The following is a 71,768-nucleotide window of genomic DNA, read 5'->3' as shown; positions in this document are numbered from 1 at the left end:
TGTTTTAAAGTGTACTTGAATATATTGGTAGTATAATTTCCCTCTAATTCATGCAAATAATTGTCTCTTAAACAAGGGTTTTACTTGTTCATCTAGTACTTGTTCATCTACATGATTGTCACGACTGTTAACCCAAGACCAGCCTCGCCTATCTTCCAAATGGAGTGGATGACTTATCTTTGTATCTGCCAGGCTATAGTATTCCAGATCTTTTGTGTCCTGAACTCCTGAAATGATCAGGAACGCTGTCATGTTTCTGGAATCTGTCACTGAGCTGTCCCGAAATCACTGTTCAGTAAATTTTGGTCTAGTCAACTAATGCCTTTCTGATCGACCTTTCTATGTGAATATGATAAATAGTTAATCTTGTTACTCTTACCTGGGTTTTGTCCAAATGAGACGTTTTCCTTTGTCCATCAGAGTTTGTGCTTTATGAATGTTACAATGACCAGTATTTGAATCTTTACTTAAAACCGCTTCCTAAGGAAATACAAATCCAAGCAAAGGCCTGATAAAACCTCTATGGTAACTATTTATGACCAGCATTAATAGCAAAATAATGCTCTCCCATGAATCGAGCAAATAGCAAAATCATTTGATTATGTTCTACTTACCATTGACAAAGAATTTTTGATTTAGTTGACGTCGTTTGCCCTATGAAATTTAAAGTCTTTGGTTACGACGTGAGAGGGGGCTCTTATTCACTTCAAATGGGATATCCATGCGCTCAGATGTTTCAATGTAATGTATCATCACCTCCTGAAATCCAAACATGGCCAATGCTCAGATTCATTTATCACAATGCTGATTATTGGGGCCGATTTGAGATTGCCCCTGGATTGAATGTTTTGTGACCAGAATCAATTCTCAGTATCACCCAGTACCGTGGAACCCTTTGAATAAGTGACTTTTTATCTCGGAGTGAGTTTTTATAGTGACATTCTGAAAGGATTACTGTATACATTTCTCTTGCGGTCAAATCTATTTTGATGCCGTTCTCATCAATAAAGATGGTTAAGGCATTTATTTGCTCAGATATGGAGCTAAGTTGTTTTTAGTATGAATTGCCAGTACAGAACACTATGGTATGAGTTGAATGTGCCAAATGACCTGTTGTATAGGTTTTCATATGACTAGAAATGGCTTCGGAGGAGAGTCTGGGATATTGGCACTTAAACCCAAAGCACGCTTTTTGAAACCATAAGGGATTAGGTCTGGAATCGACATATTTCAATAAAATTCTTTCAAATCCTTATTTTGGGTCATTCTGAGGTGGTTATTGTACTTTATTGTATCGCATTTGAAACCCACAACCCACACATTTTGAATTTGAGGGAAGAGTTAAATATTACAACTGTCAAATTCTAAACATTCGTGATCATGATTTTCCTTATCCGTTTTCAGTCATAACCTGAGATTTTACTGAATACAGGAAAGGGGTTACTTTCTATAGCAGTTCCTTTGGTTCTAAATTGTTCCTCCTTCCTAGTACCTTAATTGCCCAGGGTCGTCAGTTGTTTTACTGATAATTTTACGGTTTCCTGCCCCATTTCTAAATATGATTTCCCCATGATAATTTGCCAGGAAGCCTATATTTAGCCCTGTGGACATGAATCATTGGAGCCTGATAAGAAATTGTGGCAGACATTTGACTTTTCTATTGACTAAACAATAGTATCTGAATTTGTTTAGCTCCATTGTATCTTGTCTCACCTGTCCTTGATTAATATGAATACCATTGTAAAGAAGCAACATCATGGCATGTAGAGATATTGAGACAGTACAGTATTGACGTCAACTGTGAAACAGGATGTATTGCCTCACAATCCTCTTGGGGGCAGCAGTACTTTGTTTTTTGATTGCAGTTTGTGTCCATGACTATCAATCAGGAGAAAGCTTCTATGTGCAGCAACAATGCTATTTGGCTTTGGAGCGAACACTGAGGCTACATTAGTGTGAGAGGTTCCGTTACCACAAAAATCTATCTCTTCAATATCGGGTTGGTAAAGCCCAGGAAAGCACAATCATGTACTTCTCAGAATACCATTCCATAGGCCATATGTATGCTGTGTATTTCTGGTTCTGTTGAGCTTCATTCTATCCCACAGGAATGTTTAGTTTTCCTGCCTGATACACTTGAAATTTGACTCCAATAAAGGCATTGGCATGGCTGTGTGGGCAGAAGATGGCTATGTGTGGCTAACAGGAGGGCTGCAATCTGACGCACTGTGAAAGAGCTCAGAAATCCATACATTTATCCAGTTGGCCAGGCTAAGCTGCCTTTGGCTCCCGTCCGAATGTTGGCCTCAGCTCAGGGAGCTGGAGGGGTGTCAGCGAGTTCAGTTTGGCAGCTTGCCCTGTTCCTGGTGGACTCCAGGCTTGCCCCCCTCCTCCCACTCAAACACTACCACACACTATTCAGCCTCTCTACAGAGCCCCTGACATGTTTATAACTACACCAGAGATTAAGGGCTTTGCCTGTGTGTTCATTGGTCTGTCAGTAAGGCATAATCCTCTCAATTGTCTGTCCTAAAGATAGGGCTGAGATATGCCCTGTAGATTAGAAGTACAGATCACCACCCTAATTTGGGAAAGTAGGTAATGTTTGAGTGTATCTGGCTGATTTAAATGACCTCTACACACCTCCATATTTGATCATTACACAACGGGTCCATGCATATGTACAGACTCAACACTGTTGGAGGAGGAGATTACATAAATACGAAGTATTGATCATTTTAATTTGGAAACAAAAATGAGCTTCCATCCTGAGCCTCCCATTCCCCCACCCATCCAACATGTCTCCATCCAACCACCCTTTCCTCACAACCACCACTTATACCCTAAACCCCCCCCCTAAAATCCACCCCTTCCCTGTGGGAGCAAAGAATGTAAAAAAACATGTACAAATGTGCATGGCTGTCCATGTGGGTGCCGGAGTGAGAAAGACACAAGTGAACCAATCAGCAAAAAAGCACAGCCCTCTTCATTCGATGCATTGTGCCTATAACATCAAGGACCCTTTCTAGACTCTGAAGTCAGGAAGACTTCGAGTTTGGTATCAGCCAGACTAGATTTCGGACCCGTGCTGTTGAGTGTATGTGCGTTCATGCTTCAGCACTGCAGACGCAGCTGCAGAACTGGCAGGAGTGCTCCTCATACTTCTTGTGTGTACGACAGTGCTGCAGGTAGGTTGAGCGATGGCTGAAGTCGCCCTCCACAGCACTCCTCTGGGCAGACAAAGGTCATCCCACCCTTGTGGAAAAGCAAATGGTCCTTTAGTGACACCTCCTATTTTAAAGTTGCACCCACAGATGGTGCACCCGAAGGGTTCTTCTGTGGAATTTCTGATGCTTTGTCAGGCAGGCTGCCCGCTTGAAGCCTTTATCACACTAGGCACAGACGAAGGGAAGAATGTCTTCATGCACCACCTGATGCTTGTCAACATAGGCTTGAAGCTTTTGCCACAGATGGGACAGGAGTATGGTCGTTGGTCAGAGTGGACCAGTCTGTGCTCGATGAGGTCAGAATTTCAAATGAAGCGCTTGTAACACTGAGCACTCGTATGGCATCTCTCCACTCTATATCTGCGGATGATCCTACAGGACATAATGCAAAAGAACATACACTTTTTGACAAGGAATCTACGGGTGTGTTCTAAATTGCCCATAAGCAGGATTCAAATGTTTTACAGTAGCATCCATTTTCTATTGCTACTGTGATCTCTGCATAATGTAAAGAATTTCTCTCCCAGATCATTTATCATTTTGTCGTGCACTTCTTGGGAGTTCCACGTCTTACATTTCTGGTTCTAGTTTGTGGTACTACAGTGACCATTTCTCACTCTTTTACTCTCTCATTTTGTCCTGCTGCATTTGTTGAATGTTCCAAGTCTTCCTTTGAGGTTTTAGTTTTACAGTGACTCTCTGATTCTAACTATCCTGTTGTCCTGTATACCTAGGTCACATTTGTCGTTTGAGGTTCTTGTTGTTGCACTACAATGATGTGGAATTTCTGATTCCTCAGTGACACAAGTGTCCTGAGTATTCTAATTTCACCGAAACATCATAGTGACCTTCGGGTCTGTTTCACTGGGGTATTGTTCTCAGTGTGACTATCACAACTATTTCTGTTGATCACATTCTTCCTCTTTGCTTTTCACCTTCATTATCCTGCAAAAGAAACAACAATTTGTTAAATTCTTGTTTAAAATGAATTATATTGCAAATAACTAACGGGTCACTGTCATTGGGCGTTAATATCATTCTCTTCCCTATGACAAGTATATCTTGAGGGTCAAAATCACTGGGTCTCGGTATCTCTGTTGGCTCTCCCACGATGAAATGCTGTAATATAACAGTTCTCAGTCACTGATGGGTTGTTAAATCCCAATGTAGACAGATGGCTTTACACTGAACTACAATGTAAAATGCAATGTAGTTTACAAAAGTTCAACAGAGAGGCTGGTCTGAATACTCATTTAACTTCAGTAAGAATAACAATTCACTTTGTTTCCTATTCTATCGGCATAGTGGGAATGAATACAAACGTATCATCAGCATAGCATCTTGTTTCTTCTTTTTCCTGTTACCCATGTGCGGAATGTCATTCACCTTTTTACCTTATAGCCTAAGCACGGCACAATAATGCTCCTTCCTCATGCTTGCTATCTAACTTATGGGCTCACTCTGGCATTTTTCACCTTCCTCAAGCTCAACCAATGGGAGTAAATCTTGGGATGTATTTGTATGTCAATTTACCCTTTGTTCTCTCACTTGCTGATTATCAGCAACAGTTTTGGACAACCCCACCACCTATAACCTTAAGGCCAGTCATTGGAAAACCCTTCACCCAGCATGGCAGTTTGGATGCCAGCAGCCCCACATGCCATCACCTGGCTGAGGATCTTCCCTCGGAAATGAGACCGTTCCCAAAACTGTTTAATAAAATGTCATATTACATTCAGTATTTGTTGTTCATTCAGTTAAGCCTCTACTTGACTGAAATTACAGCAGTGAGGCTCAGAGTCAAATCTGAGCAGTAAAATTGGGCGTCAGGATTAGAGCCCTGGAAACCCAGCTACACTGGTCGTGACACTCAGACCCTGATCCTGTGTGTTGTGACGGAACACTACGTTCTTTTTAAAAGGAACCTCATTGCAAGCAAGGAGCAATGGGGAGGATGGTATAGCGGAAGCAGATGTGGAACGTTCATCGGATGGGGGTGGCAAAAGGATGAATTGACTTTTGTACAAAATAAATGGGAAAAGGAGCCAAATTGCTGTGGAAAATGTCAAGATCTGTTCATACTCCATATCTGGTAGGAGTGCGTTTTTTATTTAAATAATGTATGCCAGACTTGGTGAATCTGTTTGAAGCATTTAAAACGGTGGAGAACACTTTGGGTAAAGTGAAATCGGTGAAGATCATGAGAAGTGGGCTTGTTTTCATTTTGTGTGTTTCTGCGGATTAGAAAAGGTGTGTGTTGGGTCTCACCCAAATGTATGCATTTTCTTTGATCTACGGAGCAGGGCACCTGTCAAGAGTAATTTCTGGAGTCTCGACATGAGGTCACTAGCTGTATGGTGTTTCCTCCAACACAGGCTTCAGGGTTAAATGAGCAGTGTGTCAAGAAGCAGTGCGGCTTGGCGGGGTCGTGTTTTTGCAGGATGCATGGCTCTCGACCTTCGCCTCTCCCAAATCCGAACGGGAGTTGTTGATGCACGAAGGACGAATTGTGTGGTAAATGGCATGAAGTTTTTCCTGTTTTTTTAATTTTTTTATACGTAGTGTCTCCCTACCCGAGTGGAGCTGGATAGGTCTACTATCTTGTGGGAGCCTTTATATCCAGGCCTTTACAATGTAACTGCTGTAAAATGTTTGGACATGTAGCGAGTGTCTGCACATGGGAGAAGCCAAGCTGTGGGAAAGATTATGATGATGTAGACTGTTTAGCAGAAGAGAATAAACAAGGAGCAATGTGTTGTAACTGTGGAAGAGAACATGAAACAAAGTAAGGGCAGTTCAGAGAGTCTTAAGCAGAGGCTGTCAAAAAGGTTGAAAGAAGAAATGGTCTCTGAAGGTCCCATAGTGAATACTGTAGGCCTACAGTACTGTTGATCATGCCATTTTATTATACCAGTTGTCCTCGATTGGCCTGAACTCTTGACACCTGTTCATCTTAGTGACAGAACTCATTGTGATTGATGGTTTTAAGTCAGAATTTCTTGAAGTACATAAAGGTGTTCCGCAGGGGTAGATACTAGGACCTGCTCTTTTCACTATATATAAAATGTATATTGCTCAATCTGTTTAAAAAATATATATAATTATTATATGCGTATCATACTTATGTACTCAAACTGCTGACCTGGCTGTGACAAGGCTACAGTCCGATTTTGCAGTTGTGCAGGAAGCCCTTACTCATTTAAAACTCATACTTAATACGAGCAAAACTACACCGAACAAAAATAAACATGCAACAATTTCAAAGATTTTTCATAGAGCTACAGGAAATCAGTCAATTGAAATGAATTCGTTAGGTCCTAATCTATAGATTTCTGGACTGGGAATACAGATATGCATTGGTTGGTCACAGATACCTTTAAAAGAAAAAGGGTAGAGGCGTGTGTAATGGCTTCCTTTCCTCTTTACCATAGCCACTGCTCTAGCCTGAAGAGGGGTTGTTTCTTATGCATACAGTCCACACTCAAGGTTTCCAAACTCCCAAAACATTCAATGAGATCCAGGGATATGGTGCAACAAAAAGGTTTATTCACATCTAATAAAAAAATCATTCTCCAATCAACTTAAAGCAGAGATTACTTGACATGGAAAATACATAATATGACCTGTTTGTCTGTATGGTCAAAAGACTATACCCACATCTAGCTAGGACTCCTCCCCCCGAAGGCCCAACTTCCTGCCTTTATCCTAACACACTTACCACAGTACAATGAATGAGCAAGAGGGGGGGCCAAAAACTAACAACAAATGAATATATCTCAATCAGGTAAATATAAATCATAAAGGTATATGTACCTAATATTTCATAATGTACATTCATATTTAATATATTTACACAAACGTACATGGAGCTCTGTATTTTCTGTGTTTTATACAAATATGTCCAAATCGGCTCTAACATACTGGCCCCTAATTGTTAACTGCACTGAATGCACAACAATTACTTAATATTCAAACGTAGAGCCAATACACAAAACATTCTATACCAGAGCACTATTACAGTTCATAGCTATATACAAGGTCCCATATAGGAAAAGAGTCCATAGATCTGTCTGAGTTGAAGTGTTCAGGTGTAACTTCCAAAAAATGTAAACATTTGATGTCCAAAAATGTAAGAGTACGACATCAACGAATCAGAGGTGCACATGATTCAAAGATGGAGCACTGTGTGTGTGTGTCTCACTCCTCCGCCTCAAGGAGCAGACAGAGTTTATTGGTCTTGGTCTTGGTCTTAACCATGATGCTCCGGACAAGACTATTGGCCCACGGCAAAGCCTCCACCACACACCCCATTAGCCAAGAGTGCCTTGGGGCGGTGTCATCGACGATGACCACAAGGTCACCGGGACTGAAGTTTCTCTTAGTTTTGATCAGAACAGTCTATATCTGGTGTGACCACCATTTGCCTCATGCAGCTGGACATCCTTTGCACAGGGTTTGTTTAGGCTGATGATTGTGGCCTGTGGAATGCTGTCCCACTCCTCTTCAATGGCTGTGCAAAGATGCTGGATATTGGCGGGAACTGGAACACGATTTTGTAAACGATCAAGAGCATCCCAAACATGCTCAATAGGTGACATGTCTGAGCATGCAGGAAATGGAAGAACTGGGACATGTTCAGCTTCCAGGAATAGTGTTCAGATCATTGGGACATGGCGCTGTGCATTATCATGCTGAAACATGAGGTGATATCGGCAGGTGAATGCCATGACAATGGGCCTCTGGATTTTGTCACGGTATCTCTGCATTCAAATTGCAATTGTGTTTGTTGTCCATAGCTTATGCCTCCCCATACCGTAACCCCACCGCCACCATGGGGCACTCTGTTCATAACATTATCAGAAAAACGCTCACCCATACATGCTGTCTGCCATCTGCCCGGTACAGTTGAAACCGGTATTCATCCGTGAAGAGCACACTTCTCCAGCGGCCATCGAAGGTGATTATTTGCCAACTAAAGTCAGTTACAATGCCTAACTGCAGTCAGGTCAAGACCCTGGTGAGGACGATGAGCATGCAGATGAGCTTCCCTGAGACACTTTCTGACAGGTTGTGAAGAAATTCTCATGTAAGAAGGGCTTCATAAATAAATTTGATTGATTGGTTGTGCAACCCCACAGTTTCATCAGCTGTCCGGGTCCAACAAGTGAAGCAGCCGGATGTGGAGGTCCTCGGCTGGCATGGGTACACGTGGTCTGTGGTTTATAAGGCCTTTTGGATGTACTGCCAAATTCTCTAAAACGGAGGCGGCTTATGGAAGAGACAATATTCAATTCTGTGGCAACAGCTCTGGTGGACATTCCTGTAGTCAGCATGCCAATTGCACGCTCCCTCATCTTGAGACATCGGTGGCATTGTGTTGTGACAAAACTGCCGATTTTGGAGTGACCTTCAGATGCAATCGTTATGCAAGTGCAAGAGAGAATGAAAGTCTGTGCCACCAGTAAGTACAGATAGTAATATAAATCCCCCTGCATAGTGCCCGCAGCCGGACAATTTTCTCAATGCTTCTGGAAAGAAATACTTGTCAGCATGCTCAACCAATGTTGGTCATTCAGCCGACAAAAACTTTCAACTGGTTGTCCCCATTCAGAAAATAGTCAGAGGCCGAGCCTTCTCAGGTCTCTCCTTCACCTGTTACGTGGTGTGACCCACAGAAGCCTCCCACCATTAGCTCTGACAAATTGAAAACCTTAGTCATTGGTGACTCCATTACCCACAATATTAGACTTAAGAATAATTATCCAGCGATCTTACACTGTTTACCAGGGGGCAGTGCTACCAACGTAAAGGTTAATCTGAAGAGGGTGCTGGCTAAGGCTAAAACTGGCAAGCGTAGAGAGTATAGGGATATTGTAATCCACGTCGGCACCAACAATGTTAGGATGATAGTCATAGGTCACCATGTGCAACATAGCTTCAGCATGTAAATTAGCTAGAAAGATGTGTCGGCATCGAGTAATTGTCTCTGACCCCCTCCCAATTAGGGGGAGTGATGAGCTCTACAGCAGAGTCTCACAACTCAATCCCTGGTTAAACTGTTTTCTGCCCCTCCCAAAATAGATTTTCTTTTGATAATTGGTCCTCTTTCTGGAACCATCAAGCCTGGCCTGCTGAGGAGTGACGGACTCCATCCTAGCTGGAGTGCTCTCATCTTATCTATCGACATAGACAGGGCTCTTACACCACAATGAGATCGGGTGCAGGCCAGGCAGCAGGCTGTTAGCCAGCCTGCCAGCTTAATGGAGTCTGCCACTAACACAGTCGGTGTAGTCAGCTCAGCTATCCCCATTGAGACCGTGTCTGTGCCTCAATCTAGATTGGGCCAAACAAAAACATGGCGGTGTTCGCCTTAGCAATCTCACTGGAAAAAAGACCTCTTCCATTCCTGTCATTATTGAAAGAGACTGTGAGGCAGTCATAGTCAATAAACGAATCAATGTTCATGTGATTGGCCTGACTGAAACATGGTTCAAGCCTGATGAATTTACTGTGTTAAATGAGGCCTCTCTTCCTGTTTACAACAGTGACCATATCCCCACGCATCCCGCAAAGGCGGATGTGTTGCTAACATTTACGACAGCAAATAAAATGTACAAAAAAATCAAATAAATGACTGTCCTTTGAGCTTCTAGTCATAATCTATGCAGCCTACTCAATCACTTTGTATAGCTGCTGTTTACAGGCCCCGTGGGCCGTATACAGTGTTCCTCATCGAGTTCCCATCAGAACTTGTAAACTCAGCAAAAAGAGATTGCCTGCAATGACAACAAGCTCAATCTGATGATGCTGCGACACACCGCCCCAGACCATGACAGACCCCCCACCTCCAAATCGATCCCGCTCCAGAGTACAGGCCTCGGTGTAACGCTCATTCCTTCAAAGATAAATGCAAATCCGACCATCGCCTCTGGTGAGACAAAACAGCGACTCATCAATGAAGAGCACTTTTTGCCAGTCCTGTCTGTTCCAGTGACGGTGGGTTTGTGCCCATAGGCAATGTTGTTGCCGGTGATGTCTGGTGAGGACCTGCCTTACAACAGGCCTACAAGCCCTCAGTCCAGCCTCTCTCAGCCTATTGCGGACAGTCTGAGCACTGATGGAGGGATTGTGCGTTCCTGGTGTAACTTGGGCAGTTGTTGCCATCCTGTACCTGTTCCGCAGGGGTGATGTTTGGATGTACCGATCCTGTGCAAGTGTTGTTACACGTGGTCTGCCACTGCGAGGACGATCAGCTGTCCGTCCTGTCTCCCTATAGCGCTGTCTTAGGCATCTCACAGTACGGACTTTGCAATTTATTTGCAGCATGCCTAAGGCACGTTCACGCAGATGAGCAGGGACCCTGGGCATCTCTCGTTTGGTGTTTTTCAGAGTCAGTAGAAAGGCCTCTTTAGTGTCTTAAGTTTTCATAACTGTGACCTTAATTGCCTACCGTCTCTAAGCTTTTAGTGTCTTAACGACCGTTCCAGAGGTGCATGTTCATTAATTGTTTATGGTTCATTGAACAAGCATGGGAAACAGAGTTTAAACCCTTTACAATGAAGGTCTGTGAAGTTATTGGGATTTTTACGAATTATCTTCAAAAGACAGGGTCCTGAAAAAGGGACATTTATTTTTTTGCTGAGTTTAGTTATGGCAGATAATATATATTTTTGGTGACTTCAATAGTCATATGGAAAAGTCCACAGACCCACTCAAAGGCTTTCGGAGCCATCGACTCTGGGTTTTGTCCAACATGTCTCCGGACTTACTCATTGCCACAGTCATACCCTGGATCTAGTTTTGTCCCGTGGAATATATATTGTGGATCTTAATGTTTCTCCTCATAATCCTGGACTATCGGACCACCATTTTTACATTTGCATCGCAAAAAATAATCTGATCAGACCCCAATCAAGGATCATCAAAAGCTGTGCTAGAAATTCTCAGACAACCCAAAGATTTCTAGATTCCCTTCAAGACTCCGCTCCACCTACCAAAGGATGTCGGAGTACCAACATCGTTTAACCACCTAACTGAAGATCTAAATTGAATCTTGCGTAATACCTAGCTGTGATTTTTTTTTTAGCATAAAAATCTTGGTGGGCCCCCAAAAAATTGAAGCATGCCAGCAAAGCCACTACACAACACTAAACAGTACATGAATTGCACTAGAACTGTGACAAACGGTAACCACAAACTGTTAGGGCCTACATAACGCTGGCCCAACATCTTACCACTGCTACACCTGGCTATTTGGCAGTGAATTAATTCAGCCTCATTTACTGCCTTTAAAAAAACATAGCTGATATGGCTGACTTGCTTAAACAAATGTTGTTTCTACTGACAATTGAGAAGTACAAACTATGTCATAAAGGGACGACAAGCGGATAAGAGGCAATCCGTAATTTCAATTAAGACAATGGGCGAGCTAGGACTATTTGTTTAGCACTTTTGAAATGTACAGCGACAGAATTCAGAACATGGGCCGTTCTTAGTGTTCTCCCTGAACACCAAGTAAGAACCGTAAGATAAATAAAGGGGGCATATAAGCAGACAATGAAAGCTCTTAAAATATTAAATGATTACATTTCTCTAAAACCGATTTATAGCCTACATGTGCACCACCAAGTCAGAACAGTAGGCAAAATTAAGAGGGGTAAATAGACCAAATTATAAGGGTGAGGCACATGGGCTACCAACATCTTACCACACAACATACACTCAGTATTATTATTCAAAGGTGAATTTGCGATTTCCAACTTGTTGTGTAATGTTTATGTCCAATGGCCGATGAGCACCGATACATTTTATCTATAATTTCTCTTCATATGACAAGGATTAAAAAGGATTTGCCAGTAGATTGTCAGACTTGACTCATGATGATGACTGCTAGATAAGATTTTGAATGTATGATGTTGACATGATCAGTCCAATCAAAGCTACTGTAGATATATCGTGATTTGACGGCATCTGTGGCCAATGACCTCAAGCCTTCTTGGATGGGCACTTCCAATGTAACGCTATGGCAGCAAACTGGAAGTCTTCTGACTAGCTTGGAAAGACAGTACTGTGCGATATCGAAGAGTCCTTACTGTTGCTCGATTATCCTATTTTTCCAACCTAATTGAGGATAAGAACAATCCTAAATGTATTTTCGATACTGTCGCAAAGCTAACTAAAAAGCAGAATTCCCCAAGAGAGGGGATGGCTTTCACTTCAGCAGTGAACTTCATGAACTTCTTCGATTAAAAGATCATGATCATTAGAAAGCAAATTAGACTCCTCTTTGAATCTGCATGTTTCTCCAAAGCTCAGTTGTCTTGAGTCTGCACAAAACTGCCAGGTCATAGGATCAATGGAGACACTCAAGTTTTTTTCATTCATGAAAATAGTTATGGCCTCTAAACCTTCAAGCTGCATACTGGACCCTATTCCAACTAAACTACTGAAAGAGCTACTTCCTGTGCATGGCCCTCCAATGTTGAACATAGCACCCACAAAACACAATTTTCAAAGTCAACAGCGAAGAGAAGGCTTCGGGATGCTGGCCTTCTAGGAAAGAGTTCCTCTGTCCAGTGTGTTATTTTTCCCATCTTAATCTTTTATTTTTATTGGCCAGTCTGAGACATGGCTTTTTCTTTGCAATTCTGCCTAGAAGGCCAGCATCCCAGAGTCGCCTCTTCACTGTTGACGTTGAGACTGGTGTTTTGCGGGTACTATTTAATGAATCTGTCAGTTGAGGATTGAGGCATCTGTTTCTCAAAATAGACACTAATGTACTTGTCCTCTTGCTCAGCTGTGTACCGGGGCATCCCACTCCTCTTTCTATTCTGGTTAGGGCCAGTTTGCCCTGTTCTGTGAAAGGAGTAGTACACAGCATTTTACGAGATCTTCAGTTTCTTAGCAATTTCTCTCATGGAATAGCCTTAATTTCTCAGAACAAGAAGAGACTGACGAGTTTCAGAAGAAACTTATTTTGTTTCTAGCCATTTTGAGCCTGTAATTGAACCCACAAATGCTGATGCTCCAGATACTCAACTAGCCTAAAGAAGGACTGTTTTATTGCTTCTTTAATCAGAACAAAAATTGATAAACTGATAAACTTGGATTAGCTAACACAACGTGCCATTGGAACACAGGAGTGATACTTGGAGATAATGGGCCTCTGTACGCCTTTCTAGATATTCCATATAAAATAAAAGCCATTTCCAGCTACAAGTCATTTACAAGATTCACAATGTCTACACTGTATTTCAAATCAATTTGATGTTATTTAAAAATGGACAAAAAAAATGTGCTTTTCTTTCAAAAACAAGAATTTCTAAGCGACCCCAAACTTTTGAACGGTAGTATATGTACTACCTCTTGGTGATGTCATTCGGAAACATAATGTTAACTTTCACTGCTATGCGGATGACACAGCTGTACCTTTCAATGAAACATGGGGTGAAGCCCCTATATTGACTACCCTGGAAGCCTGTGTTTCAGACATTAGGAAGTGAATGGTGTCTTTTTTAAACTTTTAAACTCTGACAAAACAGAGATGCTAGTTCTAGGTCCCAAGAAACAAAGATGTGCGGGTGGATGACAATCTTGATGGTTGTACAGTCGTCTCAAATAAAACTGTTAAGGACCTCAGCGTTACTCTGGACACTGATCTCTCTTTTGACAAACATAAAGAATATTTCAAGGACAGCTTTTTTCCATCTTCATAACATTACAGAAATCTGAAACTTTTTGTCCAAAAATGATGCAGAAAAGATAATCCATGCTTTTTCCACTTAAAGATTAGACTACTGCAATGCTCTACTCTCCGGCTAAATCACTAAATAAACTTCAGCTAGTGCTAAACATGGCTGCTAGAATCTTGACTAGAACCAAAAAAAATTATATTACTCCACTGCTAGCCTCTCTACACTGGCTTCCTGTAAAGGCTAGGGATGATTTCAAGGTTTTACTGCTAACCTACAAGGCATTACATGGGCTTGCTCCTACCTATCTCACCAATTTGGTCCTGTTGTACATACCTACACGTACGCTACGGTCAAAAGACGCAGGCCTCCTAATTGTCCCTAGAATTTCAAAGCGAACAGCTGGAGGCAGGACTTTCTCCTGTAGAGCTCAATTTTTATGGAATGGCCTGCCTGTCCATGTGAGAGACGCAGACTCGGTCTCGACCTTTAAGTCTTTGCTGAAGACTCATCTCTTTAGTAGGTCCGATAATTGAGTGTAGTCTGGCCCAGGGGTGTGAAGGTGAACGGCAAGGCACTTGAGTGACGAACTGCCCTTTCTGTCTCTGCCTGGCCGGTTCCCCTCTCTTCATTGGGATTTTCTGCATCTGACCCTATTACGGGGCTGAGTCACTGGCTTACTAGTGCTTTTCTATGCCGTCGCTAGGAGGGATGCGTCACTTGAGTGGGTTGAGTCCCTGACGTGATCTGTCTGGTTTTGCGCCCCTCAGGGTCATGCGTTGGAAGAGATCTTTGTGAGCTTTACTCAGCCTTGTCTCGGGGTAGTAAATTGGTGGTCTGTTGATATCCCTCTAGTGGTGTGGGGTCTGTGGGTGGGGTTATATCATGCCTGGTTGACCCTGCACGGGGGTATCGTCGGACGTGACCACAGTGTCCCTCGACCTTCCCGTCTCAGCCTCCAGTATCTATGCTGCAATAGTCTATGTGCCGGGGGGCTAGGGTCAGTCTGTTGTATCTTGTGTAATTCTACTGTCTTATCTAGTGTCCTGTGTGAATTTAAGAATGCTCTATCTCTCCCTCCCAGAGGACCTGAGCTGTCCCCAGTCCACCTGGTCGTGCTGCTGTTCCAGTTTCAGCTGTTCTACCTGCGGCTATGGACCACTGACTGAGCTGTTCACTGGATGTGCTACCTTGTCTCGGAACTGCTGTTTTTGACGCGGTCTCTACTGCACCTGCGGTCTCGACCTCTGAATGCTTGGCTATGAAAAGCCAACTGACATTTACTTGAAGTACTGACCTGTTGCATCCTCTACAACCACTGTGATTATTATTTGACCCTGCTGGTCATCACGAAGAACAATCTGGCCGTAATGGCCATGTACTATTATAATCTCCACTCGATGCAGCCAGTAGAGGACTGGCCACCCCTCAGAGCCTGGTTCCTCTCTAGGTTTCTTCCGAGGTTCCTTCCTTTCTTGAGAGTTTTTCCTAGCCACTGTGCTTCTATATCTGCATTGCTTGCTGTTTGGGGTTTTAGACTGTGTTTCTGTATAGCACTTTGCCATTGGTTGATGTAAAAAGGGCTTTATAACTACATTTGATTTATTTGATTGTCCCCAGCACAAGGTGCATCTGTGTAATGATCATGCTGTTTAATCAGCTTCTTCATATGTCACACCTGTCAAGTGGATGGATTCTCTTGGCAAAGGAGAAATGCTCACTAACTGGGATGTAAACACATTTTTGTACAAAATTGAGAAATAATCTATTTGTCCGTATGGAACATTTCTGGGATCTTTTATTTCAGCTCATGAAACATGTTGCGTTTATACTTTTGTTCAGTATAAATGATTGTTGTATTCAAGTTCTCGTAAAATAGATGGATTACATCTGCACTGAGACAATCGGATGGTTCTATAATCGAACGAATACCTGCGCTCTTTCTGTTTACAAAGCCCTGCTCAACAAACCTGACTTAACGTCACTGTTAAGATTTAAAATTACAAGTTAGGTAGATCAGCCTTTGGTTTCCTTGAGCTTTGTGTATAGAATGATCTACAATGCACTTTAAAATTGGAGGAATCGGTGCCTCTAGGACATTTCAGACAGTTGTTAAGGGACCTTTTTACAGAAGATTGTTTTGCTTTTTGTGTATTGTATGCGAATGTGTAGTTCAATGTGTTTATTGTATTTTGACGTATTGTGGTGCTATACAGGGCTCATATTGAAAAGAGACTTTGGTCTCAGCTTTGACTTTTAAAATAAAAGATCAAATAAAATGGCAATGGTGGTAAATGGCACAGCTTAAATTGAAAAGAAGTCAAGATTCACAGCTATAAAACTGCACATTTCTCTTGGGCAAAATGTGTAGAAATGTAATAAGTTAGCTGTTTTCCCCAACAACAACGTGTGTGGGGGGGGGCTACACTGGTGGCAGCAGAGGGATGCCTATAGGCATTTGTGTAGAACCTTACAATGCCTAAAGTCAAGCAACATCAAGAGGTTTGGACCTCTTAGCATAATTTGCAGTGACAGCACAGATACAGTAATCTTTGACAGGGACCATGGTTGAGCCTTCCCCACCACCACTCACCCTGAATTTGAAACACTGGTGTAAGAAGTGGGATAGCACCCAATTGAGTGTGTCTCTTGTACAAGATCCATCACCACCTCTGAACCTGAAATAAGGAACACAAACTACTTCGAGGTCTGCCCCTCTGCTCCATAACAACAAAAATATTACTTTCGAAATTCACTGTCACAGTGAGTAATCAAGTAAAATTGTATTTCCCGCCAGTTGGCCGTTATTGCTCCCGGGAAATCCCAGTTTTACAGAAGTTAATGACTTGTTTTCGTCATGGCCACTGTTCGAAATGTAACAATCCGGTTGTACACTCCCGGTAACCGTATACTTCCCCTGCTCTGAGTCCCCCCTCCCTGACGATTTTGTCACTTTGGTAGAGGCCGCTTTGCCTTTTTTTTCACGCCGAGCGGAGCAAGATGGCGGCTGTACTGCCGAGGACGAGGTGTAGTAGCCGCTCGGCATGAACATTTATTTTTGAAATAAATTTATTAAAACCAGACGGAAATATTTGAACGTCGGACTACAAGGGTCGTGCACTACTTCACTCCATTACAATAATCGCCATTTTTTATATTGTGTTAAGAATTTTTCTGACAACATGATCACATTGTAGTAGCTAGCTCACTAAACTAGCAAGCATATAGCCAGCCTACCACCGTAGCAAACGCAGGAGAAAGTGTAGAATGGGAGAAAAGCTAGAACTCAAGCTGAAGTCGCCGGTTGGAGCAGAAGCTGCTGGCTATCCGTGGCCGTTACCAGTATACGTAAGTATTTCATCAGACCAAACAATTTGCCAGTTAATGTATAACTTGGGCAACCTAGTCAGCACTGGATTTATTAATCTATAATGTTGCTAGCTAACGATAATTCGCTAACGGTAGCTACTAGCTAATGATCCGCTTGCTAGCTAAGGTTACTTACGAAGCCACGGCAAGACATGCAGGTCAGACAGACGGCCCACCAGTGTACCACCACTGAGTTAGCATACAGTGTAGATAATACATTTTCGGGGCTATCCAGAAGCGACAAATGGGCACTTGGAGTGAAAGTAGATATTGCATGACGGTATAACGTTATCCATCCACTAAGTGGGATAGGCACCTAATGTGGCTACAAACTGAACCTAAAACCAAAAGGCTAATTAACGTTACTGTAGTAGTGTACACAAATCATTAGATAGGATTTCACAAATCACACGAGAAACATTGCACACTTAGCTAACTACATCGGTTCCTCGTTTTCATAAGTCTAGCTGACATTCCACGATTGGTCATTAAGTTAGCTTTAACAGTTTTATTTGACTCGCGTTATAATTCTGTCTAACATGCTGACCAGACCCCGTACAACGCGCGGATGTTGATTTGGTCTACCCACAGACGCGATCAAGTCACGCAGGTTGAAATATCAAAACGAACTCTGAACCAACTATATTAATTTGGGGACAGGTCGAAAAGCATGAAATATTTGCCAATTTAGCTAGCTTGCTATTGCTAGCGAATTTGTCCTGAGATAAACATGGTTATTTTACCAGAAATGGACAAGTCCTCTTCCCTGACAATTAACCCACAGATAAAAGGGTAAACCAAGTTCGTTTCTAGTAATCTCTCCTCCTTCAAGCAGCTACTGCTGCTTCTTCTTTGGACTTTATATGGCAGTTTGCAAATAACTTTAAGGTGCATTACCACTACTGACTGGAGTGTGTACCTCAATTCCTGTTTCAATCACCAATGTAGGTATATGGTCCTAAAAATCAATGAGTAGATGGCACGTGGGTATATGCTCCTAAAAACCAATGAGGTGATGGGAGAGGCGGGACTTGCAGTGTCACAAATAGAACCAAGTTCTATTTTAGTGGCTGGCGACGCAGATGCTCGCGAGCAGTGTGGGTGCAATGATTGAATAACATGTATGTGTATATTTATTTTGCAATGTTCACGCACGCAACACTAGCGGTGTGGTCAGCATGTAATGTTAAACATTTAACAAACATTAGCTAGCTTGCAAACTTTAGCACCTGACCTACTTACTAGCACATGCATAAAAATGGTTTGGTTACCAGTAAGTTTCTTTGCTAACTACTTACCATGTATTTATGTTAGCTAGCAAGTAATCTTTTTTACGTGTGGGTCAGACTCTGTGGGATGTTTTTAGCGAGACCCCAAGTGGTGTAATGTTAAAGTACTTAAGTACTTTACTTTACTAGTACTTTACTATTTATATTTTTGACAACTTTTAATTTGACTCCACTAGCATTACATTCCTAAAGAAAATAATGTACTTTTTATTCTATACATTTTCCCTGACACCCAAAAGTACTTGAGGAGTACTTAAATGCTGAACAGGACAGGAAAAGGGTCCAATTCACACACTTATCAAGAAAACAACCCTGCTCATCCCTACTGCTTCTGATTTGGTGGACTCACTCAACACATGCTTCATTTGTAAATTATGTCTGAGTGTTGGAGTGTGCCCCTAACTATCCATAAATGTAAAAAAATATATATTAAAAAATCTTGCTGCCTGGTTTCTCTAATATAAGGAATAGTTTTAATTTCATCTTTATTTAACTAGGCAAGTCAGTTAAGAACATATTCTTATTTACAATGACAGCCTGGCAAAAGGCCTCCTGCAGGGACGGGGGCTGGGATAATTTTTTATATTTAAAAAATATATAAATATAGGACAAAACGCACATCACGACAAGAGTCAACATAACTACATAAATCACAGTAATCACACCTGTGGGGAGAGGGGCATTCTTCCTACCAAACCACATGACCTTTGTTTTGGAGGTGTTCAGAACAAGGTTAAGGGTAAAGAAAATTAGTTGGACACTAAGAAAGCTTTGTTGTAGAGCGTTTAACACAACATCCTAGGAGGGACTATCATCTGCCTGAGCTATGTTGTTGATGAAAATTGAGAAGAGCATGGGGCCTAGGATTGAGCCTTGGTACCCCCTTGGTGACTGGCAGTGGCTGAGAGCAGATTTTCTGACGTTATACACTGCACTCTTTGAGAGAGGTAGTTGGCAAACCAGATCCCTCAGAGACACCAATACTCCTTAGCCAGCCCACAAGAATGGAATGGACTACTACTGTATCAAAAGCTTTGGCCAAGTCAATAAAAATAGCAGCACAACATTGCTTAGTGTCAACGGCAATGGTGACATAATTTAGGACCTTTTAGGTTGCAGTGACACATCTATACCCTGAGTGGAAACCAGATTGCATACCAGAGAGAATACTATAGACATCAAGAAGTCCAGTCAGTTGACTATTGGCAAGTTTTTCCAACACTTTTGATAAACAGGGTAAAATAGGATTAGGCCTATAACAGTTAGGATCAGCCTCATCTCCCTCTTTAAATAAATGATGAACATTGGCTGCCTTCCAAGCAATGGGAACCTCCCCAGAGAGGAGAGACAGGTTAAAAAGGTTAGATATAGGCTTGTCGATGATAGGGGCAGCAACCTTAAAGAAGAAATGGTCTAAACCATCTGACCAAGATGTTTTTTGGGGGTTAAGTTTCAGGAGCTCCTTTAGCACCTTGGACTCAGTGACTGCCTGCAGGGAGAAACTTTGTTGTGGGGCAGGGGAAAAGGAGGGAGAAGCATTGGGGATAGTCTCATTAGAAGGGGTGGGAGATGAGGAAATGTTGGACGGGCAAGGAGGCATGGCTGAGTCAAATAGGAATCCTGACTTAATGAAGTGGTGAAATGGTTTATATTTTTACAATGGTTTATACTTTTACTTTTGATACTTAAGTATATTTAAAATGAAATACTTTTAGACTTTTACTCAAGTAGTATTTTACTGGGTGACGCCCTTTTACTTGAGTAATTTTCTATTAAGGTATCTTTACTTTTACTCAAGTATGACAATTGGGTACTTTTTAAACTACTGGAATCCCCCCTCTCATTTGCAATATGTGGAATTCAACTCATGTATGCATTTCATTTTGCCAAAACTTTCAGTAATGTTAGCTATAAAAAAAGGGGGAGGATATGTTTAGCAAAATATTGTGCATAAAAATTACAGCCACTGTAGTAGCTAGCTGGACTATAGCTGACTAAAGTCAACACAATGGTGAAGGAAGTTTCTGATGAACCACCAACAGAGTTGATCAGAGACCAGGCTTTGTGGAATTCAGCTCTGACGACAAGGTCAAAAGTATTTCCTTTTACTTATGTTGGTCCTCTGTATTTACATGCCTTTCTTTATTTTCTGAAATCATACTTTTTAATAAAATGTTAATCAAATACAACCACCTATTGTTTCATCATTGCTGTTGCTGTAAGGGGGCAACTCAGCATGAATGTACATGTGCCAAATTAATCTCAACAAGGAAACATTTAGTGGCTGTATTTGATTAACGCTTTATTAAAAAGTATGAATTCCAGCCAACAAAGGCACGCAACTACAGAGGACAAACTTAGGTACAGGGTATGCATTTCATAATATCATTTATTTAAAATATTGACCTTGGGCGAATAGATGTAGTCGGCGCTGAATTTCACAAAGATTATTAGAAACTTCCTTCACGTTGGAGTTGAATTTAGTCAGCTAGCTGGAATCCAAATGCAAATGGCTCTGCATGGTGGTCACTGCCTTTTAATGACGTCTACTGTTCCTGTTATTGCATAGAAAGATTGTTGCACACTCTTTGGGAATCTGGGGGATAGCTGGCGACTGGGCTTGAACCGTTTTGCAACTTGTTTGGATTAATTATTACACCCCTGTACTCATGAGACTAAGCACCTTCTGTGCCAATAGGAAGAATGAGCACATCAGAAGCTATAATTTGCAACTGCATAGAAGGAATGCTACACAATTCCCCATAACTGTAGTTCCTTATATTTGTGTTTCAAAAGGCAAGTTGTGGATGGCAAAAGTCTGCACCCACTATGGTTATATTTAGCATTTTCACTGGGTCACAAGAAAACAATGAAAATTAGGGATATACTATCCCATGTCACTCTCACTTGTATCTCAAATTGTTTGATCACAAATATCCATCCCAATTTTGAAACCAGTGCAGCAAATTCAGGGAATTAGCTGAAAGAGTTGAACTTGAAACCTAGTCACGAACATAAACGTGAACATCCAATACAATATTGCTAACAGAGTTTAGTCTACTCAAACATGTTTTAGTGCAGAGGCAACTACTAACAGCCAGCAGCAAGTGTGTGTTCGACTGAATACTAATTACAACTCTTTTGGGATCCAGAAATAGCCTATATAGCTTGAAGAATATATGGAGGACTAGGCTACGTTTGGGTTGTTGGATGCAAATGCCACTGAATAAACCTGTAGGGTAGGTTGAATGTGGATCATTTTACTACTGCAGTCCATGGGTTTTTTAAAGCTTTTGCAGACTGGTGATCCTGGGTAGATTTAAAAACAGTTGATTAAAAACAATGAATCAATGCTGAGTGTTCTTTATGATGTTAACACCATGTAGGGTTGGACGGTATACCGTATTTTTCGATATACCGGTATGGATACACGGACCGGTTTGGGTTTTTACTTTACCTTCTATAATGCTATTTGAATGTTTGGTTTGTTAAATGTGATGTAACTTCTGTTTTTATAGTTTATTTCGCTACTTGAGTCAAATGTAATTCGAGCAAACATAATTAGCTATACAGTCTGATAATACCAGTGATGGTGTAAACCTAAATCAGTATTTTGTTTGTGCAACAGTATCTTTTTAATCAAAGAGGAATACATTAAGCATGAATGTTAGCTACATGAAGAATCTAAGAGAGAACGTTAAATGTAGCCAAAAATGATAGGGTCCCCAAGTTAACACTTATCAACACTTTGGTTCCTACCCTGTCACAAAAACTCCTCCCTGGCATTTTCTTTCATTTTCATGTAAAACAACACTGTATTCAAAATGCCCACTATTTATATTCCAACTACAGAATTGGAATAAACATTCTATTTCCATGATTCCAACTGTTCACCCAAGTTTTTTGATCTAATTCGCAAGTAAATATTTGCTTAAAAATAAGGCCTATATTGTTTGCCCATATTGTGCAGCCCTAGTTAGCAATGTAGAAATGATCTCAAATGAGTGTCTAAAATGCAGAAATGTATGACAATGCTGAAAATAAATTTTGGTTGAAGTTGAATTGAACAGTATAAAACCATCAGAATGGAGAAAGACCCATTTGAAATCACTTAGAATGTATGTGTTAAGACCCTAGGGTCACTCACTACTCATAAAGTAAATGTAGAACTTTTATTAATCAAAACATAAAATACTGTCAAATACCATCAAACCGTCCAATATGTTTTTTGTACCGTGATGTGGTATTTTGGCCATATCACCCAGCCCTTGGACCATTACCAAGCTTCTTTAGATTTTGCATCAATATACTTTTAAAAAATTGCACAACATGCTGCTGTAATATTTTAACCTATGTCTGACTTACTAGATATAACATATGTTGAAAATATTTATCCTAGTTTGGGCCCTAGTACAACTCCAACAACACATTTGCTGGCAGATTTGAGTGTGTTTAGACCTTGCATGTGCAGCATGCCTTGAACATATCCTTTAGCTGAATGCTAAAGTTTAGCAGATTGTACAAGCGAGAACAGAAATGGAAGCAGATTAAATGGTTGTGGTTTCTCTGGTGGTTTCTCTGGTTTTTCAGGTGTATTTCTCATTTTATAGTAAATTGTGGTAAGACTGTGCTAAAAAAAAAAGAATAACCTGAAGCAGAATTTCTCAGAACAGCACGGTGGAGTGTTGTCAGTTTGGGGCCTGTAGTGTCACACCGGGTAATGCTCCTTTACGTCAGAGTACAGGAACTAGGCAATGCTGCTGCTGACGCAATCCTCCACAGTTGGACTCGGCTGACATCACTCCATTACGCCAGAGACTGATAAGAGCACTGTTGCATGACTGGCCTTTTCTCAGGAAAGGGCATTTTGCAAACTGTTTAGAGCTGCTGGTGCCTCAGTTATTCTGTTGAAGTTGGTGTCTTGATATCATAAATATAGACTTAAATATCATAGGCATGTCCTGTACTGAGTAACGTGGCAGCCAGTGCTCATTATCTGTATGTGTGGAGTCTCAGCACTGTTTTCAATAAGGACCTAGACAATTCCTCAATATGCACTTTAAGGACATGAAGGGGCGTTCATTAAGAGTAGGATTACAACACACTTGAATCTACTTGAGTCTCCAAATCACATGCCCTTGATGTTTCATTGTGGCTATTTTTGCACAGTTTGATCTATGGAAGAGGACTGTAATGACGCTTGAGCAGACTACTTCATTTCCATGAGTATGTTACTGTGCAATATGTCACTATTCAGATTAAGTTGTGTTAATAATGCCGCCCACTGCTCTCCACCACAAAAGATACATCACACATATTCCAGTACTTCTGACTCCCGAAGTGCAACCCAAATCGCCCCATTCACCCACAGATAAACAACGCACACTGTGCTCTTGTGTTGTGCAGTGAACAACAACAGAGTTGTGATATATGCTGCCTGCGTGTCTCACCACATTGACGCTGTTACCACCACATGCTTGAATACTCTTTCTCTCACACACCCAGTCACCATCTGCAGATTTAAATCATCCGTAACTGCTTCCATATGAAGTACACCTCTTCTGCTGCAGAGGCCTTTGTTCATTTTTTTTCTTGGTGCTTTAACTAAAGCCAGAATGCCTTTAAATAAGGCACTACTTGAATCAATGTCATCTTGCCTAGTTTGTGTTTTGATAGCCTAGCTAATGGTGTTCATGTGTTCCTCTCAAGTGTGTTTGATGTTCAACTTTGTAACAAGCGAATCACTCCTTAGACAAACCATGTGACCTGTGTTATCAGTGAATAGGATAAAGCAGACAGGCATGTATAAGTTCCACCTGCCTCCCTCACCTACTGAACAACATGCGGGTGAAAATGGATACTGATAAGGACAATAAGTCACTGGACCATAGTCCAAAGCTTTAGAAGCCTGTCACCATGTTCTAGGACAGGCAGCGCTTTGAAGAAAAGGGTTTTGACGGAGTCAGTTAGCTTTCTCTGTGGTAATGATATCACTGTTGCACACGGTTAGTTATTTGATTATTGGCCGTTAGTAATGCGTAGTGAAGCAGGCGTTATGCCCGGCCGGCTGTGTGTCATGGTGAGGTGAAGAGAGCGTGAGAGGGAGGGAGGGAGAGGATGGTTGCATCAGTTCCGTCGTGTGCCCACAGCAGGGGGTCAGGAGGAGCAGAGGAGAAGAGAGAGTGTGGGATTGGCTGAGCGCTCCTATCTCACGTGCCACACGCTCTCTTTCTCTTAGCCAGAGTTTATTTTTAGCACCACAGTGGGTGTTGCTGCGTGCCGTCTGTGTGAGCGGCAGGAACACCCCCCTCTCGCCGCCTCCGCACACACTGCTGTCAGTCTGGAACTAGCGCGTTAACCCTTGTTTTGGCTGCATGTATTCTGCGATGGTTGCATTACTAGGCTATTCATAGCAGCGTTTGCTCCTCTTGGGAAACGCTTTGCCTTCCTTGTGGCGGGAGATTTTATTTCATACCCTCTGTGGTGCTATAATCTCAGGCCTGATGTTATTGGCAGCGGTGCCATGGCGGGAGTTGTGGCGCTGTTGAGCGGAAAGCGCTGAGCCTAATAACTGGAGGCTGCTACTGTGCCAATACCAATCCAGCTGAAAGCAGCTGGGCCTGGCTGGCTGGAGGTTGCTCTCTACCTTCTTCCCTCAGTCCCACCCTCCGTCCCTCCCAGGCCCTGTGCCGGAGCAGGACACAGAAAGTGGGTCACTGGGTCAGCTCAGGCTGCCAGCAGCCAGTGTGACTGAAATCCTGCAGTTCCTCCCATGCTGCAGCAGTGCTCTGACAAAACCCAGCTATCCTAAGTGATAGTGCTTCACATGCTCACAGTCTCCCAAACCACATCCAGTTAGAGAATGTCAGCTTGATAACAGTGATACACTCAGTGGTGTCTCCTGAATTGTTATGCTGGCAGTCATACTAAGTGCGTCACACTAACGACTATGGTTTGCGCTGTGTGTGGATTATTAAGTAATTGAGTGCTGCTGGCCTTATCTGACCCGGCTGTCTGAACTCGTGTTGGTAGCTGTTAGCATATTTGTGTACATTTTTGGGATATCTGTATTTAGTTTTTGGTTACTGCCAGTCTGTTATATACTGCAGTAAGGCAGTCTTTTTATTGCCTGTCAAGAAATGCTTATTGCATAAAGAAATTGTACTGAGAGTACTCAATCTCTCTTCTCCTGTGTTCACTTTCTGTCTCCAGGACAAACACCACGATGCTGCTCATGAAATCATTGAGACCATTCGGTAAGTAACTAGTACCTTTCTCCTAAATCTCAAAAGCATGGTGCAGTGAGTGACTGCACTTCTTGGCTGAGTTAGATTGGATCAAAGTGAACTCACCATGTGTTGACCATTGTTCCCAGGTGGGTGTGTGAGGAGATCCCAGACCTTAAGCTGGCCATGGAGAACTATGTCCTCATCGACTACGACACCAAGAGGTGAGCCGAGGGTCAGACGATGAGGAACGAGGATTATGATGCTGTTCTGAAGCACAGTCTAACACCATAGTGACATAACACTTAGACATCCAGAGTATGAACCAAATGGACCTCCCCTCCACTTCACATTTGAAGGATAATTATTCCCAGAAGGTAATAAAGATATTAATGGCAGCGATGCTAATTTAGGAATACTTTTGTTTCCCGTGGCGGCAGCCCAAAAGAGATGAGACGGAGTCACGTAGGAGTCAGCACAAACAAAGTCATGGGCTGTTGGTTTCTAGTCATACGATGTTGATGTTATTTCTTTATTTCTATGTGTGTTGTTACAGCTTCGAGAGTATGCAGAGACTTTGTGACAAATACAATAGAGCCATTGACAGCATCCACCAGCTGGTAAGTTGGAATATCTCCAGATGACTTGTGTCGAAAGCTTATTTGTCCACACATTAATTCAAACAGACGTCTTTCTTGTAGACATATTGTCACCGTGGGTTAAACCTAGCTCACTTGAGCCCAGCAATATGTTTATATCCTAGCTATGTAATATACTCATTCTAAACCTCTTGTCCCGTATGTGTGTCACAGTGGAAAGGCACAACTCCGCCCCTGAAGTTGAACAAGCGGCCGTCCAATGGGCTGCTCAGACACATCCTGCAGCAGGTGTACAACCACTCGGTCACGGACCCCGAGAAGCTCAACAACTATGAGCCCTTCTCCCCCGAGGTGTACGGCGAGACCTCCTTCGACCTGGTGGCCCAGATCATCAACGAGATGGAGATGATGGAGGAGGACACCTTCGTAGACCTCGGCAGTGGTCTGTGTTTGTTTTACAACGTCGATGTTTACTTCTGAATGAGAGAACCAGTCTTAATGTGTGTCTCTGTGTGTTGATGTGGGATGTGTCTAAATGAGCGGGTTGGTGCTATTTTTGACTCGCAATTATCTGTAATTGCAGGGGTGGGACAAGTGGTGCTGCAGGTTGCCGCAGCAACGAACTGTAAACACTACTTTGGTGTGGAGAAGGCAGACATTCCAGCCACTTATGCTGAGGTAAGTTCCCACATCTAGCTTAAGAGTCTTGGTTATCTTGATGATTGTCAGTCAACGGAGAAGGAACAGATTTTTAGAATGACTAGTGTTTGCGGTTTGCCTTTCAGTCTATGGATAAAGAATTTAAGAGGTGGATGAAGTGGTATGGGAAGAAGCACGGGGACTACACGGTATGTGGTATTCTGTTGTCATGACAGACGTGTGTCACTCACAAATTGTCCCTGGGTATGTGCAACTCATGTTCCTCTTTATTTCATTTTAAAGCTGGAGAGGGGGGATTTCCTGTCTGAAGTATGGAAGGACAGGATAGCCAACACAAGGTGCATTACCTCTATGTACACTGGATGATTCCACTGTGTATTTACACACATCTGAACATGAAGAGAAACATCAGCACAGCTTCAACTCTAAATCTTTTTCTTCCTCTTCCTCCCTTCCTCCTGTTCCCCGTTTGTCTAGCAGTGTTATTTTTGTGAACAACTTTGCCTTTGGTCCAGAAGTGGATCACCAGCTGAAGGAGCGCTTTGCTAACATGAAGGAAGGTAGGTAGAAAATGGCCCTTTTGTTACCCAGTGTCAAGGACACCCTACCGTATTGTTGTTACAGCGAATGAAGAACCTGGGATCATTTCAATATGTTATTGATTCAGCTGAATCATACATGCTGTAGCTTAATGGCAGCTGTGTCAACTCCACACACTTCACCTCTGACACCTCAGCTGTGTGACCTCCACATGACCCCGTCTTTTAAAAGACAGATATGAGAGGATGATCTATGCTACCATTGATAATGTATAGCAGACACACACAGATCAATGGTTTGATCTGGGACTCATTATTGATCAGTGTTTGTGTTGTTTTCTTTTAAATCTGTCAATTTCAAACAACCTTTTGTGAAGTGCCTTCATGAAAAGTTCATCTTTGTTTCTCTCTCTTAGGTGCGAAAATTGTATCATCAAAACCTTTTGCACCTCTAAATTTTAGAATCAACAGTCGAAACTTGAGTGGTAAGTCTTCATCATGGAACAAGTTATTTTCTGGGCAGACCCTGGAAATGGAACTGCAGAAATGTCAACAGAATTATGTAGATAATGTTATTAACATCTGTCTGTCTGATTCAAAACTAAAAGTTGCACATACATTTTTTTCTTTTTAATCATAGTTGAAGTATTTAGCATCAATTATAGCGCATCTTGGGTCATTTCCCTTGCAACGTTCCGACTTTGCTATGTTAAACCTTGGTTACATTTGTTGCACACCGGTGTTTGTCGTTTCGCCAGCTCAAATAAGACGTTGCCTTCACTGATCGAGATGAACCCCGAAATGAGGAAGTACCTTTGGTCACGCAGTGTATGTGGACACCTGCTCGTCGAACATCTCATTCCACAATTATGGCATTAATATGGAGTTGGTCCACCTTTTGCTGCTATAGCAGCCTCCACTCTTCTTTACACCACTCGCTTGGCATTGTGCATAGTGATCTTAGGCTTGTGTGCGGCTACTCGGCCATGGAAACCTATTTCATGAAGCTCCCAACGAACAGTTAATGTGCTGAAGTTGCTTCCAGTGGCAGTTTGGAACTCGGTAGTGAGTGTTGCAACCGAGGACAGACGATGTTAACGAGCTTCAACACTGCTGTCCCGTTCTGTAAGCTTGTGTGGCCTACCACTTTGTGGCTGAGTCATTGTTGCTCCTAGACGTTTCCACTTCACAATAACCGCACTTAAAGTTGACCTGGACAGCTCTAGCAGGGCAGAAATTTGAGGAACCGACTTGTAAAGGTGGCATCCTATGACGGCGCCACGTTGAAAGCCACTGAGCTCTTCAGTAAGGCCATTCTAATGCCAATGTTTGTCTATGGAGATTGTATGGCTGTGAGCTCGATTTTTATATGTCTGAGCATCAAGTGTGGCTGAAATAGCCGAATCCACTCATTTGAAGGGTTTACCACATACATCAATTTAGTATGTTTCAACTTCTTATCTTGTATTATTTGGGAATTTGTCCGGTGCATGTGTTTTCTTTCTGCAAGCATGGAGAACAGAAGTGTACGTAACAATTGTATCCAAGATATAACATGACAACATCATGTTAAGGTTTACCCAAAATGCTACTTTTTAAAATGTATAATATTTAATTAATGTGTAACTTTTATAAGTTGGAGAACACAAAATGATGGGTCACACATTATTTGGATAGTCCGGATAGTCCTTCTGTAGATGCTCTACAGACGGTCATACCAATAACAAACTATCTGTTGATAAGCAACTGCTTGTTAGGATTAGGGTTAGTACATAGTTAGTTGAAATGTTCCTGATAGTCTATCCTAATGTAGCAGTCATAAAATAAACGCTATAAACTTTACTGAACAAAAACATAAACGCAACATGTAAAGTGTTGGTCCCATGTTTCATGAGCTGAAATAAAAGATCCCAGAAGTGTTCCATATGCACAAAAAGCTTATTTATCTGGTAACATCCCTGTTATTGAGCATTTGCCATTTGCCAAGATAATCAACCTACCTGACAGGTGAGGCTGATTAAACCGGATGATTATTACACAGGTGCACCTTGTGCTGGGGACAATAAAAGACCACTCTAAAATGTGCAGTTTTGTCACACAACCCACAGATCTAAAGGTTTGAGGGAGTGTGCAATTGGCGTACTGACTGCAGGACTGGCCACCACAGCTGTTGCCAGATAATTTAATGTTAATTAAACAACATTGTTTTAGAGAGTTTGGCAGTACGTCCAGCCGGCCTCAACCTCAGACCATATGTAACCACTCCAGCCCAGGACCTCCACATCTGACTTGTTCACCTGCGGAATCGTCTGAGACCAGCCACCCTGACAGCGGATGAAACTGGGTTTGCAAAACCCAGTTTTTGAATTTCTGCACAAATTGTCAGAATCTGTCTCAGGGAAGCTCATCTGCGTGCTCGTCAACCTCAACAGGGTCTTGACCTGACTGCAGTTAGGCGAGGTAAACGACTTCAGTTGGCAAATGCTCACCTTCGATGGCCGCTGGAGAAGTGTGCTCTTCACGATGAATCCCTGTTTCATTGTGAAGAGCAGATGGCAGACGGTGTGTATGGTGTCGTGTGGGTGAGCAGTTTACTAATGTCAACGTTGTGAGCAAAGTGCCCAATGGTGGCAGTGGGGTTATGGTATGGGCAGGAATAAGCTACGGACAACGGACAAAAATGTGTTTTATCGATGGAAATTTGAATGCACCGAGATACCGTGACAAGATCCTGATGCCCATTGTCATGCCAAACATCCGCCGTCATCACCTCATGTTTCAGCATAATAATGCATGGCCCCATGTCGCAAGGATCCGTACTAAATGTCCCACTTCTTTCATGGCCTGTACTGACCAGACATGTCACCCATTGAGCATGTTTGGGATGTTCTAGATCGACGTGTACGACAGCGTGTTCCAGTTCCCGCCCATATCGAGCAACTTCTCATAGCCATTGAATAGGAGTTGGACAACATTCCACAAGCCACAATCAACAGCCTGGTCAACTCTGTCGGGCTGCATGAGTCAAATGGTGGTCACACCAGATACTGACTGGTTTTCTGATCCACGCCGCTACCTTTTAGGTAGAGGTATCTGTGACCAACTGTATTCCCAGTCATGTGAAATCCATTGATTAAGGCCTAACGAATTAATTTCAATTGACTGATTTCCTTATATGAACTGTAACTCAGTCAATCGTTGAAATTGTTGCATGCTGCATTTCATACTGGTCTTGACGATAAGAAGAAAAGACTGTCTGGGGAGGTTCTCTTCTGCACCGTTCAACCAATTCAGTAAATATGGAGGAGTTAAGATGGAGTGTGGCTTTGTTAATGTCTCGCTCCATTTCCCATGAGAACCAAACCATCCAGTTGTTGGGAACTCGGGAGAGGCTCCTGATAGTCTGAAGATGTAGAGAATCTACAGATGGACTGTCCAAATAAACTGTTACCAAATGATGTTGACATTTTGCATTTCCGCTTCCTACCTGGGACACAACACCTTTTCTGAGATCTTTTTTTGGTGGGTGGCCCTTGGACAACATATCCTAGTGTGTATTTCAATGAACTAAAACATTTTGTTGATTTCCTTTGTTTCTCCCTAAAGACATTGGCACAATAATGAGAGTCGTTGAGCTGTCTCCGTTGAGGGGTTCAGTGTCCTGGACAGGGAAGCCAGTTTCCTACTACCTTCATACAATAGACCGCACCATAGTGAGTCCTGCTCTCCTCTTTTATACTCACAAAACGTCTTCTCTGTCCCACACACAATGTTGCAATGGCAGTTGCTCCATTTAAAGAAGGGTAACCTTGAACTGAACGAATGGCCCACGCTTCAAAGGTCTCCATCAGTTCATCTGTCCTTATTCTGTATGTGTATCAAATACCATGGTAAATAACAAACCCACGTGATATTTTCTGACAATGCGTACGGTAGCAGTACTCAGAACATGTTTAGTCGGCCATATCCCTGCAGGAAACAACTGCAACTGCTGGTATAGCCCTGCAGTGGACAGAGGAGATGTGGTACAGCGACAGGTGATGGAGCAACCAGCATTCCTACTACATGTTGTACCATGAGTGTTTTCGACTTGTTTAGAAACACTGAAAACAAGACTTAGTACATTTTTTGCAAACAGTTAGCCTAACTGCAAGCAGAAAATCTAACATTTTCTGCCTGTCTGTTGTGGGAGGGCATATTTTGCCAATATAACCTAGAATATGCTCTCTGTTTTGAATATGTTCTGATACTTGTCTATACCGGCCCGTAACAGTCTGCTTAAAAACTTAGCCAGTTGTTTCACTTGCTCATTCGAGCAATGAGACGGTTCTCAGTGAAACAACTGGCTGTTTTGAATGTATCCATTCACTTGAGGCAGTGGAAACGGTGAGGTCATCGCTGCATTGTTTCTGTATCCCCCCCCACTCACATGCACGTGTTGGAGGGCTTATGGATAGTGTCACACAAGGTGACTGCACTAAAGAGAGAGAGGGGAGAGTGTGACCTCTGCTGTCTTCGCCTCTGTGTCCATGTGCAGTACTTGATACTTTCTTTTCTTTTTCAGCTTGAAAACTATTTTCATAGTCTCAAAAATCCTAAACTCAGGGTAAGCTTCTTTTTGTTCCTTTGGTCACTGTATTATTTTATGTTGCCCACAGAATATGTGTAATGACAATCTTAGTCACTTCCGGTTTGTCTTTGCAGTTGCACCCAGTTTATATGCCCTCCTGAACTATTCACATGGTAAAACAACACTAAGATGTTCCTGTGTGTTTTTAGGAGGAGCAAGAAGCAGCTAGGCGTCGACAAGAAAAGAATAGTAAAGACAGTAAAAACACCACCCCAACCAAGGCAAAGGAGCACAAGGTAAGTCCCTTTATCGTCTTTCACGTCTCTATGCTCAGTTCTTCTCCTGATGAGATCACCACTCTTTGGTTTGTTTTCACGCTGGCCTCTCCCTGTCTCAGGATTCCTGCGGGGAGGATGAGCAACCGAGGCTATTGGCAGTCGTGAAGGCGTCACCCAAACCCCGTCGCGCCAAACTCCTCAGCAAAGGCCGCAAGCTGAGCGCTCGGAAGCGCGGGCGTCCCAAGAAGGCTGCCGTGACTGCAGCTGAACGCAAGAGCAAGAAAAGCCAGAGTGCCCTGGAGCTGCTGCACGCCAAAACCATCTCTGCAGCACCCCCTCAGGGTGAGCCACCTGCTCACTCTCACACACACACACACACACACACACACTCCTACCCAGGGCAGAGTCCATATACCCTTGTGCATTTCTGTTTATTTAGCCTTAAACTCTTCATTTTGGTCCAGGTTTGTTTAGTTGACTTTCCTTGTTGTTTCTACAGATGCATACAGGTCACCTCAAAGTCCCCTCTACCAGCTACCTCCCAAAGTTCAGCACTATGCGTCTGGGCAACTGCTGCTGGGCCCCACTCCTCCTGGCCTACAACAGCTTCTAGGTGAGCCTCGCTACCCTGACCCCACCCTTCCTTATCACACAGACCTGTCTATTAGTCACAGCCAGCAGAGCTGAAGGCCAGTCCTCTCTGTCTCTCCCCCCACAGACAACATTAAAGTCCAGTACCTCCAGTTCATGACCTACATGAAGACACCTCAGTACCACAATCACCTGCAGCAAGTCCTGGAGCAGGAGAAGGTAAATAGAATGTCCAAATCACTCAATCCAATGCGAATAATCCATGTGACAACAGTATCGCCACCTCGTTAAAGAGTAATAGATGATATCATAAATTAAATTACTGCATTCAGATTCACTCCCTCAGGCTCATACTTCAACTCTCAACCCTCCCTTTATCAGTCATGTTGAAGGAGACTAACCCCCTAGGAATGTTGCCTCTGCTTTAGTCTCAACCTCTAAACCTTTCCCTTTTCTCTTTTGTTCTTCCTTCCCTCTTCCTCCACCTCTGCAGCTAAAACACAGAGAGCTCTCTGGGCAGGCGGAGCAGCTGCAGACTGTGTGTCAGACCCACAAAGAGAAGATCAAAGGCCTCTTTCACACCAAACTGGATGAGGTAGGCAGATAACGTGGTGAATGTCAAATGAAACCAGCTGGTAATGAGAAGCCAATGTTGGGAGAGTACTCGATCGCCAAACATCTTACCCTGTCTTTGTGTTCCCCCTCAGCTGGGAGTGAAGGCCCTAACTGTGGAGGACCTGCTGCAGGCCCAGAAGGAGATCTCAGCCCACAACCATCAGCTGAAGGAGCAGACCAAGCAGCTGGAGAGAGACATGATCGAGCTGAGGGACCACAGCCTGCTCCTGGTGAGACAGTACTCCTGGGTGTCATCTCTCTGGCCCTTTTCACATTGGGGTTGATCTGCGTGTTGGGCATTCTGTCAGACATATAGCCAGAGACTTGTAACTCACTAACTATAACGGTCTGTTTCAGTTGAAGTCTCGGTGTGAAGAGCTGAAGCTGGACTGGAGCTCTCTGTGTCTTGAGAGCCTGCTGAAGGAGAAGCAGGCCCTACGCAGACAGATCTCCGAAAAACAGCGGCACTGTCTCGAGCTACAGGTACACACCTCTGTGCCCCTTCCTCTCTGTTCCACCTATCTCTACCGACAAACTTAGAAATAGTGGAGGAATCGGTCATCTACTGTAGTTGTGAAGCATAGTTTTTGTTAGCAAAGTGATGTTCCTATTCCTTACCTTGTGTAACGGCTCCCCCTGGTGTTGGTTCTCAGATCAGCATCGTGGAGCTGGAGAAGAGTCAGAGACAACAGGAGCTGCTCCAGCTCAAGTCCTACAGTCCCTGTGAGGATTCCCCTTACCGTAAGGGCCTCCCTCGCCCTACCCTGGACCACGACACCCCCAAACTGAGCCTGGTCGTGGCCGGCCTCAGCCCCGAACTGTCCATCAACAACACCACCTCGCCCTGCTTTGACAGGAGGGCCACCAAGGGAGAGCTCCTCTCCCGCTACCTGCCCATCTCGCCTGACCACGAGATTGTGCCTCCCACCCCGGACGCCCGGCACAGGCAGCTGGGTCACCCCCTCCCTGACTACACCCGCTTCTCCCCAGCCAAGATCGCCCTGCGCAGACACCTGAACCAGGACTCTAGTACTGCACACTTCAGAGGCTTGGGCTTCACTGGTCTCAGGTAGAGTCCTGCACGGGTCCGTTTTTTGGAGCCGCACCCGCCCCGCGCTGGCCACATCAATTCGGAGCCTCACCCGATATCCGACATCAGGACAGATTTTTCTCCGCAACCTGACCCATCCGCGTAGAATTGTTCCGAGAAGCGATCCGTGACCCGCCAAAATAACATCGACACCTAACAGAGTTGTAGACAATTCCCATTCCCTGCATGAATTAATTTGTGTCTATTTATGTCTATTAAAAATGTTTATAAAAGGAAACTATGCACAATGCGATGCGGCACATTGACAACTCAAATCGCTTTGAAAAAGAGCTTTCTAAGTAACCTCCTTATTCCTTATCTAATGTAAGTCTATAGCAACACAACAAAACAATACCTTTACATTGAGTATTGTTTCCATAATCAAGTAGTTGAATTGAAACTTAAATGAATATTTCCCAGAATCAAATAGGCTACATTTATTTAGTAGGCTATTGGCAACTCAAACTATTACCAGCCGCACAGGTGTAAAATGTCCTGCGTGTGGTCTAAATGCACGAAAGCCTGAATTTATGTAATAATTAACTGACAATTAACTGAATTATTGTTAACAAACACCTGCTTGCACTTTTGCAGGCTGTGCATCCATCTACTGGGTTGTTGTCCTCCTTGTCCACAATGACTCCAAAAGCCTTCCAAAACCGAGGATTTCACTCGTGCAGCACCTGTTTCCACGATGGTGTATTCATCATAACCTTTCTTTTTATTTCTCCTGTTACGTTAACCATTTTCCCGTGAGCTAGGAGTCTGGGAAAATAAACTTGCCAATGTCTCGTTGTGTGGCAGAAGGGAACATAAGCTCTCTGCACGTGGACAAATTAGGAACGTTTCAGCACCACACAACAAATGGACAGTTCCTGCTCCACTCTCTCGCTGCATGGCTGGTAGCCTAGGCTGTGTCTGCCTCACCACTCACATAGCCTAATTGTATTCACCAGACACAATTTAACAGAACAAGCTCCAAAAAAGTATTATCTTGATTTAAAACGTTAAACGCAATATAATTGTTCTGACCCGCGAGCCGACCCGCTGGTTGAAAGAATGTTTTCATTCCACCCGCCAGCAGATTTTTTTTTCTTTTTTTCGGATCAACCGCGAGGAACCGTGGGTATCCGACCCGATGCAGGACTCTAGTCTCAGGTTAGTTATCAACAGACTGACATAGTAGATTGTCCTGAAAACATGGAGATGTGTTCCATGTTTGTTGAGGACAGTATTCCTGACTGTTTTTCTACTCCTGCAGGGGGGATATGGGCGCCATCACCTCTCCACTAGGCGCTAAACTGAGCTGCCTGTCTCCCAACTCATCAGACAGTCAGCAGAACAACATACTCAGGAGTGCTGAGAGGGTAACTGTCTGTCCTCTCTGTCCACACACTGACACACAGCCTACCCTGTTGACTCACACACAGTATGTACTCTGTGTGTGTGTGTGTGTGTGTGTGTGTGATGTCCAGGGGGGTAAGGAGAAGAGTCCAGCAGGGGGTCCGGGTGAAGCCATCACCAGCCTGCCCATCAGTATCCCCCTCAGCACAGTGCACCCCAGCAAACTCCCCGTTAGCATCCCCCTGGCCAGTGTGGTGCTGCCCAGCCGAGCAGAGAGACTGGTGGGTACATATGACTCCTAGAACTCTGGCTTAGAGCAGTGGTTCCCAAACTTTTTCACTCTGGACAGTTGATCTGGATATTTCTGACAAGTTATAAATACTGTAGCTCACGAAGGTCTGCAATGACTGACATGACACGAGGGGAACTGTTGATTCACTATCCAATTTCGAAGTTGCACCTTGTGCATTCTACGATTACAACTTTCCAAAGTAAGTTGAAAGGCCGAATGACTTTGGGAACCACTGGCTTAGAGAATGGCAGGGCTACAGGTAGCTTTCCGCCTGGGTAGTAACGTCCTGTTTGCTGTAATAAACCACTGTGTTGATTCAAGCGCTCCGTGTTTGTTTTTGTAGAGGAGCACACCGAGTCCTGTGTCCCAGACAGGCCAGACCAATGGTAAGCAGTCCCAAATACACTCTATATCATCCATTGAATCCTGCATGTGTTGAGACATATCATGACTGACCAGTGTCCAACCCACTCTGTCCTTCTTCAGGGTACTCCTCTAGCTTAGGGCTGATGAACGGAGGCTCTCACTCTGAGGAACAGGACGGGGCTGCCCCCTCCCCTCCCCCTCATGGTGCCCCTCCAATGGGACCAACACAAGGCCACAGCCCCCCCCTCAGCACCGGAGGGGTCCTCCAGTATGCCGACGGCACCCCCAGAATCCTCCCTGAGGACAGGGCCGAGCGCCAGGGCGAGTCTGACTCTGAGCCCCAGGACAGCGAGTCCAGACGCCGCATGTTCTTCTCTTCTTCCTCTTCATCGTCTTCCTCCTCCTCTGGGGGCGCCGCTTCTCGCCTCCGCCTCGGCTCGGCCAGACAGAGCCAGCATCACCTAGGTAGCCACAGTAACCACAACAACCACCACCACTCGCCGGGCTCCCAACACACAAACTCTCACGGCCATGGGTCTCAGGAGGAACGCAAGCGTGGGAGGAGGAAGCGAAGCTCAACGGGGGCTCAACCTGCCAGTGGCTCCCCAAAGAGGAAGTCCTTTCCTGGGCTCAGCTCCACCAATCACCCATCAGGATCCCCACTCAACATCAACTCCATGGTGAGTCAAGCTACATCCAGGTTGCTTCCCTGTTCTTTAAAACGTGGTACACGGCTTCAATGGCCAAGTTGGTTGCAGAGCAGTACTTGCTACAAGAGTTGTTTGATTCCTTAATATCTAGGCCCTACTGAATACATATTTTAACTGTAGGCTAAAGATGCACAATGTACAAATCTCTCCACCAATTCTTGATTTCTAAAATTCTAAGTTCGCCTAATTTCAGTTTGTGACAAAACAAGGAAGTCTAGAGTAGACAATAATTGTACCATCCAAACCACTGTGAAGTATCTTTTCCATAACCAAAAATGTTTTTTTCAGCTTTTTGAAGCTGGTGTACAAAACCGAAAGTAAGATGCAAAAACAAAACTTAAAAAGGGAAGCATAGAGGTAGTGCACATAGAACAGATCTACTGAGAATGAGAGATCTATTTCTTTGTGAATTTTGTCAGGTCGAACAAAAAGTTACATATTGTAGCTTTAGGGTTAGGGCAGGGTTTCCCGAACTTGGTCCTTGGGACTTGAATGGGGGCACATTTAGTTTTTTTTGCCTTAACACACAGCTGATTCAAATGATCAAAGATTGATGATTAGTTGGTTATTTGAATCAGCTGTGTAGTGTTAGGGCAAAAACCTAAACGTGCCACACTTGTGTCCCGAGGACCGAGTTTGGGAAACCCTGGGCTAGGGCTCATTTATCACTCCAGTGTTAATCTGCTAAATTGTAATGATTCACTCCTATGGCCTATTTATTGCCTACCTCCTCATGCCTTTTGCACACACTGTATATAGACTTTCTTTTTTTTTCTACTGTGTCATTGACTTGTTTGTTATTGGCTTGTTTATTGTTTACTCTGTGTAACTCTGTGTTGTTGTCTGTGTCACACTGCGTTGCTTTATCTTGTCCAGGTCGCAGTTAAATGAGAACTTGTTCTCAACTAGCCCACCTGGTTAAATAAAGGTGGGGGGGGAAAAGGGCTAAGCCTGTTTTCTGTGTTTGTCGTGTCAGGTGAACAACATTAACCAGCCTCTGGAGATCGCTGCCATCTCTTCCCCGGAGCAGTCTGGATGCAGCCCCTGTGGTCCAGACATGGACCAGCCCCCTGTATTGAAGCGAGAACGCCCTCTGGAGATGAATGGCTCAGGATGCTACTCCTCCGCACCCAGCTCTGATGACGACTCTGGCTACCCCGCAGACAGCTCCAGCTCAAGGTATAGTAAACGGTGAAGCAAAACAAATAACATGTGGTTGCGCACTCATTTCTACAGAACAGTACGTTTTGAAGTTGAATTTTCTTGAATTTGTCTTGTTTTAGAATTGAAAGGAAGATTGCCACTATTTCCTTGGAGAGCAGAGATGGACCAGGCAGACCAGGGGACAGGGAGCGCGGTAAGGAACGTCCCAAAATGTGACTGCTGAAGCCTGCATAATTAACATGATATCACTGTCAGCTATCTACTGTGCTTTTTCTTGTGCTCTTTTTAAAATAAAATACAATTCTCTATTGGGTTAACAGGAAGGAAGTCAGGAGGCAGCAGCAGTAACAGCACAGGAAGTGAGGTCTCCTCTTCATCTTCCTCCTCATCCAACAGCAAGTGGAAATCCACCTTCTCCCCCATCTCCGACCTCAAGCAGCCCCTGTCCGAGGTGAGGCAGGGGGGCTCCCCCTTTGGCACAGGGAGAGAGCCGCGGGGCCTGGGCACGGGTACGGACTCAGACTCTGATCACAAACCGCAGCAGCAGAGGAGGGGGTGCGAGGGGGCCGGGGGCGAGCCCTCAGGGTTTCAGGACATCCCCCTTAACCCCTTCCTTAGCCAGGAGTCTGGGGGCCGGCCGGGGGCAGAGGCCCAGGGAGGAAGCAGCTCTGAGAGGCAGGCCATGCCCAAACAGAAGCCCCGGGGTGAGTGGGAGCTGAAGACATCCAGCAGCATGGGCAACAGCCAGAATCTCTTCATCTCTGCAGCCGTCAGCGGGGGTATCCTGAGCGGCAAGGTAGGGGGCAGCCCTGTATCTTCAGCCTCAGGGGCCTCTGTGGGACATTACCTGGGGGCCCAGTTCCCCCTTGGGGGCGCCTCTGTCCTCCAGTCCCTGTTCGGAACCCAGACGTCCGGAACCTCTGTGAGCGGGGCCCCGCGCCTGGTCAATGGACACTCTTCCCTGGGGAGCTTCTCCAGCGCTGGGCTGGCAGGTGAGGCCCACTGACACACCCACTCTAACCAGTCTCCTTCCATTCAGCAGCACTATTGGGTATGGTTTGGGGTAGACTGAGATCAGAGTCCTCAGATTGGGTGTGTTAGACAGTGGTACAGAGGAAGTCAATCGGAGAGGCCTACTGATGGACACAGGTAAGTGGGGGCCCTGTCCTGCTGCCTGTCTGAACGCCCTTGCTGCTTTGCTTTGCCATGGACTGGCTGAACAGATGCTGAGTTGGACACCCTTGGAAAATGCCTAACATTTTGAAGAGAGCAGATCTTAAGACTGATATACTTGGCCACGGGCATGGGTAATGCCCTTCAATCTGTATACTGTGATATAGCCTACAATTGTCTGTGTTGGTTAGCTATACTGTAATACTCTGAAGTATTTACAAATTACAGTGATTAGTAATTAATTAAAGGAACTTGATCTGCATTTTCTTTGGGTGTTGGTGTTAATGCTGCTGGTCATGTGTGTGTAATTCAGAGACGTTTCACTATTTGCACAAAACATTTAGGTAATTTCAGAGGAACGGCCTTTGGTCTGTAACAGCTGATTCAGTCGACCCTTTTATAGTGACATGTCTCTGTCTGCTTTCTGTGTGCCTGTCTGTAAGACTCGCTTGGCGCTATACAAATCCTGGCTGAGTGTCTCTCTCTCTGTGTCCTCCCCCATCTCTCCGTCTCTCGCTGTTTAATCCACAGGCATGTTTCACCACGTGGTGCCCTCAGTGTCCTCCCATCAGTTTGGGGCTGCGCTGCCAGCCTCAGGAGGCCTCAGCTCTCTGCTCAGTCTCTCCTCCTCCCAGCAGCACCAACATCCTGCCCCCCAGTCAGGCTCCTCCTTCCTGGCCTCTGTATCCTCCTCCCTCCCCCTCTCCCATTCCCAGCACAGCCGCACCCAAACAGTGCTGCACACCCCTCCACCCCCCACGCTCTCCCTGCCCCCTCCACCACCATATCTCAACGTCTCCTCCTCCTCAGTCTTGTCCTCTGACCCCAGTCCCTTGTCTCGCTCTGAGGCCTTCCCCTCTTCTCTCCAGCAACAGAGAGTACAGTCCTCCTCTCTCTCTCTCTCGGTCTCCTCCTCCTCTGCTTCTATCTCCCCCTCTTCTTCACCTTCCTCTCGTAGCTTCACAGTGCACTACCCCCCTCATCTGCCCCCTCCAACCCAGGCCAGTAGCTCAGGAGGTGGGGTCAGCATGTGGAGGACTCTGGGCTTGCCTGCTTCCTACACGTCGTCCTCTCAGCACCCTGGCTCCCGGCCTAGATAGGGCATAGGGTGAGGGGCGGGTGGGGGATGTGGTAGGGGGGGTGTGGGTCAATCAGAGGGATAAGAGGAAGAGACTGGTAGGGAGAGACACAGAGACAACCTGGTTTTCCTGTGCTTCCAAAGCTGCTATTCAGTTCTAACAAGGTGAGTTATACTCCTGTTTCCCGCTGGGGCCACCCATACGAAAAATGTATGATGCATGACGGTTTGGCTAAACGTAGCTTTGGAGAAAATTGGCTTTGGATAAAAGCGTCTTCTAAATGGCATTTATCATTATTGTAGGTTTGTGAATAAATCATAACAATACCTGTTATAATCTAAACATTTATTTTTGGTGCTTTTTAACTCTGACAAATCCACTCTTCAGGAGCAGTCTCCTGTCCTGCTTTTATATATGCTAATTGCCAGCATTTGGTTTTGACCCTGGCTCTTTCCTCTGCCTGGCAGGTAACTGAAGAATATCTACCTCAACCCAACGTAACCTATGCAAATGGACAGGTGTGGACCAATGGAAAATACTATCTCACTCGTGCTCCTAAGCCTGCTAAACCGCCACTGTACTGGGACTCAACACACACACACACACACAGAGCTGAGCACACATACACACACTGCTTCGGCAACTCACGCTGACACACTCGCAGCATGGCGTCCTGAGCAGAGTTGAGCGGTCACGGGGGTGTTTGTGTTGTGGGTTGAGGCTGATAGTAATCACTGGGTTGTGTTCATCCCATCCTTAATGAATTGGTATGCTGTCTATTCTTAACATTATAGTGACACATGAAACGTTTCCATGGCAGTAACTTGTAAAGGTACATCACTGTCACCTTGTAACGTGGTGCTAATAAGACTTACTAAATATACATAGTTATTTGTTAAAGACTCACACATTTGACTACAGAAGAAGTCAGTCAGCAGTGTAGTTTTACATATCACTGGTGCCGTTATATTAGTAAAGGCAGCCCGTGTGTACAGTGGGAGATTCGTGTGGGTCTGTCATCCTAGTAGACAGCATTCTCCTCTTCTGTCATTATCTGACCACCGGGTGCTATGTTAGACCTCACCCTCCACGCACACCATCACACACACGCTAGACCAGTCTAACCCAGCTCTGATCAGGACTAGGCACCATGCAGCTGTGCCTCACTGCATCTCTAGCACCCTGCTATCTAACCCTGATCATTTGTTCAGTGAATGAAATATAATTTGAACACATTAGCTTTTGGCTAAGTATAAAACAGGGAGAAGCTGTTTGTTCAAATGCACTGGGTAACATATCTGTGTACCCTGTGACAATGTCCCTGAAGCAGGGACAGCACTATAGTCAGCCGTCAGCCCAGAGTAAAAGGTTCTTAGTTATATTGGTGTAATTATGGTCCGTGTCAAGTCAAAGGATCATTTATGTGAATAACGTTCGTGTCTGGACATGAAATGGTCAGCCCAGAGGTTCTCATTCACTTAAGTGCTGCCGGCTGAGCTGTGCGTCAACACATGCATGATGTGAACAGCAGAAGGACTGGAGGATAGAAAGCGGAAACAGGATTCAGTTACTGAGACAGTCCGTTTATAATCACTACTTATAGAGCCAGCTGGAGTGCTAGGGGCGTAGGGACCCGCAACGCAATGTGCATTCTTCACAAGTAGGAATCTCAACTACTCTTAATCTAAGCTTCTTTGTTATGTTTCTATATCCCTGCCGAAACACTGATGTGATGAAAATGCAGGTGTAATTTTGGGACTCAAATGTTGTTTGTGTTGTATTCAGGCAAGTCTCTGGAGTCATATCTCACTGAGTTCACAGGGTAGAAATGCTGTCTGTACGTGTCACCTTTTGTCCACTAACACTGTAGTGGCGCTTTCTGCAGCCACTTCAACCTGCACACACTGATATATACAAACACCGCTCACACACTGGGAAATGCATGACTAACAAAAACTACTGGGCCATTTTCACAGCTTTTGATTGGATTTTCTATTTCATTTTTGTAAACAGTATTGTACTGTGAATAAGAGACATTCTCTGACTGTATAATTGTGTATCATTTTAGATTATTATATTTATGCTGTCAAGTTTCTCCATTTTGTAAAGTTGTGTTTTTGTTTTCCTGAAACGTGTAACAGTGTAGAATGCAATAGGTTTAAGTGTGTACTTGACTCACAGTCTGAAAACATCATTGGTGCTACAATCTGTATAACTCTGGACTGTGCCTAATATTATTTATACAATATTAAGAACATCAATAACTGTCGATACTTGGTGCTTGTCCACAGGGACATTTTAAATGCTATTTTCTGGCATTCTTTCTCGTATTTAAAATGCAATTATCCAATTGAATTGTTTTAAGCCTAGCGTACAACTGTAGAGACTGCACGATTTGATAAAGCTATCTTCAACCTACGGCTGACTCAGAGTTATGAAAACAGGTAACGCTCTCATTAGATGTGATTTTTCACAGTATTTTTTTGGCATACTGCGAAACACCCTTTTGCTTTCAGAAACTTGCAAATTGTTCAGGACTATTTGTAAATGCATGTGACGCTGTGTTTTGTACAGATATGTTTGTGTTAAGAATGGTGTGTAGGTGAATAAGAAATGCCTAGATTGGTTTTGGGGTATTATATTTGTATGTTGTTGTTTTTTTCATTTGGTGCTGATGTGTGACCCACATCTACAAGCCTGTCAAACAGGTTGGGCTTGGACCCAAGGGAAACAGCAGTGCGGAGTTATTTAAATCAGGGCCTTAATAGAGTGAGTGAAACACCATGACTGTTCAGTGTCAATGAGGGCATGCCAGTCACATGGCACCGTCACATGGCACCGTCTCCTCTGATATACACAGGGAAACTCGATGCTTGTACTATTATGTGGTTAACACATACAGAGGGATAGATTTGTGCTGCAACTAGACTGTCTTGATTTGTTCTGGATTGTAATCAGATTTACTTCATGCTTTTTAAAGAGAAACTTCTACTCTGTGAAACAACATGCCTTTCAGTCATTGTAAAAAAAAATATTTTAAACTAGAAAAGGTGCTGTTTCAACCATACAAACTGATTTTCAGATAAGGTTCTGCATTCAAAAGCCAAAACTCATCTTTCAATTCTGCCTGTCCTGGGGTATGTCTTAAAGCCGCCTCCTTCCCATAGTATGAGCATAATACATCTGTTGTAATTACAAGTTAATTGTTCCAATATAACTGTTAGTAGAATAACTAGTATGCGTTACGTGGGTTTGCAACAACCAGGCTCCATTTTGATCTGATTGTCATTTGCCAGTCCTTACTAATTGAGGATGTGAAGCAGGATATTAATTTATCTTCATTGTTTTGTTTGTTTCATCTGTATCTTTGAGGAGAAATAAGACATCACAGCTTTATAGTCACAATGTTGTCCAGTAGACAACAGTGCTTTGCAATCAGGAATGAGGACAATGATTTGCTCATGTCGGTCATGACCAGAGAAGCTAGTCCCCTGTTATCAGCACTGACAGGTCTTTTGTAATTACTGTTATTGTTGACGTTTTCATTATTTTGTTTGTTTGATATAATTGCAGTTGGTATCAATTATGCTTTTATTATGACATAAGATTCAGATCAAATTGGAATACTCTTAGACAGACAGTACGGTGCTCTCCTACACTTAAAACAAGGAAAATGCAGCTACTGATTAATACACTTCCTCTCCTGTTGTGCTAGAGGAGGGAAAAGGTTTAATAAAATTCAACACAAGCTCGCTTGTTGACTTATTATTAATGTCCCGTCTGAAAATATACTTCCTAGTTGGCTGGAGTGGCAATGTGTGTGGGAGAGAGAATAATATTGTGTAGTGAATATTGTTACTTCGACGTACCCCATTTTAAAAATGTCCCCTAAAGAAGTACACATGATCTCTGGCAAATTTGGATACATATTTAATACTGTAGTGCAGTATACTGCTCTATTAACTTTACAATTAAGACTGTTTCACATAACAAGACTCTGAATCCTGCCAAAGGTCTCACTCAGGAACATAGCAGATATCTTGAAACGATATAACACTACTATGTGCGTCACACTTGTCTATAAACTGTGACTTCATTATCTCTTTCCCTAACTCGGGACCTCTCTTATATTTTGATGTAACTTGAAAAATCATATTGGTGCTTGGAGTTGACAAACTTCCTCGAAGATGTATGTTTGTCTCCTCAATTTCTCACTGTCGCACACATCCAGCCACTCCAGCAAAAGATTGCAGCTTTGTGTTCGACTGGTCTGACAATGTCGTGGAAAATCCTCTTCTTACACTCACAAATGCTTCGTCTCACCCCCTCTTTCTGAAAAGGAATTCATGTCCTTTTTTTTTTTAAGTGTTGTGATCCCTACATAGGGAGAACGCTGTGTAGTTGGACTGAATTTGGACTCTGGATCAGTAGAACTAAGGGCAGGTTTGAGGTGCAATAACAGCAAACACACGTTTCAAAACGTCTTGGGCTGTCATGGGAACTCTTGTTTGGTGTTGGTGCTATTATCTTAGATGTGTAATGACAAATTGAAATTTGCTTTTGTTTATTTCCCTTTTTATGATAATTATTAATAAAATGGTTTCTTATAAAGTATTTAATTTGCATCTCTGCTTATTGGTGATATTCTGCATGTTGAAAAGGTGATTTTATTCATGCTTTTTATTCAAAAAATTGTAGGATTTGTGTATGGTGCATGATATTTTAGTTTGTTTTCAGTGAAGGATTCAGACTATGTAGGGGTGGGATGAGTGTAATTTTTCTACTATCATTATAGTAGTTCTGGTACATTCTGTAATAAAGCTAGGCTTATCATGGTTTTGACCAAAGATGGACAGTAGTGTTTTGAGAATTGATCTTCAGTTCTGTCTTTAGTGGGGAATACACATTTATGTCCAAAATGTCCACTATTGGGGAATAATTCAACATTCAATGTCATCTTTATGAATACTCTCTGAAATAGTGTTCTGTGGTGTTACGTGCATGTTTTCAAGCCATTTAGAAATGATAAACAATTCTTGTCATTTTTAGGGGATGATTTGTGAATCCTTGACTTTATCACTTGGCGCTGTTGTCCACCAAGCAGGACAGACTGAACTGAACGACCTTGATCGTGTGCAAAACAAAGCTGCAGCTGTTGGATTTCTCCATGAAACCAAGGCCGCGAGGCACTTTTCAACCCGAGAAGTCTCAACAGCAGCATCTCATAGTCATAGTCATAGTCTCATAGTCTGTCCATAGATCCTTTAATCCGTCAAGATGTCTTATTTAGCCAACACTTCTTCTGTATCTATCTGGCATGCAGCACATCCATAATCCATCCACTGTACTTAGTCCAATAACTGCTGAGAGAACTTTTTAAAGCCAACGTGTCTGTAATCAATCGTCAATTTGCCATCGCATCCTCAGAATTGCATCACAAATGGCTACTTTTGGGGGGGGGGGGAGACAACTGGTGGGCTGAATTTGGCCCCCAAGTTTCCTAAGCATTTTCTTGTATTTATTATTTTGGAAATCTGTCAAGTATTCCTACGCAAGGTGTGAAATTAGCATGTTTTAGTAAAATATATACCTGTTTGGGCTTCTTACGGTCAATTTGCAGTCTACAAATGATTTTGTAATTTGTGTATATTCTGTTTTGCCGCTGAATCTAGTTGATCATCCCTGAAGAAGAACTGTATGTAAGAAATGGCAGGACACAGAAGCAATGATAGTGTTGATATACTGTAATAGACCAGACATTACCTACGAAAGGCCTTTATAGAATTGTCATTACACGCATGGTTTTTCTGTCTCCTTCAAACATCCTCCCTTCCTTTTTGGAGGTGCTTAAATCGCCAGTCTTTTCTCACCCACAGGGAGGGCAGGTGTCTGTCTGCCACACACAAAACACTCCATTGTCTGTCTTGTGCTTCCTTTCCCTAGCCTTATCTCAACCCACCGTAGTATTCACTGTCCCTCCACATCTTACAACATAGGATAGTTTCTCAAGGACACATCACATAGTATGAGCTGTGTATTTGGCAGCCTGTCCTCCTTAGCTGAAAGAGGGGCGGTACATAAAACCCATCTCCCTCGCTGACCTGACCCAAAACAAGTGTTCCATCCAGACGTGACTGGACAGACAGGGTTACCATGAGGCTATGGTGCATATTCTGCTTGATACTGCTGCTGCCCAGCACAATGGTCACTCTGCCACACCAGGGCAGACTGAGTGACAGCCTGCTAGGCCGGTGTCAGGAGGACCCCACGCCAGACCACCCAGGAACAGGGCCAGGTCAGTCACACTATTCACCATCCCAATTACACTGTCCGTACTGCTGTTTGTAACTTGTTGCATTGATATGAATCTGTATGCCTGGGACCTGGCCATAGCTGTGACCAAACATGGATTCATTAGCATTTGCAAGAAAATATTGTATGCATTGTAATGCACAGTTTTTTTACTTTGTGCTCTATTTGTTAATTACATTACATAACTGCTTATTAGAATTTTCTGTAACTTAATTTATCACATTGTGAATGATGCAATATCATCTCTGAATAAGGTCATCTTTTGGCCATCAAATTATACATTTGTCAAAATATTGTCATTGGAATACAGCCTTCTGTGACTACATTTATTCTGTTCTTTCATCCAAGGAGACAACCGTTCAGTGGAGGTTGAAAAAGGTTTGGGAGAGAATGCCTTAACAGTGAAGGAGACCATAAACTCCCATCCCAGCGCTCCTCACCTACCTGGGGACACTCCATGTTTTGGAAGGATACCGTCTCATGGAGAGGTTATTGAGGATATGTTTTCAGCACTTCGTGAAGGTTGGGGCCAGGAAAGCGACCTGAGAAAGGAGGATTTGACTCGATTTGGCGTTTGCTCACACTCTGATGGTGCTCCAGTACCTGCCTTATCCACACTAGCTGAAGAAGCCAAAAAAGAGAAACATGGGCTACATGTTTGGCACCCAACCAAAGGTACATTTTTGTCTCTTTCCAGATTTCAGTTTTGTAGGTATGGCACAGATATGGATCTGATTCTGAATGTACTGAAATGGGATGTTATGTCTTGTCTATCAGAGCTCATGGAGGGTGAAGTGGAGGGAGGGGGTCTTGTGTTGACCTTCCACCTCCCCCGGCCTCCCCTCTCCAATATCAAGCCCATACTGCTCCTTGCCTTTAGAAACCCCAGAACAGGAGCGCTCGGTGCCATCACTTTCACCAGTCACTCTCTGCAGCCTTACAAACAGGTTTGAATTCATTACCTGCTCAAGAACAACATTCCTGAACTTCTTACTTGTCTCTCACATTTTATAAGTCTTGTCTTTACCATGATGTTTACAGACCATTAAAGGAAAACTCCACTCAAGAACTCTTTTTTCATAAGTCCACTGTTGATACAGTCCCAAATGTTTTGTATGTCAGCTGTCAAGTTTTCAAGATATTGTGCTTTCGCGAAGCAGTGTCACTGGCCACATCATCGCGATGATGCATTTCTCACCATGACAATGTGGCAGGTGATATTTTGCTTCTTTAGTTTTTGATGTTCTGCTATTATCTGACTCAACCTTTTCCCACTTCTCCCAGACGGTATGTATTTCAGAAGGAACACAGTTCCTCATCCTAACAGGAAAGCAACCCGAGGGCAAAAGTCAACTGAAATGGAGATTCAATGTTGACACAAAAACACCAGAGACAGGTAAGAACATCTTGTACAGCTTATCGTATTCAAGTTAATATGCTTTCCTTCCATCAACATGTCTCAAGATTATTCACCTTTCGGCAGGACAAAAGCTGTCTGAACTACGAGGTATCCTGATTGGTGATGGAACAAGAAGTGATGTCAGTGTCATTCCCCTGGTGCTTTTCTCAACGAATAGAGGAACTGATGAAAGGTCAGTTAGCATAGTCTTTTTTCGAATGCGGTACCTATTACTGTCTTTTTCTTTAAGTGATTGAAGCCATAGAGATTCTTAAATGAGTGTAATTGTCTTCCTCAGAGTGACAGAAAAGCTGAGTCCCTCCCCTGCTCCCTCTGGGACCTACACGTTTCTGTGTGAGCTGCAGAAGTTCCTCAGTGACGTCATGCCACCACAGACGCAGTCACAACCATGGGCTGCTTCGGTACCTCTGTACTCTCTGGACTCTCTTCCCCCCCTGTCCCTTGGGGTGTCGTCCAGTGAGACCCTCCTTGCCAGGCTGCTCAACTCCTCAGCTCCCACCCTGTTCTCTTTCCCCACACAGGGCTCGGTGCTCCAGGGGCATCGCGGGGAGCTGTCCCTGCAGCCCGCCCTACTGGAGGTGCTCAGGCAGAGGCTGGAGGAGGTTCTGGTCCAGATGAGGGTGGAGGAGGTGGGCAAAGCAGGAATGGACAGACTGAGGAGACTCCAGGAACTCAGTGTCCTTCCTAAAGAGGGCGAGGAAGCACCAGCAGGTGAGCAGGCCTCAATGTAAATTCATGATCAATGTCTGGGCATTAATTGAATTGCAAAGTCATTGAAACCTTTTTTTTCTTTCACTCACATAGGTGTTGGGAGCCCCAGTGAGACGCAGTACCGAGCCCTGCTTCTGCTGAAGGCCCTGCAGACAGTAGTGGGAGCCTGGGATGTGGAGAGGGGGCAGCGGGCCACCAGAGCAGGCCAGAAGGGCCCAGGGAACCGGCACCTTTGTCGACTGCACAGTCTCACCGTGTCCCTAGAGAAATACCTGCTGTCTCCTCCTGAGGCCACCATCTACAACTGCCAGGGAGTCTGCAGCTTTCCCCTGACCAACGGGAATAACCATGCTATCCTGCTTAACAGCCAGATCCAGAGTGGCCTGGCCCTGGAGCGCTCGCCCTGCTGTGTGCCTGTGGACTATGAGGACCTCAAGGTGGTGGAGTTGGATGAGCATGGAACCAATATCTGCTACAAACCAAACATGGTGGCCAAGGAGTGTGGATGCCGCTGACTCCTCCATGTGGTGCAATGATTGGTATTAAAGGGCCAGGGCACCTGGGTTGTTGCACCATTACTCAATAAAAGTCAAGTAGAATTGCATGTTTTAAATCATTGAGTGCATTTATTTTGTTTATTGTAAATACATTATCACATCTAGTTGTCTACAATATTAGCTGATTTAATACACATTTTGTCACTCCGTTATGTAAATAGAAAACTCATTGGCTCAGTGCACATATTGGATCTTTCAAGTACAATTTGTGCATTATCAATTTGCACCACATGATCGTATTGAAGGCTGAAAGAATATATTGATCATCAAATACGAGATAGGAACCAGCTCATCTTATTGATTTCTGTATACCCTTTAAATATGAAGAACGTTTATGCATGATCAGATAAGACTGTATGGTGTATTTAAGATCATTGTGATGTACTGTAAATCTTCTTTTTTTTTTTTTACAGTAGTAACATTTTAACTACAATATATCCTTATATTTCAACATAATAAACACACTTTGATTAGTCCTTCAGAAAATGTTTTCCTTTTTTGTTGTACTATCCTCCTCTTTCCCCTCCTTTACCATTCTCCATAATGTATTCCATCTATCATTCCTTTAACAGCCCTTTGTCAGAAACATCTCTATTTCTGATTCTCAAGATTCCCCCTCTTCTCTTGGGATTTCCTTTTCGTCCATCGTCTGAGCCCCAACTCAGCAAGCTGTCCCACAGAGAGGCTGCAGGCTGCAGGGAGGGAACACGAAACACACAGGATCATTACATAAGGTTCCAAAGCCCAGCACGTAATTATGTGTTATTCACTGTGTGAAGAAAATAAGCTATGCGCTCCAATACCTGAGCTATGCCGTCTGGTTGTAGACCCGTGCCTCCAAGGAACATCTGAGGAAGATCATTCTCCTCTAGAAGTACATCCAGAGCATCTGAACCACAACAGATAGTGCATGAGCTAGTCTGTGTGCATTGAGGTTATGAGAATCACATCCAGAGCATCTGAACCACAACAGATAGTGCATGAGCTAGTCTGTGTGCATTGAGGTTATGAGAAAATGACAAATGTTTCACAATGTTTCAACACTCACCATGTATTTCATTCACCCCTGAGCTCACAAGCACAATGATGATGGCAAACACTATGCAACGGTTCAGAGTAATGCTTTTCCATGGGTTCTCAACCTCACTCAAACTTTGGATGGACAAAATGCGTTCATATGACACTAGAGGTAAACAGAGAGAGTAATAAGTCAACATGGGACAAAATATATTATTACTGAATGTAGAAATGTAAATATATTGGATAAGGATTGTATTACTGCCGAGGCTCTCAGATGATAATGTTCTGGGTCTGTTGCTTCCTGTAAAGTCAGGTAATATTGAGGTTTTGCTACTGCAAGATATTTAAAGAGGAAACTACTAACACATTGTGTATTCTGCATCTCAGTAAAGGTTATGACTAAATCTACATTTTTCAACTGAAAATTCACTCTTAAACCACAGGCTACAAGGATAGAGCTGAATACACACATGCATTGGGTTACATTGCATGTTTATGCTGAGGCGGTTCAGTCCGATTTAAAGCATATGTGGCATAGACCATGTAGCATTGCTAGAAATAGACATCTTGCTGAATCAACAGAGGAAGAGTAATATACAGACAGATAGTCTTTGTCAAATAAATGATTCCCAAACTAGATTATAATGCAAACCTTTAAAAACCCATACATGACAGATTGAGTCTTACCTGGGTTGACCTTTTTCTCCTATGGAAAGCAATTGATTTCCGTTCACTGGGGTCGGAAAGTGTCTTATAGCCTGCCCTGCTTCAGATGACATGGTCCCTGACAGGCAGGCACAGCTGAGAGCTTATGACAAAAGTAAAAATACATCACTGGAGGGATTGCTGCTATACACCCTGTATGCTATGGACTGGCCGCCCTCATAAACAGCATACCATTCTGATCCCTATCTTCGAAGTGTGTCATTGTAGGCTATGGCGAGGGGAAATAGGCAGTATAGCTACAGTTTGTATGCCAGAGACGTGATAACTATGTTTCCATTAAAGGGCATTACGTGTCGCTTGCATGAATTATCAGACTGGGTATTTTGTCATTAAAATCATCATAACAACAACAAATATAGTACAAAATACAATAAATGTAAGTACCTGACGATAGACACAAGGAAGTACATTAGCTGTGCAGGACAACATTATATTGATGGCTGTAGATTCGTGATTCGTCTGTTAGCATGGAAATAACTGTGAATTAGCAGTTAGAAAATGCGACCATTACAATTAGAACATGCTACCCAACTCATCTCTTACAGCAATAACATACAAACTCACATCCCAGGATGCCCCCGATATCTAACATGTACCGTACACGGTGGCCAGTTTATTAAGTACACCACCCCGTTCACCAAAATGGTTTGCTTCTACAGACAGTGAGTCACGTGACCGTGGCGTTGTTCACGAAAATGGTTCGCTCCTACAGACAGTGAGTCACGCGGCCGTGGCTTGCTATATAAAGCAGGCAGAAATGCACCAAGGTATTCAGTTACTGTTCATTGAACGAAGCAACTTTGAGTGTGGTATGATCGTCGATGGCAGGCGCGCCGGTTCCAGTGTCTCAGACACGGCCAGCATCCTTGACTTTTTACGCACGACAGTGTCTAGGGTTTACCGAGAATGGTGTGACAACCAAAATGAATCCAGTCAGTGGCAGTCCTGTGGGCGAAAAACAGCTTGTTGATTAGAGAGGTCGAAGGAAAATGGCAAGATTCATGCAAGCGAACAGGCGGGCCCCACAAACAGGCAAATAACCACACAGTACACGGGCTATTGCAGCAGACGGCCACACCGGGTTCCACTCCTATCAGCTAAAAACAACAAGAAGCAGCTCCAGTGGGCATGCGATCACCAATGCCCCATCCTCCCTGGTGTCAACGGTACAGGCTGGTGGCGGGGGTGTAATGGTGTGAGGGATGTTTTCTGGCACACATTCGGTCCCTTGATACCAATTGGTCAACACCTTGTATAATCAATACCCCAATGAATTCAGGCTGTTCTGGAGGCAAAGGGGGGGGGGTAAAGACAGCTTGGCAGTCGAAACGTTGGTCATTCAATTTTTGCATCTGAGCTCCTAGAGTGTGCGGATCTCTTTTATTTTCAAGTTTTCTACTCCGCTAGCCAGCACCTCGCCTAAATAGGTGTGCATTTATTTTTCTTCTAGAGGGGTCTGACCCAGTACCTAATAAACTGTAATCTGAGTGTATATACTGTATATACACACACATCAGGACATGTACATAGTGAACTCGTACACATTGTAAATGCGTAAATAGAATTCACTATTTCAGAACGTGACCTACCATGAATTATCAGACTGGGAAGAATTGATGTTCGCAATCTCCACGTAACTGCAAGCGTAACCAATGACATAACATCTTATTGATATGTAAATGTAACCAACCAATAGGAATACATAAACTTTGAATACATATGTCTGCAGTGGCAAGTGGAAACATAACCAACCCTATTACACAAGAAAACTCTTTGCGTAGTGCAAAACATGAATTTAATAATTCTAGGTTCTCTTTGGTTTTTGTAGAACCTCCTGCAACTGGAAACGGACATTTATAAGATAGCCTTTTTCCCAAATCGTCAACGAAGACAGTATCACCAAAAGCAGGTTAGTTGACAAATCTATAGCTGCATTTTGCATAAGCCTAACCTGTAACACCCAGTAGTTATCACATGAATGGTGTACAAACTGCAGCTAAGGCAGTAGCCTGTGTTAATGATAACAACAAAGTGCTCTCCAACCATTAGATATAGCCACAATCCAAAACATTATCATCATCCACATGTCTAAACTATACAGTTTAATCAAAAACATGACTACAGCATTTGGCCTAGAGGAGTAGTACAGTTTGTTTGTTAAAGGCCCAGTGCAGTCAAACGTGATTATTCTGTGTTTTATATACACTGCTCAAAAAAATAAAAGGAACACTAAAATAACACATCCTAGATCTGAATGAATGAAATATTCTTATTAAATACTTTTTTCTTTACATAGTTGAATGTGCTGACAACAAAATCACACAAAAATGATCAATGGAAATCAAATTTATCAACCCATGGAGGTCTGGATTTGGAGTCACACTCAAAATTAAAGTGGAAAACCAAACTAAAGGCTGATCCAACTTTGATGTAATGTCCTTAAAACAAGTCAAAATTAGGCTCAGTAGTGTGTGTGGCCTCCACGTGCCTGTATGACCTCCCTACAACGCCTGGGCATGCTCCTGATGAGGTGACGGATGGTCTCCTGAGAGATCTCCTCCCAGACCTGGACTAAAGCATCCGCCAACTCCTGGACAGTCTGTGGTGCAAAGTGGTGTTGGTGGATAGAGCGAGACCTGATGTCCCAGATGTGCTCAATTGGATTCAGGTCTGGGGAACGGGCGGGCCAGTCCATAGCATCAATGCCTTCCTCTTTCAGGAACTGCTGACACACTCCAGCCACATGAGGTCTAACATTGTCTTGCATTAGGAGGAACCCATGGCCAACCGCACCAGCATATGGTCTCACAAGGGGTCTGAGGATCACATCTCGGTACCTAATGGCAGTCAGGCTACCTCTGGCGAGCACATGGAGGGCTGTGCGGCCCCTCAAAGAAATGCCACCCCACACCATGACTGACCTACCTCCAAACCGGTCATGCTGGAGGATGTTGCAGGCAGCAGAACGTTCTCCACGGTGTAACGGTTTTGACTTGAGGTTATTATTTATAGGGGTGCCAGGTAGGTTGTGCCTACCAGAGAAAACATTGGTTTCTCCTTTTAGTTTGGGTGGGAATGAGTCCCATCTGGTCCGTCAAGTCTACACCAATACAAAGGACTTATGTAAAAGTCAGGATGGAAATAAACTTTTCATAAACCCTTAAAACATTGGAAAGAACTTCAAAAACAACTATATTCTTTTGCGTGGGTTGTATTAGCAACAACAATGATTACACACATATAATAATATCACAATGAGTTCTGGTTCCTCCAGAAATGTCCTGTACCTCGGGCCTAAAAAGAGTCCAGCCCGGTAAAGGAGTTCAGTGAACTCAAGTGACTTTTGTCACGCAATGTTTGTCCGTTCATTCCGTGTAGCGTAAACCCAGTATTAAACATACAATCAATATAACAATTATTTTCCCACAGAACTTTAAAGCGTATCAACTCTTACTAAGTCCTCAACTACAACTAACTACATAAATCACAGTATACATCACATCAAAACAAATGAAATACCGTATTCAAAAAGGTGGTAGTCAGTCGGTCAGTCAGACAATCCAATCCGCCAATAGATCTCCAGCGGAGAAAGGCCACGAAGAACGGAGAGGTGTAGTCCACGGATGCAAAGAGTGGATCTGATCCTGGGTAAACTCTCTAGGCTACAAAACACACGTTTAATGGCAACAAACAAACGGAATAGAGAAGCTTCGGCACTGAGGGTTGAACACATCGTCATTCACGTCTCCATCACAACCCCCTTTTGCGCAGCTGATGCTGGCTATTTAATTGGGAATTAAAGGGAAAGCGCCCTATTGGAAGGAGCTGCACTGAGACGGTTCAGAATAATTCAGGGCCGTCACACACCCCTCCCCTGGAAAAAGCCGACCATTGCCCTGGAAGGCACATCTTGGTCGGGGAAACCGAGAAAGGTCTCATCGCTTTCCTCTACAAAAATATTCATTACTTTTTGGAGCTCACGCTCCTCAGCTGAAGGATCACAGGCCTTAAGGTGTGAGACTTCTGAGTCTGGGAATCCAAGAAAAGTCTCCTCACTTTCCTCTTCAAAGATATCCAGGACCTTGCGGCGCTCAATCGCCTCCAATTCCTCAGCCGAGGGGTAACAGGCCTTAAGGCGTGAGACATGGACAACGCGCATATCTTCACCTGTGTCCTCTTTCACCACTCGGTAGTTCAAAGGGCCCATCTGCTCCACAATCCTATATGGTCCTTGCCATTTAGGAGCGAGCTTGGCAGAGAAGAATTGTTCAGCTTTCGAGTAAGGATGAGAGCGAAGCCACACCCGATCACGAAGCTGGAACTGCATGTCTCGTCTGTTCTTATCATAATTTCTCTTCTGCTTGAGTCGAGCCTGGATCGTGTTCTTTGAGACAAGAGCTCTCAAGTCGTTGAGATGGACTACTTGGTCATAGCAAGCAGCGTCTGGAGTAAGCTGCTGGGGCTGTAGCACCATATCCAAGGGTCCTCGGAGAGGACGACTTAGGTTCAGCTCTGCAGGTGTGACTCCAGTGGACTCTTGCACAGCAGAATTCAGGGCAAATCGAAACTCGTGAAGGTGCTTGTCCCAGTGTTTGTGCTGGGTCCCTACATAGGAAGCAATCATCGTCTTCAAGGTTCGATTTACTCTCTCAGTGAGATTGGTCTGTGGGTGATAGGCCGTGGTCAACTTCTGTCTCAGGTTCCATCTTTGGCAGGTCTCCTCAAAGAGATCAGAGACAAATTGGGAACCTCGATCAGACAGGATGTAATCAGGCACTCCCCAGCGAGTCAGGATCTCTTTCGTAAGGATGTTAGAGACGGTCCTTGCTGTGGCCTGACGCAGGGAAAATAGCTCCACCCACTTTGAATAATAATCAACAAAAACAAGCATGTACACATTCTGATTGGAGCTTCTAGGAAATGGACCCATCAAATCCACTCCTAACATTTCCCAAGGTCGGGTAACCACCGTTTGCTGCAACTTGCCAGCAGGCTTTCTACCTTCTGGTTTGTACATTTGACAAACCTGACAGTTTCGGATGTGCGACTTCACATCCATGCCCAGATTTGGCCAGTACAGTAACGCTTGCAACCGCTTGTAGGTTTTGAACCTGCCCAAATGACCAGCTAATGGGTCTTCATGGAAATGTTGAAGCAGTTGAAGGCGTAGAGTTTCAGGTATGTACATTTGGTAGAGTGTTCTGTGAGGTAGTTGTACAACACGGTAGACTTTGTCTTCAATGATGGTCAGCTTTGTGGTAGGATTGACCATCTTTTCTCCATCTTCCAGGATAGTCTGGTACAAAGCCTGTACTTCTGGATCATCCTGTTGGGCTTTCCATATGGCCTCATCAGAGATGGGAAAGTCCGTTTTGGGCAAGTCTCGACTGCTTGACAGGACAGTAGCACATGTAAGATGAGGGCCACCGTTATCACAAGCAGGAGCTCTGGACAAGGCATCTGGAACAGTGTTATATTTTCCTTTCCTGTATTCTACTGCAAAGGTGAACTCTTGCAACCGTAGAGCCCATCTTATGAGTCTGGTACTTGGTTTGTTGGTCTTGAACACCCACACAAGGGAGGAATGGTCAGTGACCACAATGAAGTGTCTTCCTCCAGGTAGTACCTCCACTTTTCCAAAGCCCAGACAACTGCAAGGCACTCTTACTCGGTTGTGGAGTAGTTCCGTTCTGCTCCATTCAATGTCCGACTGGCGAACGCTAGCACTTCTTCAGTGCCAAGTCCAGTCTGTTGGACTAGGACAGCACCAAGTCCAACATCACTTGCATCAGTGTAAACAACAAAAGGGCAATCAAAGTTGGGATGACCTAAAATGGGAGGTGTGACGAGGTGTCGTTTCAGGGTTTCAAAGGAGGTCTGGCACTCTGCCGTCCATTGGAATTTCACTCCTTTTCGCTTCAACGCGTTGAGGGGTTCTGCAACCTGGGAGAAGTTCGACACAAACCGATGGTACCATCCAGCCATCCCAAGGAACCGTTGAAGGGCCTTGAGTGTGGTTGGCACAGGGAAGTCTTGTACAGCCTTCGTCTTTTCAGGATCCACATGAATGCCGTCAAAAGACACAATATGCCCAAGGAACTTCAGGGAGGTTTGGCAGAAGTTGCTCTTCTTCATATTCAAGGTCAGACCAGCTTCTCTTAGCTTGTCCAACACTGCTTGAAGATCTTGAAAGTGTCTTTCTCTGTTCTGAGAGTAGATAATTATATCGTCCAGGTAGACGAAACAGATCTTCCCTTTGAGCTCACCTAACGCAATCTCCATGAGTCTTTGGAAAGTGGCAGGGGCATTCTTTAATCCAAAGGGCATCACCTTAAAGGAAAACAAGCCCTCAGCACAGACAAAAGCAGTCTTGTCCTTGCTTTCCTGGTCCATCTCAACCTGCCAATAACCACTATTGAGGTCAAGGGTAGTGAACACAACAGCGCCAGACAATGACTCCAGGATCTCGTGGATGGTAGGAAGAGGATAGGCATCAGTCTGGGAAACCTTGTTGGTCTTCCTATAGTCCACACAAAATCTAAGACCACCAGTCTTTTTTGGGATGAGGACAACAGGAGCAGCCCAGGGAGAGGAGGAACGTTCTATTATATCTTGTGTTAACATATCATTAATGAGTCCCTTTTGGATGATTAGCTTCGCTGGGGACAAACGATATGGCTTTTGCTTGATCGGCATTTCCTGTGTAAGGAATATTTTGTGCTTCAGGAGCCCGGTGCGTCCTAGCTTTGAAGTACATACATCAGCATTATTCTGCAGCTGTTCCAACAGCCTTAACTCCTCTGGCTGTTCCAGCTGAGCTCTTCTCACAGCCTGTAAAAGGAGATCGTCAGAAGGATTATCAAGGGTTAGTGGTACCGGAGCAACGGCAGAGAAGAGTGCCACATTTGAACCCCAATCATGTAACTTTGTAGCTTCTGATTGGTGCGGTATTAACTGAAAGGAAGGGGATGTCAATGGGGGCCGTAGGCAGTGACTCTTGGAGTTTCAGCTCTGGTTAAAGCACCCAGAGTAGGATGGTCATTCCTGCAAAGAGAGTTAGGGGTGTTGGCCTGTTGTGATTTGTGGTTTCTGGAAGGGTTTACTTGATACGGTCTTGGACATGTAGCTGAAGAATGTCCCTTTTGGCTACATCTCCAACAGAACATGAGAGGGGTCTTGGCTGGAGACTCTAGCTGTTGTTGATAGTCTGTCTTGGGTAACCGTTTGGGTGTCTGTTTCTTTCTCTGGTCATATTGCTGTTGGCAGTCTCTGTCCTTCTCAAACTGCTGTCCCAAGCGAACCAGTCCATCGACAGTGGTGACTCGTTCTCGGAGTTGACTGGCTAGTAGTGGGTTGATGTTCTTCAAGATCAATTTAATGACCTCTTCCTCCTCAATGCCAGGTTTCCACCTTCTGCACAGGGAGTGGTAACCGTATGCAAAGTCACGGATACTCTCTTTCTCGCTTTGCACTCGATTCCTGACTCTGTCTGCCAGCTCATCTGTGTAGTCCTCAGACAGAAATGCAGAGGAAAACTTGGCCTCAAAGTCAGCCCAGGAGGTAGTGGTAAGACGTGCCACATCCCACCAGTCTCGAGCTGTCCCATGCAACACATTCCTCAATGTGGCAAGGAGTTCTTCGTCAGCCAGGGGATTGAGGGCAAGAAAGTCACAACATCTTTCTAGATACATTAGCGGATCAGGACTGTCATCTTTTTTCCAAAGGTGGGAAATTGCAATTTAATGGGCATCGCCCCCACATGACGTCTACTCATATCACCATGAACAAACGAGCTAGGAGGGATTGAGGAAGTAGAGGGGGAGGGTGTTATCGGACAATGAAAATGAACACCAGGATGCATGGTAGATTGCATCCTGCAAGGGGTGGCTGCAGCATGGCCTTGTCTTGGCTGTTCAGAGGTGCCAGCTTGGCCCTCAGTGGTCTGAACAGAAGTGGACACCAGGGAAACTCTGTAAGGAGTTGTGCCTAATGGAGGCCATGTCCACAGACACGTCATCCAACATTTTAACACAATTAGAGAGTTCTGTCTCCAAGTGGTCTACAGTGTCAACCATGGGAGAAAAAACAGAATTAACGTCCTTGAGGACCTCAGTGTGGTGATGTTGCAGGCGCCATTGGAGAGTGGCAGTGAGTTGGTTTCGTTGGTAGTCAAACTGCCTGTCCATGGCACCAGTAATTTCCCGTCTTCCACTCTCACTGAGCTCTGTCAGCGTGTTGGTTAGAGTGCTCAGTGAGTTTCTGAATTCCATGGCACTCTGTTGTTGCTCTTCCCTCAGACATTTGAAATTATGGTGGATAAGAGTTTGGAGATGTTGTTGAGTCTGACGAATATCAAGGATGTCACCTTGAAGTTGTAAGACTACAACCTCTGGAGATAAACCAGACAATGGAGGAAGGTTGGGTGTCAGAGGGAGGGCTAGCTCAGTACTTACACACAGATCCATGTCAATAAGTGAGTAACTGGTTAGACCTCCTGTGGCCTGTGGTCCAGACCGAGCATTCAGATTCCCAGGGCTCTGGCCCAAATCAACTCCATTCACCTTAAGATTTGTATTGTCAGCTTGATGGTCAGAATGGCCCTGTGTATTCCCATTGACAGGTATGACATGGATGAGCACATTATCTTGGGGTGAATCCATTGTTTTAATTCCACACAAAAGATTTGCTTTGGTTAGTTCTCAATGTTGAGCTGTCCCATCTGGGGTGCCATTTTTTATGTAACGGTTTTGACTTGAGGTTATTATTTATAGGGGTGCCAGGTAGGTTGTGCCTACCAGAGAAAACATTGGTTTCTCCTTTTAGTTTGGGTGGGAATGAGTCCCATCTGGTCCGTCAAGTCTACACCAATACAAAGGACTTATGTAAAAGTCAGGATGGAAATAAACTTTTCATAAACCCTTAAAACATTGGAAAGAACTTCAAAAACAACTATATTCTTTTGCGTGGGTTGTATTAGCAACAACAATGATTACACACATATAATAATATCACAATGAGTTCTGGTTCCTCCAGAAATGTCCTGTACCTCGGGCCTAAAAAGAGTCCAGCCCGGTAAAGGAGTTCAGTGAACTCAAGTGACTTTTGTCACGCAATGTTTGTCCGTTCATTCCGTGGCGTAAACCCAGTATTAAACATACAATCAATATAACAATTATTTTCCCACAGAACTTTAAAGCGTATCAACTCTTACTAAGTCCTCAACTACAACTAACTACATAAATCACAGTATACATCACATCAAAACAAATGAAATACCTTATACAAAAAGGTGGTAGTCAGTCGGTCAGTCAGACAATCCAATCCGCCAATAGATCTCCAGCGGAGAAAGGCCACGAAGAACGGAGAGGTGTAGTCCACGGACGCAAAGAGTGGATCTGATCCTGGGTAAACTCTCTTAGGCTACAAAACACACGTTTAATGGCAACAAAACAAACGGAATAGAGAAGCTTCGGCACTGAGGGTTGAACACATCGTCATTCACGTCTCCATCACAACCCCCCTTTTGCGCAGCTGATGCTGGCTATTTAATTGGGAATTAAAGGGAAAGCGCCCTATTGGAAGGAGCTGCACTGAGACGGTTCAGAATAATTCAGGGCCGTCACACAGGCGTCTCCAGACTGTCACGTCTGTCACATGTGTTCAGTGTGAACCTGCTTTCATCTGTGAAGAGCACAGGGCACCAGTGGCAAATTTGCCAATCTTGGTGTTCTCTGGCAAATGACAAATGTCCTGCACGGTGTTGGGCTGTAAGCATAACCCCCACCTGTGGACGTCGGGCCCTCATACCACCCTCATGGAGTCTGTTTCTGACCGTTTGAGCAGACACATGCACATTTGTGGCCTGCTGGAGGTCATTTTGCAGGGCTCTGGTAGTGCTCCTCCTACTCCTCCTTGCACAAAGGCTGAGGTAGCGGTCCTGCTGCTGGGTTGTTGCCCTCCTACGGCCTCCTCCACGTCTCCTGATGTACTGGCCTGTCTCCTGGTAGCGCCTCCATGCTCTGGACACTACATTGACAGACACAGCAAACCTTCTTGCCACAGCTTGCATTGATGTGCCATCCTGGATGAGCTGCACCACCTGAGACACTTGTGTGGGTTGTAGACTTCATCTCATGCTACCACCAGAGTGAAAGCACCGCCAGCATTCAAAAGTGACCAAAACATCAGCCAGGAAGCATAGGAACTGAGAAGTGGTCTGTGGTTATCACCTGCAGAACCACTCCTTTATTGGGGGTGTCTTGCTAATTGCCTATAATTTCCACCTGTTTTCTATTCCATTTGCACAACAGCATGTGAAATGTATTGTCAATCAGTGTTGCTTCCTAAGTGGACAGTTTGATTTCACAGAAGTGTGATTGACTTGGAGTTACATTGTGTTGTTTAAGTGTTCCCTTTATTTTTTGAGCAGTGTATATATATTTACACAGGTTGAGGTTGGAATAATACTATAAAATGGTGAGAATGCCCTTTTGGTATAAGAGCTGTTTGAAAAGACTCCCTGAAATTTCAGCCTGTTTTGGTGGGATGGAATTTTGGCCTGTCTGGTGACATCACCAGGCGGTAAATTAGTTAAAGATAGACTCATCGAAGTGACGATGCTACGAGTACTGCAGATATTGAGATGAGCTTGATGCAAGACTTTCTCTCAGTCACACACAGTATTTGCAAGTGGAGCAGTGGTCTAACGCACTACATCTTAGTGCTAGAGGCGTTACTACAGACCCTGGTTCGAATCCAGGCTGTATCACAACCGACTTATTGGGAGTCCCATAAGGCAGCGCACAATTGGTCCAGTATTGTCTGGATTTGGCCAGTGTAGGCCATCATTGTAAATAAGAATTTGTTCTTAACTGACTTGCCTAGTTAAATAAAAAAACAGTGGAGAAGTTGAGCCTCGCGTTTCAACGCTAGTAGTTGTGGAAATTAATCCACTATGCTGTTTATTTTCTATGTCATATCCTTGAGTCTACCTTTAATATAACCTAGGGAGTCTCTGTCTAGGCTTGATGTGCATTACCGTGGACTGGCTTGTACATAAAGCATCCTCCATTCAAGCTGAAAAGGCAAAACATGAGAAAAGGCAAAACATGAAGCATGACATTATACAGAACATTAATAGACAAGAACAGCTCAAGGACAGAAATACATTAAAAAAAATGAAAGGCACACGTAGCCTAAATATCAATACATTCACTATCTAGGTCAAATAGGGGAGAGGCGTTGTGCCGTGAGTTGTTGCTTTGTCTGTTTTTTTAAAACCAGATTTGCTGTTCAGTTGAGCAATATGAGATGGAACTGAATTCCATGCAATAATGGCGCTATTTAATACGGTATGCTTTCTTGAATTTGTTCGAGATTTGGGGACTGTGAAAAGACCCCTGGTGGCATGTCTGATGGGCTAAGTGTGTGTGTCAGAGCTGTTTGTAAGTTTACTGTGCAAACAATGTGATTTTCTTCACATTAATGTTTCTTATAGAAAGAAGTAATGCAGTCAGTCTTTCCTCAACTCTTAGCCAAGAGAGACTAGCATGCATAGTATTTACAATGAAGAGCAAGACGTGGCGCACTGTTCTGGTCCAGCTGCAGCTTAACTAGGTATTTCCTTGCAGCACTCGACCACACGACTGGACAATAATCAAGATAAGACAAAACTAGAGGCTGCAGGACTTGCTTTTTGGAGTGTGGTGTCAAAATATTTGAGCATCTCTTTATTACAGACAGACCTCTCCCCATCGTTACAACCATTGGATCTATAGGTTTTGACCATGACAGTTTACAATCTAAGGTAACACCAAGTAATTTAGTCTCCTCAACTTGTTCAACAGCTACACCATTCATTACCAGATTCAGCTGAGGTCTAGAACTTAGGGAATGATTTGTAACAAATACAATGCTCTTAGTTTGTGTATATGGTTGAATCACCAGCATACATGGACACACATGCTTTGTTTAATACCAGTGGCAGATCATTGGTAAAAATAGAAATGAGTAGAGGGCCTAGAGAGCTGCCCTGCAGTACACCACACTTTACATGTTTGACATTAGAGAAGCTTCCATTCAAGAAAGCCCTTTGAGTTCTATTAGCTAGATAGCTCTGAATCCACAATATGGCTGAGGTTGAAAAGCCATAACACATTTGTTTACAGAGAAATAGCATTGTAATTGGTCAAACACAATTTCTTCCAACAGTTTGCTAAAAGCTGTCGGCAATAGGTCTGCTTTTAGAACCAATAAAGGCCGCTTTACCACTCTTGGGTAGCGTAATTACTTTGGCTTCCCTCCAGGCCTGAGGCCTGAGGACAAAGACTTTTCTCTAGGCTCAGATTAAAGATATGACAGATAGGAGTGGCTAAAGAGTCAGCTACCATCCTCAGTAGCTTTCCATCTAAGCTGTCAATGCCAGGAGGTTTGTCAGTTTTGATCGATAACAATTTTTCCAGCTCTTCCACACTAATTTTACAAAATCTAACTTAACATCTAACATCTTAACTAACATCTAACTTGCAATACTTTTCTTTCATTATTTGTTTTTTGTATGCATAAATACGATGGCTCACTGTTCATTGTTGGCATTTCCTGCCTAAGCTTGCCCACTTTGTCAATGAAGTAATCATTCAAATAATTGGCAACATCAAATGGTTTTGAGATGAATAAGCCATCTGATTTGATGAAAGATGGAGTTGAATTACCCTTTCTGCCCATAATAAAATGTATTGTACTCCAACATTTTTTCCCGTCATTCTTTATATCATTGATCTTGGCTTCAAAATACAGTTTCCTCTTCTTTTTGTTGAGTTTAGTCACATAATTTCTCAATTTGCAGTAAGTCAGATGTGCAGCCAGTCTTATTAGCCACTCCTTTGGCCCATGTTTATCAATAACTGGAAGAAGCAATTTCATAAATTAATCAAGTGCAGCGTCTGGATGCTCCTTATTAATCACATCAGACCAACAAATATTTTTAACTTCATCCACATAAAGATGCACAGCAAAATCTTTTGTATGATCTCTTATCAACTATTTTAGGACCAGCTTTTGGAACTTTAGCTTTCCTGGATATAGCCGTTATATTTTGTTCACTGCATCCAATGGGTATGGATACAGCTTTAGAACAAAGTTCTACAGTATTAGCGAAAATGTGACCGATACATGTGGATGATCTTGTACCTGTAGTGTTTGTAAACACCCTGGTAGGTTGATGAATAACCTGAACCAGATTACAGGCACTGGTTACAGTGAGAAGCTTCCTCTTGAGCGAACAGCTTGATGAAATCCAGTCAATATTCTGGTCCCCAAGAAAGTAGATGTCTCTGTTTACATCATATACACTATCAAGCATTTCACACATATTACAGTGCCTTGCGAAAGTATTCGGCCCCCTTGAACTTTACGACCTTTTGCCACATTTCAGGCTTCAAACATAAAGATATAAAACTGTATTTTTGTGAAGAATCAACAACAAGTGGGACACAATCATGAAGTGGAACGACATTTATTGGATATTTCAAACTTTTTTAACAAATGAAAAACTGAAAAATTGGGCGTGCAAAATTATTCAGCCCCTTTAAGTTAATACTTTGTAGCGCCACCTTTTGCTGCGATTACAGCTGTAAGTCGCTTGGGGTATGTCTCTATCAGTTTTGCACATCGAGAGGCTGAAATCTTTTCCCATTCCTCCTTGCAAAACAGCTTGAGCTCAGTGAGGTTGGATGGAGAGCATTTGTGAACAGCAGTTTTCAGTTCTTTCCACAGATTCTCGATTGGATTCAGGTCTGGACTTTGACTTGGCCATTCTAACACCTGGATATGTTTATTTTTGAACCATTCCATTGTAGATTTTGCTTTATGTTTTGGATCATTGTCTTGTTGGAAGACAAATCTCCGTCCCAGTCTCAGGTCTTTTGCAGACTCCATCAGGTTTTCTTCCAGAATGGTCCTGTATTTGGCTCCATCCATCTTCCCATCAATTTTAACCATCTTCCCTGTCCCTGCTGAAGAAAAGCAGGCCCAAACCATGATGCTGCCACCACCATGTTTGACAGTGGGGATTGGTTCAGGGTGATGAGCTGTGTTGCTTTTACGCCAAACATAACGTTTTGCATTGTTGCCAAAAAGTTCAATTTTGGTTTCATCTGACCAGAGCACCTTCTCCACATGTTTGGTGTGTCTCCCAGGTGGCTTGTGGCAAACTTTAAACGACACTTTTTATGGATATCTTTAAGAAATGGCTTTCTTCTTGCCACTCTTCCATAAAGGCCAGATTTGTGCAATATACGACTGATTGTTGTCCTATGGACAGAGTCTCCCACCTCAGCTGTAGATCTCTGCAGTTCATCCAGAGTGATCATGGGCCTCTTGGCTGCATCTCTGATCAGTCTTCTCCTTGTATGAGCTGAAAGTTTAGAGGGATGGCCAGGTCTTGGTAGATTTGCAGTGGTCTGATACTCCTTCCATTTCAATATTATCGCTTGCACAGTGCTCCTTGGGATGTTTAAAGCTTGGGAAATCTTTTTGTATCCAAATCCAGCTTTAAACTTCTTCACAACAGTATCTCGGACCTGCCTGGTGTGTTCCTTGTTCTTCATGATGCTATCTGCGCTTTTAACGGACCTCTGAGACTATCACAGTGCAGGTGCATTTATATGAAGACTTGATTACACACAGGTGGATTGTATTTATCATCATTAGTCATTTAGGTCAACATTGGATCATTCAGAGATCCTCACAGAACTTCTGGAGAGAGTTTGCTGCACTGAAAGTAAAGGGGCTGAATAATTTTGCACGCCCAATTTTTCAGTTTTTGATTTGTTAAAAAAGTTTGAAATATCCAATAAATGTCGTTCCACTTCATGATTGTGTCCCACTTGTTGATTCTTCACAAAGAAATACAGTTTTATATCTTTATGTTTGAAGCCTGAAATGTGGCAAAAGGTCGCAAAGTTCAAGGGGGCCGAATACTTTCGCAAGGCACTGTATTTAGATACTGACTGTTAGCACTTGGTGGCCGACATCAACACCCCAAAAGAAAGGCTTTAGATGTGACAAATGAATCTGCAACTACAACACTTCAATAACACTTGATATAAGATTGAATCTAAGTATTACAGGGATATGGCTCTGAATATGCACAGCAACACCTCCCCCATGAGCATTTCTGTCTTTTCTGTAGATTATATATATCCTTGTATTGCTACTGCTGTATCATCAAATTAATTATCTAAGTGAGTCTCAGAAATGGCTAATATATGAATGTTATCAGATGTTAGCAAGTTATTGATTTCATGAACTTTATTTCTAAGGTGACATACAGTGCCTTCAGAAAGTATTCAGACCTCTTGACTTTTTCAAAATGTTGTTATGTTACAGCCTTATTCTAAAATTGATTAAATCGTTTTTGCCCCTCATCAATTTACACATAATACTTCATAAAGACAAAGCAAAAACAAGTTTTTAGAAATATTTGGTAATTTATATATATTTTAAAACTGAAATATGACATTTATGTAGGTATTCAGACCCTTTACTCAGTAATTTGGTGAAGCACCTCTGGCAGTAACTACAGCCTTGAGTGATCTTGGTTATGACACTACAAGCTTGGTAAATCGATATTTGGGGAGTTTCTTCCATTCTTCTCTGCAGATGCTCAAACTCTGTCAGGTTGGATGGGGAGCGTTGCTGCACAGCTATTTTCAGGTCTCTCCAGAGATGTTAGAACGGGTTCAAGTCCGGGCTCTGGCTGGACCACTCAAGGACATTCAGAGACTTGTCCCAAAGCCACTTCTGCGTTGTCTTGGCTGTGTGCTTAGGTTTGTTGTCCTGTTGGAAGGTGAACCATCGCCCCAGTCTGAGGTCCTGAGCGCTCTGAAGCAGGTTTTCATCAAGGATCTCTCTGTACTTTGCTCCATTCATCTTTGCCTCAATCTTGACTAGTCTCCCAGTCCCTGCCACTGAAAAACATCCCCACAGCATGACGCTGCCTCCACCATGCGTCACCGTAAGGTAGTGCATGGTTTCTTCCGGATGTGATGCTTGGCATTCAGGCCAAAGAGTTCAATCTTGGTTTCATCAGACCAGAGAATCTGGTTTAGGTGCCTTTGGCAAACTCCAAGCGGACTGTCATGTGCCTTTTACTGAGGAGTTGCTTCCGTTCGGCCACTCTACCATAAAGGCCTGATTGGTGGAGTGCTGCAAAGACGGTTGTAATTCTGGAAGGTTCTCCCATCTCCACAGAGGAACTCTGGAGCTCTGTCAGAGTGGCCATCGGGTTCTTGGTCAACTCCTGACCAAGGCCCTTCTTCCCGATTTCTCAGTTTGGCCGGGCGGCCAGCTCTAGGAAGATTCTTGGTGGTTCCAAACTTCTTATATTTAAAAATGATGGAGGCCACTGTGTTCTTGGGGTCCTTCAATGCTGCAGAAATGTTTTGGTACTCTTCCCTAGATCTGTGCCTTGACACAATCCTGTCTTGGAGCTCTACGGACAATTCCTTCAACCCTCTTGGCTTGGTTTTTGCTCTGACATGCACTGTCAACTGTGGGACCTTATATAGACAGTTGTGTGCCTTTCCAAATAATTTCCAATCAATTGAATATACCACCGGTGGACCGAAATCAAGTTGAAGAAACATCAAGGATGATCAATGCAAACAGGATGCACCTGAGCTCAATTTTGAGTCTCATAGAAAAGTGTCTGAATACTTATGTAAATAAGGTATTTCTGTTATTTCTTATTTAAATAAATTTACACAAATTTCTAAAAACCTGTTTTCACTTTGTCATTATGGGGTATTGTGTGTAGATTGCCGCGGAAATAGTTTTATTTAATCCATTTTAGAATAAGACTGTAATGTAACAACATTTAGAAAAAGTCAAGGGGTCTGAAGGTTAGAGCGTGGGGCCAGTAACCAGAAGATTACTGGATCGAATCCTGAAGCTGACAAGGTAAAAATCTGTCATTTTGCCCCTGTGCGCTGAAGACGTAGATGTCGATTAAGGCAGCCCCCTGGCACCTCTTTGATTCAGAGGGGTTGAGTTAAATGCGGAAGACACATTTCAGTTAAATGCTTTCAGTTGGACAACTGACTAGGTATCCCCCTTTTCCGAAGGCACTGGATATTAATATGGGCTAATTTCCTGAGTAGCTTATCGGAGATAGACATAATACGCAAAAACAAAGCAAGAGGAAAAAATATATACATTCAGCACTCCATTAATCAATTGGTGTGTGTGCTGCGGGGTTGAAGCTATGTCACCCATAGGCTTGGTGCTCTCATCCCTGCCAGGCTTCTGGGAGGAAGGGTGGGACAATGAGCCTGTCATAGCAGATGTAAGCAATGTCCCCGCATGCTCTGGCAGCTTTCATGGCTGGGATAAGTTCTTTCCTACTCTGGCACACAGCTTCAGGATAGTCCTCATTGAGGAAGATAAACGTTCCTCTCAAGTTCTTGGCTCTTTCCAGAACAGCTACCTTGTCCTTTAACCTCAGAAACTTGACCACTATTGGCCTGGGCCTGTCACCTGGGCTGGGGATGGATTTTCCAGTTATGTGGGCATGCTCCACCACAATCTTCCTGTGGTCCATCTTCAATTTCTCAGAGATCATTCCCTTCATTCAGACTCGGCCCAGGTCTCATGTGGAGATTCTGCAATTCCATCCACAACCATGTTGTTCCACCTTGATTGTCCCTCTGATTTCTCTGTCATTGTTATCATGGATTCACACACAGAACTGATGTCCTCTCTCAAAGACTTATAGATTGCTGTCATCTTGCCGTTCTCCTGTTTCAACTCATCGACCTGACCCTGGGAGAACTGCAAACTGTTCTTCAGGTCCTGGACCTCTCTAGTCAGGTCATCCATTCTTTTATTAACCGACTCCATTAATATTTGGACAAAACACTTGAAGCTATTTTCTTGTTGTTGCAACAACTGCTTGTAGAACTCTTTTTGTTAGTTTAAAATATCCTTCACCTGTGATAGAGAGACACCACTGTCCACAACATTACTACTGCCAGCTTAGGTCTTTGTCATGGTAGCTAGCAATGTAGGTTACGCTGTTACTTCTCGTAGTACCAGACAGGGCAGGTTACAGATTGAAAACAACAACAGCAGAGATTTTGACAGCCACAAATCTGGGACAATCCTCGCTTCCAGCCACAATGGCTAACCTCGCCGCATGCTGCGTTCAAGCCCTCCAGAAAACCCTACTATCTTGATAGGCAGCTAGCTAGCAGCTATGTTAGCTGCTACGCCAAATAGCTCCTCAGACCCTGCCTTGGTCGGCAGGATCACTAAACAGAGAGTAGCAGTCTCAGCAACTGATACCAACTGCGTTGCGGAATTGACAACCCCCCATTTTTTTTTTTTTTTACAATGCTGCTACGGCGGTCTTAAAGTATAGTCACTTTACCACATACCTACATGTACAGTGGGGAGAACAAGTATTTGATACACTGCCGATTTTGCAGGTTTTCCTACTTACAAAGCATGTAGAGGTCTGTAATTTTTATCATAGGTACACTTCAACTGTGAGAGACGGAATCTAAAACAAAAATCCAGAAAATCACATTGTATGATTTTTAAGTAATTCATTTGCATTTTATTGCATGACATAAGTATTTGATCACCTACCAACCAGTAAGAATTCTGTCTCTCACAGACCTGTTCATTTTTCTTTAAGAAGCCCTCCTGTTCTCCACTCATTACCTGTATTAACTGCACCTGTTTGAACTCGTTACCTGTATAAAAGACACCTGTCTACACACTCAATCAAACAGACTCCAACCTCTCCACAATGGCCAAGAGAGCAGAGAGCTGTGTAAGGACATCAGGGATAAAATTGGAGACTTGCACAAGGCTGGGATGGGCTACAGGACAATAGGCAAGCAGCTTGGTGAGAAGGCAACAACTGTTGGCGCAATTATTAGAAAATGGAAGAAGTTCAAGATCACCCTCGGTCTGGGGCTCCATGCAAGATCTCACCTCGTGGGGCATCAATGATCATGAGGAAGGTGAGTAATCAGCCCAGAACTACACAGCAGGACCTGGTCAATGACCTGAAGAGAGCTGGGACCACAGTCTCAAAGAAAACCATTAGTAACACACTACGCCGTCATGGATTAAAATCCTGCAGCGCACTCAAGGTCCCCCTGCTCAAGCCAGCGCATGTCCAGGCCCGTCTGAAGTTTGCCAATGACCATCTGAATGATCCAGAGGAGGAATGGGAGAAGGTCATGTGGTCTGATCAGACAAAAATAGAGCTTTTTGGTCTAAACTCCACTCGCCGTGTTTGGAGGAAGAAGAAGGATGAGTACAACCACAAGAACACCATCCCAACCGTGAAGCATGGAGGTGGAAACATCATTCTTTGGGGATGCTTTTCTGCAAAGGGGACAGGATGACTGCACCGTATTGAGGGGAGGATGGATGGGGCCATGTATCGAGAGATCTTGGCCAACAACCTCCTTCCCTCAGTAAGAGCATTGAAGATGGGTCCGAAACACACAGCCAGGGCAACTAAGGAGTGGCTCCGTAAGAAGCATCTCAAGGTCCTGGAGTGGCCTAGCCAGTCTCCAGACCTGAACCCAATAGAAAATCTTTGGAGGGTGCTGAAAGTCTGTATTGCCCAGCGACAGCCCCGAAACCTGAAGGATCTGGAGAAGGTCTGTATGGAGGAGTGGGCCAAAATCCCAAAATCCTGAAAGAGCAGAGCCCTAATGCCAAGACTATCATGTTTTAGGGAAGACCCAGATGCAGACAGTGTCAAAGTAACAAAAGTTTATTACTAGAACAGCGGACTAGCAAAACGACAGGTCAAGGGCAGGCAGATGTCAGTAATCCAGATCAGAGTTCAAAACGTACAGAACGGCAGGCAGTCTCAGGGTCAGGGCAGGCAGTCTCAGGGTCAGGGCAGGCAGGTTCAGGGTCAGGGTAGGCAGGGTCAGGGCAGGCAGGCTCAGGGTTAGGGCAGGCAGAAAGGTCAAAACAGGAACTAAACACAGACAGGAGCGAGGGGAAAACAGGAGACAAAGGGCTGTAAGACATGGGTTTGATTCTAGACATGAAAAGTGGGATGTTCGTGGAGGCTACGGGGCAACAGAAGATGAACAGCAGAGGGGCTAATGACCTTGGAA

General features: G+C 43.7%; 3 protein-coding genes across 8 annotated transcripts in view; all 3 read left to right on the top strand.

Annotated features, from left to right (window-relative positions):
- The window catches only part of LOC112250982 (RNA polymerase II elongation factor ELL), a 45,804-nt gene extending 44,549 nt beyond the window's left edge, over positions 1-1,255 (top strand). For both annotated transcript variants that reach the window (XM_024421561.2, XM_024421560.2), the window contains exon 12: positions 1-1,255. This exon is cut by the window's left edge and continues 1,340 nt beyond it. The gene's annotated coding sequence lies outside the window, so the exon portion shown is untranslated.
- A 15,579-nt stretch (positions 1,256-16,834) lies between these two features.
- LOC112250978 (histone-lysine N-methyltransferase, H3 lysine-79 specific) lies at positions 16,835-45,486 on the top strand. 5 transcript variants are annotated; one of them, XM_024421556.2, is made up of 29 exons: positions 16,838-17,266; positions 25,789-25,832; positions 25,952-26,026; positions 26,359-26,422; positions 26,615-26,843; positions 26,985-27,079; positions 27,187-27,249; positions 27,344-27,399; positions 27,539-27,621; positions 28,017-28,085; positions 31,207-31,313; positions 32,165-32,206; positions 32,380-32,466; positions 32,568-32,790; positions 32,948-33,061; positions 33,167-33,258; positions 33,533-33,634; positions 33,747-33,884; positions 34,012-34,137; positions 34,308-34,723; positions 36,006-36,111; positions 36,220-36,369; positions 36,724-36,766; positions 36,867-37,426; positions 38,433-38,635; positions 38,740-38,813; positions 38,941-39,612; positions 40,325-41,036; positions 41,340-45,486. In XM_024421556.2, the coding sequence occupies exons 1-28, from the start codon at positions 17,186-17,188 to the stop codon at positions 40,891-40,893; spliced, it is 4,683 nt and encodes a 1,560-aa protein (XP_024277324.1). In that variant the 5' UTR covers positions 16,838-17,185; the 3' UTR covers positions 40,894-41,036; positions 41,340-45,486. The 5 variants fall into 5 exon arrangements, with proteins under 5 accessions (XP_024277322.1, XP_024277323.1, XP_024277324.1 ...); XM_024421554.2 differs by having other exon boundaries at positions 16,835-17,266; positions 36,006-36,369; XM_024421555.2 differs by having other exon boundaries at positions 16,836-17,266; positions 27,542-27,621; positions 36,006-36,369.
- Positions 45,487-46,972: 1,486 nt separating this feature from the next.
- On the top strand, positions 46,973-50,348 carry amh (anti-Mullerian hormone). The gene is made up of 7 exons (XM_024421559.2): positions 46,973-47,167; positions 47,533-47,859; positions 47,962-48,131; positions 48,469-48,580; positions 48,668-48,776; positions 48,882-49,315; positions 49,409-50,348. Exons 1-7 carry the CDS (start codon positions 47,026-47,028, stop codon positions 49,828-49,830), a joined length of 1,716 nt encoding a protein of 571 aa, XP_024277327.1. The 5' UTR covers positions 46,973-47,025; the 3' UTR covers positions 49,831-50,348.
- The last annotated feature ends 21,420 nt before the right edge of the window (positions 50,349-71,768 follow it).

The sequence above is a fragment of the Oncorhynchus tshawytscha genome, linkage group LG05 (assembly GCF_018296145.1).
Source record: "Oncorhynchus tshawytscha isolate Ot180627B linkage group LG05, Otsh_v2.0, whole genome shotgun sequence".
Lineage (NCBI taxonomy): Eukaryota > Metazoa > Chordata > Actinopteri > Salmoniformes > Salmonidae > Oncorhynchus > Oncorhynchus tshawytscha.
This window is presented reverse-complemented; position numbering and strand designations above follow the sequence as displayed.

Bases quoted from the DNA above. Each gene is read 5' to 3' on its own strand.
- LOC112250978 (XM_024421554.2), top strand. From the start codon at position 17,186: ATGGGAGAAAAGCTAGAACTCAAGCTGAAGTCGCCGGTTGGAGCAGAA. The intron at 26,423-26,614 runs GTAAGTTGGAAT...TGTGTGTCACAG, and splicing joins TTGACAGCATCCACCAGCTG to TGGAAAGGCACAACTCCGCC. The intron at 34,724-36,005 runs GTAGAGTCCTGC...CTACTCCTGCAG, and splicing joins TTGGGCTTCACTGGTCTCAG to GGGGGATATGGGCGCCATCA.
- amh (XM_024421559.2), top strand. From the start codon at position 47,026: ATGAGGCTATGGTGCATATTCTGCTTGATACTGCTGCTGCCCAGCACA. The intron at 48,581-48,667 runs GTAAGAACATCT...ACCTTTCGGCAG, and splicing joins CACAAAAACACCAGAGACAG to GACAAAAGCTGTCTGAACTA. The intron at 49,316-49,408 runs GTGAGCAGGCCT...TCACTCACATAG, and splicing joins GGGCGAGGAAGCACCAGCAG to GTGTTGGGAGCCCCAGTGAG.